This window comes from Vigna angularis, chromosome 9 (assembly GCF_016808095.1).
Source record: "Vigna angularis cultivar LongXiaoDou No.4 chromosome 9, ASM1680809v1, whole genome shotgun sequence".
Taxonomy (NCBI): Eukaryota; Viridiplantae; Streptophyta; class Magnoliopsida; order Fabales; family Fabaceae; genus Vigna; species Vigna angularis.
Window position 1 is genome coordinate 2,767,953 of NC_068978.1, and position 72,089 is coordinate 2,840,041.

At 31.5% G+C, this 72,089-nt stretch overlaps 4 protein-coding genes and 1 long non-coding RNA gene across 5 annotated transcripts; all 5 read right to left on the reverse strand.

The window, feature by feature from the left end:
- Positions 1-320: 320 nt before the first annotated feature.
- LOC108320206 (seed linoleate 9S-lipoxygenase-2) lies at positions 321-3,923 on the reverse strand. Its single transcript, XM_017551571.1, has 9 exons — positions 3,704-3,923; positions 3,269-3,561; positions 2,907-3,147; positions 2,475-2,795; positions 2,281-2,366; positions 2,091-2,198; positions 1,627-1,931; positions 1,272-1,535; positions 321-1,074 (listed from the first exon to the last, which is right to left on the reverse strand). Exons 1-9 carry the CDS (start codon positions 3,921-3,923, stop codon positions 321-323), a joined length of 2,592 nt encoding a protein of 863 aa, XP_017407060.1.
- A 12,765-nt stretch (positions 3,924-16,688) lies between these two features.
- On the reverse strand, positions 16,689-21,411 carry LOC108320213 (seed linoleate 9S-lipoxygenase-3). The gene is made up of 8 exons (XM_017551580.2): positions 21,171-21,411; positions 19,686-19,972; positions 19,317-19,557; positions 18,904-19,224; positions 18,714-18,799; positions 18,215-18,630; positions 17,853-18,116; positions 16,689-17,599 (listed from the first exon to the last, which is right to left on the reverse strand). The coding sequence occupies exons 1-8, from the start codon at positions 21,406-21,408 to the stop codon at positions 16,846-16,848; spliced, it is 2,607 nt and encodes an 868-aa protein (XP_017407069.1). The 5' UTR covers positions 21,409-21,411; the 3' UTR covers positions 16,689-16,845.
- Positions 21,412-26,047: 4,636 nt separating this feature from the next.
- LOC108320214 (linoleate 9S-lipoxygenase 1) lies at positions 26,048-31,651 on the reverse strand. The gene is made up of 9 exons (XM_017551583.2): positions 31,439-31,651; positions 29,227-29,492; positions 28,871-29,111; positions 28,397-28,696; positions 28,214-28,299; positions 28,008-28,115; positions 27,608-27,915; positions 27,232-27,495; positions 26,048-26,986 (listed from the first exon to the last, which is right to left on the reverse strand). Exons 1-9 carry the CDS (start codon positions 31,569-31,571, stop codon positions 26,230-26,232), a joined length of 2,463 nt encoding a protein of 820 aa, XP_017407072.2. The 5' UTR covers positions 31,572-31,651; the 3' UTR covers positions 26,048-26,229.
- Positions 31,652-40,842: 9,191 nt separating this feature from the next.
- Positions 40,843-48,923, reverse strand: LOC108337933 (uncharacterized). Its single transcript, XR_008245217.1, has 3 exons — positions 48,575-48,923; positions 44,957-45,085; positions 40,843-41,176 (listed from the first exon to the last, which is right to left on the reverse strand). It is a non-coding gene; the product is annotated as an uncharacterized LOC108337933 (long non-coding RNA).
- Positions 48,924-62,858: 13,935 nt separating this feature from the next.
- Positions 62,859-68,486, reverse strand: LOC108320208 (linoleate 9S-lipoxygenase 1). The gene is made up of 9 exons (XM_017551572.2): positions 68,180-68,486; positions 65,847-66,133; positions 65,515-65,755; positions 65,003-65,314; positions 64,811-64,896; positions 64,605-64,712; positions 64,205-64,512; positions 63,837-64,100; positions 62,859-63,746 (listed from the first exon to the last, which is right to left on the reverse strand). Exons 1-9 carry the CDS (start codon positions 68,415-68,417, stop codon positions 62,993-62,995), a joined length of 2,598 nt encoding a protein of 865 aa, XP_017407061.1. The 5' UTR covers positions 68,418-68,486; the 3' UTR covers positions 62,859-62,992.
- Positions 68,487-72,089: the final 3,603 nt, after the last annotated feature.

Below are 72,089 nucleotides of genomic sequence, written 5' to 3' on the forward strand. Positions count from 1 at the left end.
AGGAAATGCTTTTGTTACTAACATAAGAGCTTAACTTCAGCATAAGGCATGCCAAAGATCAGTACAGAAGGTCATATACATATATGACAGCAAACAATGGTAAAAAAAAAAAAGTCTAGTAGTAAAACCACAACCAGTAAATTGACCAACAACCTTAGATATGAAGACCCTATTTCTTAAAACTCTTAACAAATGATACCGAAATTAATGCAATATAATCAAACAGATACGTAATGCTAAAGTCACACTTAAATAACATGAGGTTGAGTCTGTTATTAAAAGATACAACTATGCAAGTAGAAGGAGCCACACCATGCACTTTAGATAGAGATACTGTTTGGAATTCCTCTGAAAGTTAACCCCGCATCACTCTTTGGAAGAAGCAAAGTATAAGGCAATTTAACTGGCCCAGTTCGATTTTTAAGATTTGGATCATGGTTTCTTTCTGATATTTTTTTCTCAATCTCTGCTAGCTTTTCTCCGAACCTTTTAAAGGCTTCTCTTGCCTTTGGATTTGATGTCCAATATGGATTGCCCCTCTGTCCAAGGTAGACCTCATCAGAAGCATGTCTTGACAATATTTCTATCACTGAAAGGTCAACAAGAGTTTGATACTTAGGCGTAATTGTTCTCAAATAAGCCTTTTCAGGATTCTTCTCCATCTCATCATATTCTGCTGTTCCTTTTTCCGGGATCAATCTTCTGCTAAGAGTTGGACGATTGAGGATAAATCCACCATAAGGATATTGTCCGAAATTAACCGCTGCATGAAGCGCTGAAGCAACCCATATAATGATAGTACAAGATTGAATCAGCTCTTCACGAGTGTGTACTTTAGGCCACCACGACTTTTCTTTTAAATCACCATGACCCTTCTCAACAACTTCTCTCCACCAAGCTTGGAGTTCGCGGTCTTTTTTAACCATATCATCTGTGACATAGTACAAGGAGACATATTCTTTGACCCATGTCTTGATAGCATTCCATATCTCCAATCCATCCACAGCGTAAGGGTAGTCCTTTATCACAAGACGGAGGCCGTTCGGAGAAGATGAATCCTCAATAGCCATTCCCCTTAAACATGCAAAACAAATCGTTATCAACGGCAAAAAAGTATCTTACATAGCTTTCCATTGTGAAATAGAAACAATGTGTTATAACACAGAAAAATGTTCCTTCGTGTCCATAAATTTAGTTTTTAAAAAACTGATTTAATTTCATTACATAATTCTCTCTTTATGTAAAATTTCTCCCACGATCATCTCGATTACCTCTTGATAAGATCAGCTGGCAATGCTTGTTCAGGGAATATCCAATGTTTGTAAACTGCCGAAGACATCTCCATAGCATACTTTCCACCCAAAAAGCAGTTCTCTATGGTGCCATCAGCATTAATAAGTAATTCTCGAGCAAGTGCATTGATATTCATTGTGTCACGATAGTGAGGAAATAGAAGTTTATGAACAGGGTGAAGAACACTCAGATTTCTATTTGTTGCTATGACAAAGGGCTCCATCACGGCATGAGTATTCAACCTGTGACCCCATATAATAAAAAAAAGGTTAGGAATAATTTTGTATACATATATTAAGCTTTGTGCAATGATTTCAGTGACAGAGTTCAGACCAGTGGCTTATGAGCTGATGATAACAGGAATCATTCACAACAACGTGAGCCTTGGCTAATAGCCAAATTGTACTTTCAACTCCATCGTTTGCAGGCAAGACCACTTTACTATAGGCACCCTGTTGTTGACTTGGATGTGGCAAACTTAACTCAATGGCCAATGGCTTTAAGGTACCATCGTCTTTCAAGAAAAGGATTGTCCTCGTTGCATAAGCCTTTGATGATGTATATTCATTTATCCTTCTCAAAAACGGCATGAATACGTCATGGTGATCTAGTATGAATAATCTATCACACTTAATTGCCTGTTCCACAGATACAAAATGTTAGCAACTCCAGTTTCATGATGCAGTAATGGATAACAACACTCCAAAAACAAAAAAAATTCTAACAAGTTTAACTCAATCTTACAAAAAGATTGAGTTACTTTAATTTGATGTTTTTTTTTTAAGCGGAATCATTGCCTTATCTAGTGTGAGCCCTTCGAGGTTGATCTTCAAATGTTGTTCACTGATTTTACTTGTTTGATCACCATAGACTGAGCGATCCAACTTGCTTTGTGGTGGAAATTCCTGTCATTTCATCAAACATTACTTATCAGGAAATATGAAAGAGAACAAGCTTGGTACAACTTCAACTTCAACTTCAACTTACTTGTAGGCGGCGAATCGAACAAGGATTTACACCAGCCAGCATCTCTCTCGCAAATTCATCATCAGTCATCCATGCAGATTTATTAACTGTTCCAAATAGTATACAAAAATAATTGTCAGATTTATTAAGTTTCACGTAACATGTGGCTAGCATATATAAATATTATGTGTATAATATGATATATATATATATACCTCTATTTACATGAGGTACTGAAAACTTGAGGACATTTTCACCGTCAGTGCGGAAGATCTCCTGCAGCAGAGGTAAAGAGCTAATTTTGCTGAGAGTATCAAGAGGCAGCTTAATTCCACCTTCAGAGAGGTGATGTACTTCATCAAAGCTCTCAAACTCATTCTTTGAGATATTTGAATCAAGTTGAGGTTTGAGGTGAGGCCACACGTTTCTTGATATAGATTTGATCCCAAAACAAAGGAAGTCAGATGACTTCAAGTGACCAAAATGTTCATCTCTTGGAACATAAATTTTACTGCTTCGTTTCTCACTCTTACAATCTGCCACGAATCGAATAACACCATAAATTACACCAACAAGAAGCCAAAAGTTTCTTAAGCTTTGTCTTACACAAACAAAATTGAGCTATGTTCAAGAAGTAAAAGTGAAACCTTTTTTTGTGGATTTTCTTCCGGTTCTTCCTCTTCGAGGGTAAGGATAAGTGACAGACCCTCCAAGAACTGGACGAGCCAAGTCTTCATTGCAGTCAGGATTGCCCAAATCATTGTAAACATCGTAATCGTAAACTCTATGCCATTGTCTCAGTTTCCCTTTTCCATTTCCTTTCAGAATCTGCAGTTCTGCTTCTCTGTAGCTCACCAGTGCTACTGGTGTTTCACTTGGAACATACGTCTGCAATATATATAAATAACTTAAACGTGTTGTGGTGAAGATGATTAAAAAGCTTCAATTATTTCGGAAACATTTGAAAAATGGTATTTTAATTTTATGATACATGAAAATAGTAGCTTACCTCATTGGAAAAGAAGATTCGATCCTTGTCGTAAAGATGATGATTGTAAAGCCATGAGTTGCAAACGAAGTCCAATGGTCCTTTAAGATTAGGAACATCTTCAAGAGTCAAACTGACGAGAAAGAACTCAACTAGCAGATGATTTCTTATTGTAAATGCTCCAGGAATTCCCATGTCCTCAATGTCCCAATCAAAATGAACATGAAATCCACATTCCTCCGCTGTCAAAGTTGGTATAGTGGAAATTACACCTTCCAAATAAGTCTTCTTTCCAACTTTCCCACTTCCATTTTCTGCAAACATCCATTTCATACATATTTTGTTTAATAGTGATATGTAATATAACATCTATACATACATTTTAGAATAAGTTAATTTGGTTGTTAAGAACATATTTTTTCAATGTGATGCATCTTGATAGAGAAGAAGTAATACCAGCAGCTTTGGTAGCACTGATCAAGCGAAGAGACACACATTTACCAGAGAAGGCACTGAAACTATCAATGAATGTTGAACCAACTACACTCATGGTAGTTTGAACAGCCCCTTTCACACTGGTAATGCTATTTGTGTCCAACACATTCTTGGGCTTCAACACCACCCTACCCTTCAGCTTCTTGCTTCTGTTGAACAACGCCTTCACCCCAGAATACATTTTACTCACTTCTCTCAGTTACACCAACAGTGTTTGATTTCTTCTGCCTTGCTTCGTTTCTGAGAAGAGTTAAGGTGATAACAGCTATTTATAGAGATGACTTCGAATAAAATAATCAAACCAATAATGCTCCCAGAAACATCACCTTTTGTTAGCTTTTCACAACTAGCATTACATAATACTTCCATTAAGAAACATGATATTTTTACTATGAAATTTTAGTTCTTTATGGCAGACACTAACTAATTTTATAATGGTGACATTTTTATAACAACAAACTAAATTTAATTCAAAAAGGCAAAGTTAAATTCACAATTTCTATATAGAAACATCTTCTTCCAAAAACTTGATTCGTAAGACACTTTTCTAAGAATGTTATTTTCACAACATGAAAAAATAAAACAAATTCAGCATAAGAAACTAATATTCTCAATTTAGATTCTCATGCTCTGATTACGGCGAATTCACCTTAAAGTTTATTTCTTAATATGTAATTTACACTTGAAATGAAATTTTAACGTAAAAATTGTAATAGAGATTTGGAACTAATCTCAATGTGAAATTGAGTATTTTTTTTTATTATTATTTTTATTTTTGATCTAATAAATTTAAAAGTTAACTCTGTTTTATTTATTACATAAAAAAATTTATAATTAAGATAGAGAATAACTATTGTAAAATTAATATTAGAGTAACTTAATATTTCATTATTATATTATAATATAATAAATTGGATACTACCGGCTTGAATTTAATAATATCCTATCCTAATCATTATACAACAAATTATATTAAATTCAAATACTTAATATAATTATAAAAATTAAAATATATTGCACCACAATCAATTAATTTAATTTGATTTAATTAGCTATTTGAGTCTATTGTTTTTCTTTATCCACTAGACAAGCAACTCTCGTTAATATAAGCCACACGGTATAAGAAATAGTCAACATTAAAGTCGTTTTTTAACATTTCAAAAATACATTATAAAATCACATACGAGAATCATCACATGTTAACAATATTACAGACCAGTTCTATGCTGAACGAGCTACGAATTATGGACGAACGACCTTACACAATACAGGGAATTAAAAACCATTAGACCAAACGGTGTACAAGAAAATACCCTATACCGAACGGTCTTACAAAAGGTAAAACTAGCAACAGACCGAACGTCCCTAAGGTTCGGCCTTCACTTCTGCCGCGTCTTCCAATACCTCTTCCAGCAGCTCTTCTCCTTCTACTCACATGCACACGGATGATCATTGCAACAGGACAACGACATGACGCACAACACAAACAAAAATGATAAACAGGGTAAGCGTATGTAATTTAATTTATCCAATCACATCATACAATATTCATAACAAAACCAACAATGACCACATCATAATTTATACATCCATGCATGCAAATAACGACCACTTAACTCTGACTGTACGACTGTATGAAACCAACAATAACCACTTTCTGATATATTCCTCCCTGGAATACTCGTTCATAATCACACTATTTCATTCACATCACATTTCAATTTATCCTATACTTCGTCATCAACACATTCGACTGAACTATGATCACACTCTCTCATCATCTCATAAGTTCAACTGAATTAACACTTCAATAATCAAACCACTAAGAGCTCAAAACGGACGCCACAAAGCCTAGGTCGAGTACTAAGACTCTAGGCCGAACATCTTTTAAAGACCAACACTGGTTACACTAAATACTAATGAGAAACGATGGAGTAACAGATGCTATTCAGATTGAATGAAGACTCTGATTCTAAACACAGTATTAATATATTTCAGAAAACGAGACCCAGTGCTTGGTTTAAGACCAAGCCCTGCAGAAACCAAACACTATTGAACGAGCGTTGGTCCAAGACCAAATGCTTATCATGAACGAGCGCTACTGAGACTGACCGCTTGATTCCAAACCGATCAATAATTAATAAACTCACATGAAACCAATGAATATAAATCTATACAATTAAGCCACCACATGATTCTGAAAGAAAAGAACGACGCCTATGACCTTAAGTAGTATATAACCCATTTAACTAAACTATTTAGGAAGTCTAAAGAAGAATTACAATTAGACTTAACACTCACATATACCTATCTATTATTCTAACACGATCGTTATTAACGAAATTCCCTGTATGAGAGAACCTAATATTGACGGACGCTCAAAGGGAAAGGAATGGTTAATACTACTCTCGGTCAAAGTTTAACAAATCCTATATAATATTATAGGAACTCTTAGCTTCACTCCCCAAGACATGAGACTCAGGTAAGACCAGGTACTCCCAAGAAGAACCGAACGCTCGCTAATAACGTTCGACCATACTATCACCTTTACTCAGACTACCACATTTTGAATATCAATTTCTACCTCAGCTCAATTCACAACATGCATCAGTCCTCCATCCATACTTCTAAACTAGCAGCACATACATATTTCATACCCAACCAATAATCCAAACAACATATCATGCAAACATACCAACATTCGAACAAGAATATTAATCAAATTATATAAGCTTCCATTACCTCTATATGTAACCAAACGCTCAACGACGCAGAACGTAGCTCCCCACTACCAAAGACCTAACGTTCGACAATCCCGTTTTAGGAGTACTGAACTACAAAGAAAATCAGAAACACTCAGAAAACTACCACCCACTCAGGTGACCATAACTAAAGAGTTGCATGCGGTCTAAACGAACGTGCTAAAAGAAAAAGAACTCACCAGCTCAGAATCACAAACTGATCAGTTTAACTGGAAGCTCTTGACATCGGGAGTGCTCCAGCGGTGCCTGAGAGGTGATCGGAAAAAGAAATGGTAAGGTTTTGGTAGAGAGAAGGAGGAGATTTTAGAGAGAAGAAGGAGAAAATGGCTTCAGCAGGGTGGGGAAAAAGAAAGACATGCAGAGAAGTGGCACGACATTTGAAATTTGACCTTAAATACTGTCGTCGCCCAAAACGAACGGTCACTCCCATGCAGCCACCTGTTCTCCACTAATTGAGACGCTCACTTAAATTTAACCTTAAATTGATTTATAAAGTTTGAAAATATTCCTTTCGATACATTGAGAGGTTTCTTATCCCCTGAAGAGTACAAATTATGTTATATATAATCAGATATCTTTAATATTGTTCTCTTTACGTTGATTTCACAATCTTGGCAACAATTTTCTCCATTAATCATCTAACAACATCTTTCTTTTTTAATTTATCTCCTTTATCCTTATCTCCAAATTAACTTTATTTCCTTGAAAAATTCAATAATCCAAAGAATTTGGTATCACAATTCAAATTATTAATTATAAATCAACTGTGTCTTTTTGTGTTCTTATCACGTCCAACAATTCTACAAGATTTTTAAGAGTAAAACCGTAATAAAATGTTATCAAAAATAGACAATACTTTAGATGTATGGTAATGGTTCTAACAATGTTATTCAACGGATATAAGATTGGAACATTGGTATCCACCGTGGGATAATAACGAAACATTCAATCTTTTAAACCCTCTACTAGGGATGACTAATCATTTTCTTTAGACCTCGACTGTGAGATTTATGTTTTTACCATATCTAATAGTTTCCTTTAAATGTTTATTCCTTTTAAGTATTTTTTGTTCTAGTGCATATGTTCAAAAGGCTTATTTTTTAAAAATTTATGTAATATAATTTATATATTAAAAATTTATAATAAAAATAATACTTAAATCAAAGTTTTATTTTACAAAATCAATTTTACGGAAAAGTACAAAAACAGACATGCAATAAATATTAATTTTCAATATTTTCATTCAAAATTTGATTGAAATATCATGTAACCTATATATATTTAAAAGGTTTAAACCCTTTAGTTATCCCTATTTATGTGAATTTTTCTCAGTTTGATCCCCAACTTATTAGAATCCCCAATTGAATCTTTAAAAATGCTAATTTGAATCAATTGAGCCCTTACCGTTAAATTTACTTAACGGAGTTAAATTTTTGATAAACTGAAACGTTGACATGGTCAATTTTTGCCACATCACTCCTGCCACATTAGCTCATCTTCTCCAAACAGCAAAACCCTAAGCGCACACCATCCTTTGCAATTCCTTTGGCGTAGAGAATCCCCCAACTCCTTCCTGTTCCTTCATCTCGTACACGAAAACCTCGCGCACACTGTCATTCAGCAACGACGTTCCCATCTCGGACTTCAGGTGTTTCACCAGGCCCTTCAGGTAAATCCCGGCGTAGATGAAGTTTGCGTCGAACTCGTTCCCGACGGCACTAAAGTTAGGCTAGCCGGTTTCGGTCACGACGAGGGGGATGGTCTCGTAGCTGACGACAGCGAGGGCGATGACAATGTCGACCATGACGTCGAAGAGGTTGCGGTAGCAGACGCCGATGGTGAAGTCGTTGCAGAAGTTGAAAGGGTATTCTTGGAAGAGCGCGAAGCCGAGGGGGATCTCGGGGTTCAAAGGGTAGAGGTTGTAAGGCTAGAGGTTGATCAAGAAGCAGGAATATGTATCCTGCAAGAATTGGAGGAGCGGACCGAAGAGTGTGATCCCCGGGGGTTCTTGAAACTGTGCCTTTGAGGTCGGGAACGGGGATGACAGGGCGGTGTAGAGCTCTACTGCGATGGTGGTGATTTTGACAAGGCCAGAAGAAATGAACATCTTATTTTCTTGGATGTGGGAACACTATTCAATTTCATAGAAATGTTCAGTTGCCACTATCTTGTTCATTTTTTTTAATAGTTAAATATTTTATTGTTTAGGATGCAGTGAAGAGTTGTTGAATGATAAAGAGAATCGACATTTTGTGTTTAAGGAACCTATGAGTACGTGCTCAGAACTTCTGAACAAAAATACCTTTATCACATAAAATAGAGGGGCTATCGAACTTCATCCTGAAGAAATGCTCACTTCCTCAAAAATAAGGTTACAACTTTTCCCAATTAATGAAATAACTCGCATAGGACTTGAAAAGGTCACTGGGTGGGTGATTTGTGTAGCATTTTGGCAGATTGAGAGATCTCGCCTTCAGTTGCCGGAGGCCATCGGAGATGTGCCCCACCTCTTGGGAGTGGTGGTTGGAGGAGTCGCTGGGAGCGGAGTAGGTGACGCCGATGCAGGGATGGGGAAGGGCGTGAAGGAGGAGGCAGAGAAATCAGAGAGCCACGTGTTCAAACGTTGACATATCACCTTCCAACTGTGCAAAAATTTAATTCCGTTAAGTAAATTTAACGGTAAGGGTTCAATTGATTCAAATTAGCATTTTTAAAAATTCAATTAAATATTCTAATAAGTCGGAGATCAAACTGAAAAAAAAAAACCCACATAAATAAAGATCACTAAAGGGTTTAAACCTATTTAAAACTTCGAAACATCCATTTGACTTTGAGACAAGATTAAAAATTCGTGTTCTGCATGTTCCAACATTTTCTAACTGTGTTTCCTTGTACAAGTTGTTGTGCATTCATTGTTTTGTTTCTCTTGTCTCTCACTTCTGACAATCACACGTTCATCTTTATCCTTTTTCCATATAAATATTCCATTACCATTTCAACAAAACAAAAATATATTGCAACTATAAGTAGTGAAATGGGTTGAATTAGTAATAACTAAAGTTGAGTAATTAATGTTAATAATCACTTTAAGAACAGTTGTCATTCCCTTCTAGAACAGTAGCAGTTAAATGAGAAAATGAAAATCAGTCTAAAGGAATTGAATAGAATGTATATTTAGATTAAAAACTTTGGAGAAACAATATGCCACTAAACATATTTGAATACAAAAATTACCGTAGTACAAATGAAATCGATTGAAAAGAAAATTACTGTGAATGTATAAAAGAGATAATCACTAAATACTTCAATAAAAAAAATATTATTTATATCTATTCACATTGTTTCAAAAAAAAAATTACAAGTGTTTACCTCGTGTGAAAGCATCGCAGTATTTGTGTAGTTTGTCACCTAGGACAAAATCTAAAGTTGTTAGAAACGAGAGTCTAAATCAATTACTTTTAAAATTTAGATGACTAATAAGAATCAAAATTTTGACAAAAACCAATTACAATTTTTCATTATAATAGGACAAAAATATATCTAATTTTTATTTTTTTACTAATAAAAAAGAAGTCTCAACCATAATTTATTTTCCTTTCTATTATTAAAAAATTTCGGTAAGGAAAAAAATATTAAGTAATAAAAATTATTACTATTTTGTTTTTGAAAAATACAAAAAAGAAGTTATATATATATATATATATATTAAGACTGTAAACAGAAAAGAAAGAGAACATAAAACAGTCAAAAACAAAATAAAAGATAAAAAAGAAAAAAAAAACTCATAGAACAATATGCTACACACGTACCTGAAACGCTGATATATTTATTTTGAAAATAATATAATAAAATATATTATATATGTTTATTGAAAAGTATACATTTTTAAAAACATAATAAATATATAATTTTTAGCGTGTAAATTCAAATTAAAGTCATATATATTAAAATTATGAACGTAAAAGAATAAATTATTATTATATGATATTATTGTTTTATAGATTATAAGTATTAGTAAATTATTATACAGACGGATACATTATCTAAATCGAATTATGAATGCGTCCAGAGTTTATACAATTTTGTGTAACAATCACGAGACTAAACAAAACAGATGAATCATACTTTTAAAATAGTTATAATTTTAATATGAAAAAAAAAGTAATTAACTAGGGATAAAGGGATATATATATATATATATATATATATATATATATATATATATATATATATATATATATATATATATATATATATATATATATATTAACCACTTATTGGTAAAAGAAATTCCAAAATAATTCAATGCTCTTTTTAGTTTGAGTATTATAAATACTTATTTATATTTATATATTCTATATTAATATTGCAAACATATGGTATAATATTTTTACACAAAAGTTTCACGTAAAAAATGTCATGTAGAAATAAGTTTCTTATTTTTAGTACTAAGTATGTACTATTTGACCAAATAATCTAAGCAAGTTGTATCACTGCAAATCGAACATAAAAAAATGTTGCCATAAGTTATTTTAAACGGTAACAATATACAACAGATTCTGAAATGAATAAAAAAAGTTATAATTAAAGTGTCTACATATAAGTGACATAAATTGTCAACGATTTATTTACCAACCAAGTAAACGGAAAGACCTTCGATTGTAGGTTTTCATTATTTTTAAAACAGTACCATAAAAAACGTGCCTAAATAAATTGGTCAGCGATATATTAATATTTCCCAAGCATAAAAAAATGCTCAACGAATTCAAATTTTATAGGTTTTCATTTTTGTTTCTATGAATAGTAAGTATATACTATTTGACCAAAAATGTAAGCAAGTTGTATATTTGTGTTATCATTAGGATTATAGCAAATTGAACGCACCAACAATTATGTCATATGTCATAAGTTATTTTTTAATATAATATTAAAATTATAGTTTAGAATATATGTTAAGTAGATTTCTGTTTGTTAAACATCTCATTTCATTTGTTATTAATTACTCATTAATGTTTAGTTTTATATCTTAGATGTACATATCTCAACATGAAAGAAGTGTTTTGAATGTTTTATAAGATTAATTTAGAATATATATATATATATATATACGATAACTTAGCTAGATACGATTACGGTCGAACGGCCTTACATAACAGCAGGAAAAATTTAAAACCGTACGCTAGCTACCACTAGACCGAACGGTGTACAAAATAACTTATACCGAACGGTCTTATAAAAGATAAAGCTAACAACAGACCGAACGTTCCTAAGGTTCGGCCTTCACTTCTGATGCATCTTCCAATACTTCTTCCAGCAGCTCTTCTCTTTCTGCTCACATCCACACGGATGATCATTGCAACCAGACAACGACAGGACGCACAACACAGACAAAAATGGTAAACAGGGTAAGCTTATGTAATTTAATTTATTCGATAAAAACATTCATAATTAAACTAACAACACCCAAAATCATCATTCATACATCAAGGCATGCAAATAACGACCACTTGACTCTGACTGTCCGGACTGTATGAATCTTGTGTAGCTACGACGTTCGTGCACTCGGTGATGTAGTAACTGGGATACCCTCAACAGCTACCACCCGAGGTTAGTCCGTTCCATCCAAATTAACCATAAGGACTAGGACCTCCTGCCATTCCCACACGTGACTTACTTCTCTCTACATGAGAACGAGTAATCATGGAATATCAGGATGAACGTCAGCTAAGCTTTGCCCACATTCATACTTTACAAATCAATAACCACTTTCTGAGATATTCCTCCCTGGAATACTCGTTCATAATCAAACTATTTCATTCACCTCACATTTCAAATTTTCTCATACTTCATCATTAATACATTCAACTGAAATACGATCACATTCTCTCATCATCTCATAAGTTCTACTGGAATAACACTTCTTAGAAACTAACATGACCGAGCGTTGTTTATTTACTTCAATAAACAGACCACTAAGAGTTCAAAACAGACGCCACGAAGCCTAGGCCGAGTACTATGACTCTAGGCCAAACACCTTTTAAAGACCAACACTGTTTGACACACAATACTAATACTGATGAGAAACTATGAGTAATGAACGCTATCGATTTTGGCTGAAGACCCTTATTCTAAAACGGTAATAATAGATTACTGAAAACGAGACCCAGCGCTTGGTTTAAGACTGAGCCCTGTAGAAACCGAACACTATCGAACGAGCACTGGTCCAAGACCAAGTACTTATCAGGAACGAGCGCTATTGAGATCGAACGCTATTGAGATCGAACGCCTTGTCCAAGACCGAGCACTACTGACTTACATAAAACGAATGAATATATATATATATATATATATATATATATATATATATATATATATATATATATATATATATATATATATATATATATATATATATATATATATACACACACACACACACACACACAATTGCGCCACACTTATTTTTAATGAAAAAGAACGATAACTTCTACGACCTTAAGTAGTATATAATACATTAACTAAACTGTTTAGGAAACCTAAAGAAGGACTACACTTAGGCCAAACACTCATTTATACATATCTAATATTATAACACGATCTTCATTAACGAAATCCCTTGTAGAAGAAGACTTAATATAGATGGACGCCCAAAGGAAAATTAAACGGTTAATACGAACTCTCGGTCACAGTTTACCTAATCCTATATCGTATTACAAAAAGACTCTTAGACACTATCCCTAAAGCATTAGAAATCAGGTAAGACCATGCACTCCCAAGAAGAACCGAACGCTCGCTAATGACGCTCGACCATACTATCACCTTTACTCAGAATGCTACAGTTCGAAGATCAAACCATATCTCAACTCAGTTCACAACGTATATCATTCATCCATCCACACATCCAAACAAGCAGTACAGGCATATTTCATACTCATCAAATAATCAAACAGCGTATCATTCAAACATACCAACGTTCAAAACGAGAATTTAATCAAATTATATAAGCTTCCCTTACCTCTATACGTAACCGAACGTTCAACGAGGCAGAACAGAGCTCCCCACTACCCAAGACTTTACGTTCGACAGTAACGTTTTAGGAATACTGAACCAAACAGAGAACCAGAAACACTCAGAATGATATTATTCACTCCGACGACCAGAAATAGAGGTTTGCATGCGAGAATAAACGAACGTGTGAAAGAGAAAGAAACTCACTGGCTTAGAATCACAAACTGATCGGTTTAAACGAAAGCTCTTGACGCCAGGAGTGTTCAAACGGTGCCTGAGAGGTGATCGGAAGAAGAAAATGTGAGATTTTCTTAGAGAGAAGGTGGAGATTTTAGAGAGAAGGAGGAGAAATGGTTTTCAGCAGTTTGGAGAAGAAGAAAGGCATGCAGAGAAGTGACACGACATTTGAAATTTGGCATTAAGTACTGTCGTCACCCAAACCGAACGGTCACTCTCCTGCAGCCACCTGTTTTCCACTGACTGAAGCTCTCACTCACTCCTTGGCACATGGATCCCACTACTTGGATTTTGAGTGTGTTTTAATGGGATCCGACATATATATATATATATATATATATATATATATATATATATATATTATAAATCAATTTTATAGAATTGAGTTAGATTTTTGTAAATTTTTAATTTTATTTTATTTTTAGAATTTTCTAGAAGCTAAATTCTTTTAGTTTGCTTTTCCCTCTAATATCATTAATTTATAATGAATTGCACTGGGGCATCTTTCTGTCAAATAGAACTGTGAGATGTAGGATTTCCTTAGTTTAATCCTTTTCACATGGAGAAATAGCTTGCATTCATACCTAATTAATGAAGAATAAAAAGGTTGATTTTTCAGTTTAGTCGACTTTCACTAACGGTTTAATTTTTTCTATTATTTATATTATCTTCATTATACGCAAACAGTTTTGAAATTTTTAAATTTTAGCTAGATTGTAAAAAATATTGCATTTTAGTTAATTAAGTTTGTTATTTAAAAACCTTAACTCTTAAATTCCATTTAATAATTAAACAGTAAATTTCAAGACAAAAAATAATTTTAAATCTCCCTTAATATTTTTTATTATTCCAATGTTAATGAAATATTAGATCATTTTAATAAAATAAATAATAATAATAATAATAAGCATTAAATTTTTGTTTAATAAATTTCCTGATAAGTAACTTTATGATAATTAATTTAATTTTGTATAAAAATTATAATTCAAGTTCATATTTTTAATTCAAAGTGTTTATTCAAGTTGGGGTAATTTTTTTAAGTGTTAGAAAAATAATGCCTTATATATCAATCAAGAGGGTGAATTGAATTTTACCTTAAAAAATGCTTCTTTTTAAAAGTTTTGCAAATTTGAGTTTTCTTGAAATCAATAAAACAAGTATATGAATCAATAATAAAGGAGAAAGGAGAGATAGATTAATACAATGATATATATATATACTGGTTTGGTCAAGCCTACATCGATCCAGTCTTCCTTCAACAACCTTAATTGAAAGAATTCCACTATAATGATTGAATTACAAGAATATAGAGATGTACCCTCTCTATGTATTTCTCACCCCACTCAAAATCACTTATAGTAACAAGATGTGAACACCTCACAATCTTACCAAACCAGAAAGCAATCCCAACTCTCTAAACACCTTGAGAGCAATCTCAACTCTCAATGAAGAACACCACGGTTCTCTTCTCCTGGCTAACTTGCACAGGAACACAATCCTCTTATTGTAAATGATGAATCTGATCTTCACAATAGCACACCAACAGTGCAGAATTAATCAAAACTCTTTTAGCTCAATTTTCTTGCAAGAATCTTGATGATTAACCCAAATGTGATATTTGATTTCCAAGACTTGTTCTTATATGCTCATGTAATCAATACTCAATCAAAAAGTTAGTTATGAAATTAGTAGATCAAAGATTGTATTGAAACAGTCGCAAAACAATTATTTATAGGATTTTTTAATACTGAATCACTTTAATCGACTACGTAATTAATGTAATCTGTTAAGTTTTTCTTTCTGCTTTAACAATTGTACATTTGTTTAAGATTTAACAGATTATATAGCACATATAATCGATTATGCTATTCATACAAGCCAACAACCAAAACATATACTGTTATAGACAATTAAGGCTTTAAATGAAATTGATTTTCACAAGATAAACATTTTAACCGATTAGAAAATTTATGTAATCGATTATGTTCAACACTTAAGCAAATTTTCAAATCAATTTTTATTCCAAAGATATCAATGCACTAAACAAACATATGTTGGCATAACAACGTGTTTTAATCGATTATACAACTAATCTAATTGATTATTACACACTTGTTTGTTTGTCCCTGTTAAGCAAAACATGATATCTGAAAAAATATAACAGATTATATACAATGTCTAATCGATTATTTCTACCAAAAATGTAATGTGTAATCTGTTTAAACTTATGATCCATTTACACATAATAAATACATATATCAAGCACAAGCACAAACACAATAATGATAAAACAATTGTTATTTCATTTATTGTGCAAGAAACTATTAAAATTTTTTTTTCATCATAAAAAAATATATAGGTCGGTGGATAAAGCTACCCTATCAACAAGTATGATTGTTACTATCTTATTCCACCATCTTTCTTACTTGTCTTCATATGATTACCAATATTACAATTAATGTGAAAAAACAAGGGACTTTCTTACTTGTCACTTACTTCAATGTTATTCACAGGCAAAATTTCTTTAGTAAGTGATTATTTGAAAGCCATTGGAGAATTTGATAACCACTTTATTCTACACATTTTTAATAGAAATAATTAGCCAATTATCATTTTACGTTGGTCATTTTATCATTCTATATTAATATTAAAAACTCACATTTTCTTAACATGTGTGAAAATAATAGGACAAGATAATAGTCCGTCACCCAATTAATAAAAAAAATAAAAATAAAAACTCAATTAAAAAAATATAAAATTTTGAATACGTAATATAACCAAAAAATTAAGAAAAATTTAATTAAAAGTACTAGAATTTAGAAAAATCTTAGACAATGGGATCTATCACAAGGACTATATATTTGGAAGGCAAATTTGAAAAAAAAAAACAATCTCCACGGTCTATTGATCACGAAGTTGTGTAATTATAACAAGTTGTTTAAATACAAAATCTAACCATAGCTAAACTGGAAAAAAACTAACAACAAATCATAACATAACAAACCTTCTGAAAAAGTTAAGCACAATACAAGAATACACAGAGAAACATTATAATACTCTATTAAGTTAAAAACAACCTAAATTTTCAACCCACACTCAGATAGAGATGCTGTTGGGAATTCCTCTAAAAGTCAACCCCGTTTCACTAGTAGGAAGAAGCAAAGTGTAAGGCAATTCAGCTGGCCCAGTTCGATTTTTAAGATTTGGATCATGATTCCTTTCTGAGATTTTTGTCTCAATCTCTTCTAGCCTTTTTCCAAACTTTTTAAAGGCTTCTATGGCCCTTGAATCAGAGGTCCAATTTGGATTGTCCCTCTGTCCAAGGTACACCTCATCAGAGGCATGTCTTGATAATATCTCTATCACTGAAAGGTCAACAAGAGCCTGATACTTTGGTGTAATTGTTCTCAAATAAGCCTTTTGAGGATTCTTTGCCATCTCTTCATATTCTGGAGTTCCCTTTTCTGGAATCAATCTTCTGCTTAGAGTTGGACGATTCAGGATAAAGCCACCATAAGGATATTGTCCAAAATTAACTGCTGCATGAAAAGCTGAAGCAATCCATATGATGGTACTACAAGATCGAATCAGCTCTTCACGAGTGTGTAATTTAGGCCACCATGCCTTATCTTTTAAGTCACCATGACCTTTTTCAACAACTTCTTTCCACCAAGCTTCAAGTTCAATATCCTTTTTAACTGCATCATCTGTAACATAATACAACAAGACATATTCACGGACCCATGTCTCGATTGCGTTCCATATCTCTAATCCATCAACAGCATACGGGTAGTCCTTTATCACAAGACGAAGACCATTTGGAGAAGATGAATCCTTAATAGCCATGCCTCTGAATCGGACAAAGAAAAACTGTTATTAACAGCAAAAGTATCTTCCATAACTTTGGCTCTCATCAAAGAAAAATTGTATGCGTTTTCACAGTACAGAAAGGTTTATAACATTTAAGAAAGTGAGTTTTTGGCATGCCTTAAGACCAACGACATACTAGGGAATCAACCCTTTTGGATTTTAATGTAAAAAATAAGACACTAATTAGTAAAACTATTCACATAAAACCCTTCTTCCATGTTCACATAGCTAACCTCTTTATAAGATCAGTAGGTAAGGCTTGGTCAGGAAACACCCAATTTTTGTAAGCTGCCGAAGATATCTCCATTGCATATTTTCCACCCAAAAAGGATTGCTCTATAACCCCCTCAGCATTGATTAGTGATTCTCGAGCAAGTGCATTGATATTCATTGTGTCACGATAATGAGGAAATAGAAGTTTATAAATAGGGTGAAGAACACTGAGATTTCTGTTTGTTGATATGACAAAGGGTTCGATTACAGCATGAGTATTCAACCTGTGACCACGTTTATATGTATAAGAAAAAGGGTTAGGAATAATTTTGTATACATATATTAAAACTTTGTGCAATGATTTTAGTGAGAGAGTTCAGACCAGTGGCTTATGAGCTGATGATAGCAGGAATCATTCACAATAACATGAGCCTTGGCTAGCAGCCAAATTGTACTTTCAACTCCAAGGTTTGCGGGCAATATCACTTTACTGATGGAACCACGTCGTTGTTCAACTGAATTTGGCAAACTTAATTCGATGACCAATGGCTTTAAGGTCCCATCATCTTTCAAGAAAAGGATTGTCCTCGTGGCATAAGCCTTTGTAGTTTTTAATTCGTTTAGCCTTGTCAAAAACGGCATAAACACATCATGGTGATCTAATATGAACAGTCTCTTGCCTTCAATTGCCTTATCTACTGTGAACCCTTCAAGGTTAATCTCCAAGTGTTGCTTAGTTATTTTACTGGATTGATCACCATAGATGGAGGGATCCAAATTGCTTTGAGGTGGAAACTCCTGTCAGTCATTAAAGAATATTATGAGGAAAGATGACAAACAACTTCAACTCTCAAAGTAAAGAATAGAACACTTGGACTTACTTTTAGACAGGTAATCAAGCAAGGATTTACACCTGCAATCATCTCTCTTGCAAATTCTTCATCGGTCATCCATGCAGACTTACTAACTGCTCCAAATAAAAATGAAAATAATTTCCAAAGTTCAATCATGGTTTTGTTAAGATTCACTGTATGTGTGTGCAAATATAAAAGTCTACACATATGAAAACACCTCTGATTACATGAGGCACTGAAAACTTGAGGACGCTTTCACCATCTGTGCGAAAGATTTCTTTGAGCACAGGTAAAGGGCTAATTTTGCAGAGTAGATCGGTATGCAGTTTAACTCCACCTTCACATAGATTACGTACATCTTCGAAGCTATCAAACTCATTTGGTGTGAAATTCAGATCAAATGAAGATCTGAGCAGTGGCAAGAAGTTTCGAGATACAGCTTTTACCCCATAAGTAAGGAAGTCGGATGACTTCAAATGACCGAAATTTTCATCTCTTGGAACGTAAAAATTATCGCTCGGTTTCTCACTGTTGGGATCTGTCAAGAGTGGAATAATGCTACAAATTTATGTCAAGAAGAACTACAGAAGAAAACAAAATTAGGTTATGTTCCTGAGATAGAAATGTAACCTTTTTTGGTAGGTTTTCTACCAGTTCTTCCTCTTCGAGGGTAGGCATAAGTGACAGATCCTCCAAGAACTGGGCGAGCAAGGTTTTCACTGCTGTCGGGTTTGCCCAAATCATTGTAAACATCGTAATCATAAATTCTGTCACATTCCTTACGTTTTCCTGTTCCATTTCCTCTTAGAGTCTGCAATTCTGCTTCTCTGTAACTCACTAGTGGTCCTGGTGTTTCACTTGGAATATATGTCTGCAACATATATTTCTTTAACGTTCATTATCATAACAAAAATCTTGCAAACGAACTAGGTTACTTATTTTCTTTCATGATAATCAATAATCAACATGCATATATACTTGCTAAAAATAACAGTTTACCTCGTTGGCAAAGAAAATTCGATCCTTTTCGTAATTTTTATAGTTGTAAAGCCATGAGTTACAAGAAAAGTGCATGGTTCCATGATTAGGAATATCTTCAAGAGTTAAACTGACAAGGAAGAACTCAAGTTGCATATGATTTTGTATTAAAAAGGCTCCAGGAATTCCCATGTCACTGTCCCATTCAAAATGAATATCAAATGCACATTGGCCAGCTCCCAAAGTTGGTATCGAGGTAATAATTCCTTCCAGATATGTCTTCTTTCCCACTTTTCCATGTCCATTTCCTACAAAAGTTAACAAAACTATTTAAGAATATCTTTTGTCATTCACCAAAATATTAATATAACCTTTTTCATATATATATATATATATATATATATATATATATATATATTAACAAATAATATCTAGTTGACATTGAGTAGAAAAAAATATCTACCTGGCAGTTTGTTCATAATGAAGATACTGAACCAAAATAAAATAAATGAAATATTGTACTTTATGTAGTATTTTTTAAGACGTGGAAACAAAATTAAAAAAAAAAAGTTAATGATTCTTTTTATTGAATAAAAACAACCTACTAATTGAATTTCTCTTGTTTTAGTGAGAAAAATTGATATTTTAGGTATTTGCACATAAAATCTAGTATGTATAATTAATATTTATAGATATTTATTATTAGGAGACATCAGATTGGGATTATTTTAATATTTATTCATAGGTCGAATGAAATATTATACAATTTATATTTGAAAGTATTTATTATTAATAAAAAAAATTAAAATTTAATTTATATTATAGTTTATATATATTTTTTATAATTTAATTTAAATGGATATCCAACCAGCAATAAGTAAATAACTATTAAGTCTTTTGTTTTAAATAAAATAATGGATAAACATTTTCCGCACCCCACATCGACATTTATTTGACACACTTAATAATGATAAAATGGTCTTAAAAGTATTCTTTTATAATTTTTTTAAAGAGAAAAAAGTAAAAAGTAAAAAAGGTAGTATAAAATGAATGTGAAAAAATTAGATGTATCAAAGTATCATTTTTCTATCGTTTTTTTACTATTGTTTTCAAAATTTTATCGTTACGAAAGTTTGTGTTCACCTTTATTTACATATTTTTGTTTCTCTGTATATTTACGAAAGTTTGTCATCACCTTTTTATTAATAGTATTAACAACACAAAACTATTGAATATTTTAAAAATATGAAATACTTAGAGATCACTACAATTTATAAAATAATATAGAATGTAGCTTTTACAAGCCGATCTTTTTAAGTTAACTTCGTCATGAAAATATATAGAAAAGATATAATATACTAGAAACTAAAAATAATTAGCATCCATAGTTTTTATGGAAATGATGAAAAGCTAAGATTTTGTGTTGTTTGACGTGAGAAGTTGAAAGCAATGGAGATGAAGGTGGCAAAGTGTACTGAAGCAGTAGTGAGAAAAGAAGATAGCTACCATCGGCAGCGGTGGCGCTGATCAACCAGAGAGCCACAGATCGTCCCACACAGCAAGTGAGAGTGTCGACTGAGTTTCCCACCAGATCACTGACGACACCGGCGGCGCCGCGGAGGATACCGGTGGCGCTTTTAGCTGACTTAATGGCGTTGATATCCAGCACATTCTTATGCATCAACACCACACTTCCCTTCAACTTCTTGCTTCTGTTCAACAGCCCTTGAATCCCTGAAAACATTTTTATGCTATTTCTTGTTTTTGGAAAGTTGATTCAAGAAAGCCTTTGTATTTATAGAAAAAACTAATGTAAGATCAAATAATGGAGGTGGGTTCACATTCTTCATTCTTCACAACTACCATAAGATATAGTATTAATTACTACCACTTTTACTTTCCCTTTAAATATATTCCTTTTATAATCTCATTTTCCATGCTATTTCCTTATTAATATTATTTATTTCAAATAAAAGTCAAATCGCTTTCATTTCTCATGTCAATTTAACCAGTGATAATTGTTTTCTAAAATGTGTATGGATAATATCACATTACACATTATTATTCACTATTTACCATAGGTATTTTATAATGGTATCTTGGTATTTTAACTTGGATTCCATAATAAAACCATAACGATGACAACTAGAAAGATTGAAAATAGACAACATAAATGTAAAAGCAATATAAAAATATATATTAAACTTCAGTGTCTATCAAAATATTTGCTTATTAAATGTCTAACATTTACATCTTTTTAATTAAATATATCTATCATTTGAGTTTATTGAAGTGACATGTTATATCAATAATTGCGTATTTTCATATAAAAAATATAAAAAAGTAACTTAATTAAATTTCAAACATTTTTTAATTAAGTTTTTATTAAAAAATATTTTATTAAATATTTAAAATGTTTATATTTTTAAATTAAGTCTGTGATATCTTGAGGATGATATGCTTATTTGATCATTTTACTGCCTCAAACTAAACATCATACAAATGATAAAAAAAATAAAATTTTGAAACCTACTAAAAAAAGATATCAATTTATTTTATTAATTAAATACGAAAACAAAAATTAAATCAATCATACTAAGGATGACAAAGACAAGACAAAGGAAGATTCCATTATCTCATGCTCATTTTAAAAATAAAAAAGTGCATCCTTGTTTTCGTACTGATATCTAATAGGTATAAATTTTTTATCTCACCAAGTAATGGATATAATCATATTCACAATTTGTACTGTTTCAATGTTAATTAATTGATTAAAAAAATAAAAATTAGGTAAAAAAACATCAAATTATCAAATATTAAATATCAAAATAACATTTTTCTAAAATTTATTTAACAATAAAAATTTAAAAAGAAACTATAATTATATAAATTTTAAATTAGAGTACAAGATAACAATGAGATAAAAGTGAAAAAATTATATAAAATATTATATAATTTCACGTAAATAAAATTTTATAACAATCAAAATATTTATTAATTTTGCAAACATTAATAATAAATTAAAGACCGAAATAATGTCATTCAAGTAACTTAAGATCCAAATAATAGTATTGAAAGAAGTGAAAATAATGTAATGAATTATTTTTAGTAAAAGTAACTTTTATAAAAGAAAACTTATAATATTTGCAACCAAATATTTTAAAATATTAATAAATTTTAAAATCCCTTCTTCTATTGGCCAAAGCACCGATCATGTGAAGAAAACAGTGGAGGCATTAATAATTTGGTTTCGTACATTATTTTTCTCCATTTCACATTTGCTTTTTCACTACTTCTACGTACAACACTTGCTGCTGGCAGCGATAAGCGTTGAAGTCCATTTATGAGTAATTCACACCATCTTTTTATAATAGATAATTTAAAATTTTCTAAAAATATAATACATCGATTTTTAATTTTATTGCTTAATTTTTTAAATAATGTGTTACATAATTTAGCGTTTAAATGGCAGGCTAATAGATAAATGCATATATAGGTTTGATTTTATATTTAAATTTAGGAACAGGGATATAAGATAATGAGACAAGAGTTGGGGAATTGAAAAAAACGTGTTGCGTAACAGAAACATTTCTGCCACGGTTTTTACCAACCTGTCGTCTTCTCATTCAAGTATAGTTAATTTAGACAGAGATGTTAACATTTTTTTATTAATTTGTTAGCTTCTTCCTTCAATGTTTCATCTATCTTCTCCTTCACTTCTTACACTGACATCTATCCTATTCAGTTATAAGAACTACATTCTACTGACTAAAAATAACAAAGTGATTTTTATTCTAAAGTATTCTTGTAACACATTGTGAATTAATCCTTAAAAGTAATAAATCTATATGTCTTGAAAAGTCTATCTAATTCGTATTTTTATAAACTTTTACAATAATCTTAGGATTTACTACTAAAATCAACAACCCAAATTCAAATAATTAATAAGACAACAAATTGTCTCATAATTTTAGGAAAAAATTTAGAGAATGCTCTGTTCTTGGAAACACTGTGAAGTGATATCTATTCACTTTTTGTACAAGGCTTGAATCATAGATGTTGTTTGTTTACCTTATTTAGCAGTTATAGTGAGCATGATAGAACATTGAGTTATACAAAGCAATAGATACTATAGATAATGTTAATATGTGAGCCTCGAAAATGTTACCAAAATAGCAAATTTTATATAACATATAGATATAAAATAGTAATGCACAGTGTTTTAACAAAATATGTACACGTTTACTTTTAGTTTTAATACGAATAGTCAATCTAATTAAAATAAATAAATTAAATTACTTTAATTTTTTTTATTCAGATAAAATATTTTAAAAACTAAACAATTCAAAATAAAAATAAGGGTTAAATATGTTTTTAGTCCCTGAACTATCAAGCGATTTTGATTTTAGTCCCTACTCAGAACTTTGATGGTTTTTAGTCCTTATTGTTTTGAAACTCTGAGTAATAGTCCTTAAAATTGGACGGTGTTAAGTTTCAGTGGATGTGGCAAACGGCGTTGCCACGTGATCACTGATATGCTCTATTATCTGTCTGCCACGTTGGATGTTTGAGTGTTTAAACTGATTAATTAAGTTGATTAATTACGTTTTGAAATTGTTCTTGCTTCATTCGAATCTTTTGTTCCTTCGAATCACACTCTCTTTTGGTTCGCTTTGGCAGATTGAAAATTACCATGTTCAACTCGAAGAAATGAAGAGCATGAGCAGGCAGGAATACTTGCACATTTACGAAGGTACACATCGAATAATTAACAATTATGTGGGCAAAAGCTACCAATTATTATGTGATAATCATGATGACAGAATATTTATTTGCTTTGCAGAAAAAGCAGTGGATTTTCTAGGGGTGCTTCAATATACAGAGGGGTCACAAGGTTCGTGTGGTTCTCTTGAACCCTATATCTGATTTAATTTCACCACTAACAAATTACTGGTAATAATTAAAGAGAGAAGAAGAAGATAGAAAGAAAGGCTTAGTGTGGTTTGCCACTCCGGTGCGTATTAAAAATCAAAGCCAACGGATCTACCATCCAACAATGCCAGAATATTTTGCGCTGCATAGGAGAGATGAGAAACTGTACAGTGGCGAAGAGTTTCCGAGGAAGAGAAAAGCATGGGGTCGAGTTTGGCTCTGCAGAGAGGGCAGAGAGGGTGCTTGGAGAGCCAGGTGTCAACGCATTCCACATGGAAGGCGTGGTTGCAACCGGGAACGAGTCGAGCGGGTTGGTCGGTGGCGATGTCGTCGAGGAAGACAGCACATTCGGAGGCCATGAGAAGGTATTTTCCGGTGATGGAGGGAAGCTTTTGGAGCTGCGAGGGGGAGAGGCCGGCGTCGGAGAGTGAAAGTAAATCCCCAATTCAAAAATTTAATTTCACTTGTGAACCCTACGTCTGATTTCAATAAACAACATAATTAATTAACTTAATCTCAGTTCAAACATTCAAACATTCAAACATCCAACGTGGCAGACAGATAATAGAGCATATCAGTGATCACGTGGCAACGCCGTTTACCACATCCACTGAAACTTAACACCGTCCAATTTTAAGGACTATTACTCAGAGTTTCAAAACAATAAGGACTAAAAACCATCAAAGTTCTGAGTAGGGACTAAAACCAAAATCGCTTGATAGTTCAGGGACTAAAAACATATTTAACCCTAAAAATAATTAAATTTCTTTTAAATTATAAAGTTTTTTATGCAAAATGTTAAGTGGACTTTAAGTATAACACTATCGCAAAGATAGGCTCTAATCATAATTTTTACGTATAACCAATTTGTATATTGAGATTTGCACTTAGTTATATATTATAAATTAACCTTATTTTTAGTCGATACAGAACTTTCAACACAAAATACAATACTTTGGATAATATAAATATAGTTGAAGACATTTGATATTTACATCGTAACTTTTTGAAACTACGTAATTATCTCACTCCTTTCCTCTATAATCACTAATTGAGTCATAACAAAGATGAAGACTATTTTTCATAAGGTAGGGTACAAAATTTAAAAAACAAAAATATTTGATACAAATTTTTTAATAATATTTTTTTGTTATATGTGTTATTTTCTTCTTTAATTCATTATTTATTTGTTATTGATGATGTATTTTAAATTTAAAATATTATTATAAAAAATATATTTTAACATATTAGTCTCCAAAATTTAGGGATAATATTTTAAGTTCAGAGTGAGAATATCGTTAGGATATGAACTAATATTATGTTAAGAAGTGGACTTTATATCTAACTCAATGTCATCAAATCAATTTGTGGTATGCATCCACTTATATACTATAAATTGACTTTATCTCTACTTAATGTGAAACTTCCAACATAGTATAAGTCAAGTAAAAATCCCAGTTCCAACATTCAGAAATTTTATTCCAAACTTCAATGAAGATACAGAATGATAGCAACCACACACAATACTTAAGCATGCATAAGACACACTAAGCATATAGCAAGATAAGTTGACACATTTATTCAGTTGTCTTTGAGAGCAAGATTTGCAAAGAAATTAAAAACAAGAAATCCTTTAGATAGATATGCTGTTGGGAATTCCTCTGAAAGTGAGACCTTCCTCATTGTTAGGAAGAAGCACAGTGTAAGGCATCTGAACTGGTCCATTACGGTTTCTAAGACTTGAATCTCTGTTCCTCCTTTTGATGTTATCTTCAATTTCCTTCAGCTTGTTTCCAAACTTTTGGAAGGCTTGAAGAGCCTTTGTGCTTTTGTCATCAATCCAATTTGGATTGTCCCTCTGTCCAAGGTATACCTCATCAGAAGCATGTCTTGACAATATCTCTATCACTGAAAGGTGAACAAGAGTCTCGTACTCAGGTGTAAATGTACTCAAATAAGCCTTTTCAGGATTCTCTACCATCTCATCATATTCTGCTTTTCCTTCTACCGGGATTAATCTTGTGCTTAGAGTTGGACGGTTTAGGATATAGCCTCCATAAGGGTATTGTCCAAAATTAACAGCTGCATGCAGACCTGAAGCAGTCCATATGATAATACTGCAAATTTGATACAGATCTTCACGAGTTTTCAACTTAGGCCACCATGGCTTATCTTTTAAGTCACCGTGACCCTTCTCAACAACTTCCTTCCACCAGTCTCTGAGTTCAGTGTCATTATTAACATCACTGTCAGTGTAATACACGTCGACATAGTACTTAACCCATGTCTCTATAGCACTCCAAATCTCTAGTCCATCAACAGCATAAGGGTAGTCTTTTATCACAAGACGAACTCCATGGGGGCGAGATTGATCCTTAATTGCCATTCCTCTGAATCATGGAGGAACACAAATCCATTATTATTCACTTCTCAGGCAGCTGAAAAATTTTAAATTAAAACATTCTAGTGTGTGTGTGTGTGTATATATATATATATATATATATATATATATATATATATATATATATATATATATATATATATATATATATATATATTTGTAAAGAAATTCTAACTGAAAGCTATTGATAAAGTACAGGGCATTAAAGGCTACTTGTATATAATAAACATTTACCTCTTGACAAGATCATTAGGAAGGGCTTGATCAGTGAAAACCCAATTCTTGTAAGCTGCTGAAGACATTTCCAAAGCGTAACGACCAGGCAAAAAAGATTGCTCAATAATGCCACCTGCGTTGAAGAGTGATTGTCGAGCAATTCCGTTAACATTCATGGTGCCACGATAGTGTGGTGATAGAAGTTTATGAATAGGGTGGAGCACACTGAGATTTCTATTTGTTGCTATGACAAATGGCTCAATTATGGCATGAGTGTTTAACCTGTTTCAACATGATATGGCAAACCAAATCAATTAAGAAGCACTTAACCAATGCATCAAAATTGATAGTTCTTTCATGATAAGGGATGACAAATGGAAGAATTTATATATACCAGTGGGTCACGAGTTGATGATAATTGGAGTCGTTTACGAGAACATAAGCCTTGGCCATTAGCCAAATTGTGCCTTTAACGCCTTGTTGTGCAGGCAAGATGACTGTACTATGAGCACCAAACTTATCTCCCTCAGGATTTGGTTGACTTAATTCAATAGCCAAAGGCTTCAATGTGCCATCATCTTTCAAGAAAAGGATTGTCCTTGTGGCGTAACACTCTCTGTTGGGAAGTTCATTGATCTTCTTCAGATATGGTAAGAATGCATCATGGTGATCTAATATGAACAATCTGTTAGCACTCAGTGCCTGTAGAACAAACATTATGATAATCTTTCAGTGTCATGGTTAAATGGATATTCATGTGTGATTTTGCCATGGGTTTAACATGTATCATTCACCTCTTCAACGGTGAGTTTACCAAGGTTGTTCTTCAAATGTTCTCTGGTGATTGTGCTAGTTTGATCACCATACTTAGAAGCATCTAGCTTACTCTTTGGAGGCAACTCCTGTCATTCATTAAAGAACATTTTGAGTAAATTAAGATGATATAATTAAGCATGAAACCAAATCATTCTACGTTACTAAACAGTAAAGCATTATTTACTTGAAGGCGTTGAATTACGCAAGGATTAACTCCAGCAAGCATCTCTCTTCCAAATTCATCATCAGTCATCCATTCAGACTTACTAACTGCTCCAAATTTTGTGGAAAACAAATAGACTTTAATGCCAAGTAATAGCAGCTTATTTTACTTTATACATAGGTGTGACATATAAATACAGAATACCTCTGATGACATCAGGTGTTGGAAACTTAAGGAACCGTTCACCAATAGTGGGGGAAATTTCCTTAATGTTTCTGACTACGTCTTCTGGAAGATGATGAAGCAGTCCGTTTTCAAAGAGTTTATGAATATCATCAAACTTATCAAACTCATTCCTTAAACCAGAAGAAGATTTAAACTGAGTTATGACATTCTCAGACAAGAGCTTTATTCCATATGTAAGGAAGTCTGGCGACTTCAAGTGACCAAAATTTTCATCTCTCGGAATGTAAGTGTCACTGCTTGGTGTCTCACTGTTCTTGTCTGTTCATAATCAGATAAAAGAGAAATCATTTTTGTATCCTCAATAATTATAATAAAAAGAAAATAAATTTCTAAGTTAAAAACATGATTAAATAAGAGAAATGTTAGTAACACAAGCACAATAATTTAGTATTTCTCATGGCACAATGTCATTCAGACAAACTAAATCTTAACCTCGTTTTGTTGCTTTTCTGCCAGTTCTTCCTCTGCGAGGGTATGGATAGGCACTGGAACCTCCAAGAACAGGACGAGCTAGATCTGCTTTCGAGTCTGGGTTGCCCAAATCATTATACACATCATAATCATAGACCCTATCATGTTCTTTGCGCGTTCCTTTTCCATCTCCTCTCAGACTTTCCAATTCTTTTTTTCTGTGCTTTATCAAAAATGCTGGAGTTTTATCCGGAAGATAGCTCTGCAGCATGTTCAACGAATTTCTTCAGTCACTTGTTCAGGATAAATTACGTGAAACTTCATAAACTGCAGTATTTAAATTTCATATGTTGTTTGCAGGTGCAGAGCTTAGTTACCTTGTTGACAAAGAAAATACGTTCTTTTTGAGCTCTGTAAATCCATGAATTGCAAACAAAGTGAATGGTTCCGTCATTTGAATTGCCTTCGAGGGTGAGACTGACAAGGAAAAACTCATATTCCATTGAGTTTTTGATGAAAAATGCTTCTGGAGTTTTAAAATTCTTATCCAATTTAAAAGTAACACTTAATGAATCTTGTCCATGTCCCAAGTTTGATGACGAAGCAGGATGTTTCTCCAACAAGGTTTTCTTTCCTTCCTTCCCTAAATAAAGTATACTTATGAAACTTTAAAAAGACAATTTTTTTTTTTCCATCTAGCAGTTGTGCAAAAAGGAAAAATTATCCTGATGCCATATTCATATAGTATTATTTATTGTTCGTAGATAAACTTCAAGTTTCAGATAATACATTTCTGGTTTTTATTTTGATTTCTCTCGTGGCCAAAAAATGTTAGAACTTGGTTATCTCCAAACAGATACTAACTTAATTTTCTAGTTTTAAATAAAATTTAAATTGTAGAAATTTTTAAAAATTAAAAAAAAATGTAATGATTAAAAATAATTAATATTCTCCAAAACATTAGAGATATTTGAAAATTAATTAATGATCATGTAATTCTTAAATAAAATTAATGTTGACTTTAATTAAGTATTAGAAATAATATTATTTATGTACATATAAAATTATATATTTTAATACATAGTTTAATATGTTGTAATTTTATTATTATTTAAATTAATATTTTAATATCATATATGTTATTAAATAAAATCTATATTGACTATAATCTATTTATTAATTTTATTAGTTTCTTAAAGAAGAAAAAGTACAGTATTTAATAAAACCATATTGTAATAAAATTTTGAAACATAACCTAAGAAGTATGGAGCCTAGTCGAAATATGATAATATTGAATTAATTTTAATAAAATTCAAACTAATTTTTTATAATTACTAAATATATATATATATATATATATATATATATTATTAAAGTAAAATAAATAATTGATTGAATTTAAGTATAAATTTAAGTCATACATTAAAAAAAAATTACATATAATAAACAAATTCATAAACTTATTCATAAATTTATTAATTTAAACTTTCAAACTGAAATATCCTATTTAATTTTCAGTCAGTTTTCACCCAATAAAATTAAATAATTTTATATATTTTAAAAATATGTTTAACTATTTAAGAAAAATTATATGTTTAATCAAACAAAGATTTCAACGTCTATATTGGTACGTATTTCTTTTATATAAATAAACAAGCAAATTTTGTTGAAACTTTATACAAAGTTTATATTAATTTGATTAAAATGTTTGTATATAGTGTTTTTACAAATTAAAAATACTATATTTAGAATAAAGTATAAGTTAATTACAATTTTTTGTATTTAAAATTAGTAGTTTTTTTCTAAAAGAAAGGTTATGATTTATCTTAATTCATATAATTTTTTTTAGATATTTTCGTCTCGTAAATTCTTTTAATGAAAAGTTTTTTTAAATCTGAAAATTTTTAAGGCTCCAATCCAACGAAGGTCAAAACCAAACTATATAATAAGACCAAATTGACCAGTCTAATGAAAAATGGAAACCCATTAGAGATACCTAGCAATAAGAATGATCAAATATAAATTAGCATCACACCCTATGTTCTGCGCTGATAAACAAACACCCATATCCTTTTAACAAATTTGACGTAACCTTAGGAAAATAAATAAATTAGAGAAGGGAAAAGCTATAAATGTGATAACTCATGTACGTATTTAATTAAGGGGTCAAACTTAATGAATTAAATAAATTTTATTGCAAAGCATAAAGTTAAAAAAAAAAATTTTGATTTTATTAAAATTTTCATTGGTAAAAACCAAATCTAATACATCCATTAACTATTTCTAATATGGGATATTCAATTAATCCATCAACTAAATAGAAAATATATTTACATAAAAGTAAAAAATAAATTTTGATAGCATGCTTTTTTAATTAAAAAAATTAAGAAATATTTAGCGATGAAAAAAATTGTTATATTAATTCTTCATATTTCATAAAATTTTCCTCCAAATATTGTCAGATTTTACAAAAATAATTGACAAGAAAACGTTAGTGATGAATATTAATGGAATGCTTCTCTCTCTATAGATACATACATATCAATGTTATTTTGCATGTTTTATATATGAGAAAAGGAAGAAACAAACCAGCAGCACCGAGCAAATGCATGTCAATCTTAGAGGTGGAGATGTCATCAGCTTTTGTAACGTTGTGATTGAAGTTCAACACATTCTTCGTCATCAAAACCAGTGTCCCCTTCATTTCGCGACCGTTTGACATGTTTGTCACCTTAAAAACACAGCACGGTCTTCTTTCTACGCAGGCTGTGGGAGAGCCTTGTTCCTACAAAGAAGCTTATTTCTAAGATTTTTTTCTGCTTCACTCCATCTTATGAGTACAATATATATAGCAATTCACTCAGAGTTTTTGCATAATGGGACGAATGGAAGGTGACAATACACACCCACCATGTTCGGGTAAATGACAAGAAAAAAGGACAATGATTCAACATGTAAAATTGAAAAAATGACAGATACGATAATATAAGATGCAGCAATGATTATTAAATAAAAAAATAATATTTTGATACACATTTTTTTTTACATTCTACTTTTTACTTTTTCTTTTTTTTGAAAAGTTATAAAAATTCATAATTTTATGACCATTTTACTTTATTAAATATCCTTACATAAAGTAAATTATGATCAGTTTTTTTATTTTCTCATTTTATTACCTATTTAGTTTTTATATAAATTTGAAGATATATATTTCAAACTATTTTGAAAATTCCATTAATCAGCATAAAGAATATAACATTTCTTAGTGCATATAATTTATTTTATTTTATACTTTGTTCAGAATATTTACATATAATATAAGAATAACAATAATAGAATTGCTAATATGGAAATAAAATCTAATAGTAAAAAATATTTTATCTATAAATAAATAAAAGGACAATTATTCTAAAATATGTTTATCGAGAAGAGCAAAGTAATTTATAAAAAAGCATCGTAAAAATGTTATTTTCATCACTGACAGTTACTTCCACCGATAAATTTATCAAAATCTTTTATCTGTACAATTTAGTCTTTAATTTATACAGGTAAATCGTCTTTATTTATTGTTTACAAATCTTTTTATTTTATTCATTCGTTCTCACATATATAATAAGTAACTTTCTAAAACTAAGAGATAGAATTAATACTTTATATAAGTATATAATAAATATAAAAGGTTAGCAACACTCCAGTAAAAATAGTTTTATTTACTAAAATTAGAAAAACAAATGCACAAATAAAAAGATGTTAGATTATATATATATATATATATATATATATATATATATATATATATATATATATATATATATATATATATATATATATATATATATAACAATACCTTATGGAAATCCAAAACAAGCAAGACTCTGAAACATAAAAATAAATAGAAGATTTGTGTGGAAAGAGTTTACTAAACTAATTATGAAGTATACGTAAATGTACTTTACTATCAATCAACCACACCTACGTTGTAATATGAATGACTGATAATACTTAGAATGTGTTCACTTGCGAGGATAAATTTGAGATAGAGTGATGTTGGGAATGCAAATATGAGTTCAAATTTTATATTGGATAGAAATGAAAAGGTAGAACATTATATAAAAGTGAATGATCTATTACCTTATTGTCTTAAAATCTTTTATAGAGAGTGGTGTCAATTCTTTATATGGTTGGACTGAGATCTTATTAGTGTTTGTGTCTCCCTAGTAAAAGAATTTGAAGTTAATTGAGTGTAAATTTTAACATAAAATGTGAGAAATTTGATTTATGTGATAGATTAAAAAAAAAATATTTTAATAGATAGAAAATAAATATTACCAAATTTCCCTTAGTAATAATAATATAAAATGATGTTGTTAAATAACATATTTATTGATAAATTTTTTATGTTTTAAAAAAAATAAAAAATTATTAAAAAATTAAAATAATATTTTTTTAAATAAAGTTAAATTTTTCTGATTGAAATTTAATTTTTTGAAATGATATATAGTGAATATTTTTCATGACTTGTGATCCTTTATATCATTATCAGTTATTGTATGTCATAGTTTTTTTTTCTTTTAATATATTTTAATTGGTTAGTATGTTGAATAGAGGTAAAAATGAATTTTCACTCATAATTACTCTCAAATATAATGTTATTGTGGTTCATATGAAAAAAAGACTGCATCCCTCAAATCATTGCTTATCATCGCTTCTAAATTGGCTTATTCGAACATGAAGAAATTGCAAATCCGTCTTTTTCTATTCGCGTAAATAGTAAAATCTAACCAAGTGAACAGAGACTTAGTAAGGATAACTAAATAGGTTAAGTGAGTTCGTTGATCCGATAAACTTTGGAAGCTAACTAGTCAAATTGGCAAGTAATCACAGAATGAGACATGCTAAATTGTTCTTTTTCTTTAAATTAAAAATTAAAATAATAGATAATTTTTAAAAAAAATATTATATTATTTTAAGGATTTTATGTAGTTGTATCTTAATTTATATTATTCACATTTACAAATTAAGTTTTAATTATTAATTATAATAGAATAATTACTAAGCTTTTAAGATTAATTATGGATTTTATTTTTATTTTATATGAAAATCTTAAGTTGGTCTTTCAATTTTTATTTTTCTCACTTAGGTTTCTACTTTTGAAAATGTAATATATATGGGTCATTTTCATTAGTATTGTATTAACAACATAAAATATGTGTTACGTGTTAGTTATTTTTTTAAAATTATATGTTAAGTTAACGTCGTGTCATGTGATCTTAAAGAGGAAAGAAATTGCTCCATTTTAATAAAAATTGAAGCATAATTGAATCAAAAGAACAAATATAATATATTAAGACAATGACACTTTTGCACTATCAATAAAATCATCAGTATCAAATGTAACATAGTATTGACTTAACAAATGATTATTGTTTTTCTTTAAATTAAAAATAAAATAAAATTACAAAGTAACATGTAACAAATATTTAACATTGTTAGTACAATTCTAACATAAAATACCAAATTATACAACATTTCTAAAAATAGATACGAGACAAATAAAAATTGAGAAACTAATTTGAAATTTTTGTACCAAAATGGAAACCCGAAACCTAATTAAACTTTATTTTAATTTATTCAATATTAATTAATTAATTAAAAGAAGTAAAAATATTAAATATGCTTAGAAAACATTTAAATAATTAAATATAATTACAAAATATTTATATGACTGAATATTTTTTTAATATATGTATATAAACAATTCAACAAAAATTTGGCAAACCAACTTGTCAACCCACTAGCTCACTCTTTGACAGGACTAATCAAGATCTTCGACCCATTTTAGTACTACATGTCAATTTGGATCGCTGTATTTTTGTGAGCCGAAATGAACGAAATTGGTTTGTTTAGTCATTCCAAATTCTTAAAATATCATTTTTTATATTTTGAAAAAAAAAGCAGTATCATTGTTAAAGTCATTAATTAAGATCGAGGGAGCTATCAGATTTCTCGCTGTAATTTTGTTTAGTAACATATTTGTCATTTTATGTGATATTTTTTCTTTGTTATTATCTCTATAGTGACATATAATCACAGCTCTTTAAAGAGATTTTACAAAATTCGTGAAATTTTCCTTTCATGCGTCTCAAAAAAATACTATCAAGATAAGACTCGCAAACATGTAAGAAACATTTGCAAAACAAATTAAAAATAATCTTTTTTCGTACCCAAATGATATTAAGTCTATAAGAAAAAAAAATTATCCAATAGTTTGTAGCAAGTATTTTTATCCTTTTTCAAACAATATAAACAATTCTTTTACCTTTTTCAAATAATATAAATGATAGAGACATTTTACATTACCGATCGTCCTTAACGCTCGTCATTACTGTTCGAACGATCGGGTTGATTGTAATCCTTTTCTTTACCGATCGTTCTTACCGATCGTCACCACTGATCGGTAAGGACTCTTGGACGATCGATCGTTCCGTTCGACAGGTTCAGTTGTCTGCTCTCTACGATCGTCTCTATTCTAGGACGATCGGTCTAGGAAGCTGCTCGGTCTGCGTTTTACTTTTCTTAGTTGTTTCTTCTTTTTCCTGTATAAATACTTTGTTTTATTGTAATTTTTGTAACTTTTCAATACAATTCATTTTCAGTTTGTTCTTTCTGGTTTTTCTCTTTCTCGTTTCTCTGATCACTTACATGGTATCAGAAGACAAATACGTTTCTGTTCTATTCTCATGGCTTTCTCCATTTCCACCACCGATTATCTTTCTAACCCTGCTAATCCTCTGTTTCTCCATCCCGGTGAGAACCCAGCTCTTGTTCTTGTCACTCCTCTCCTTTCTGACAACAACTATCAACAATGGCGGCATGATATGCTCGTTGCTCTTGAAACCAAGAATAAAGAAAAATTTGTTCTTGGTACTGTTTCTTGCCCTCCTGCTGATGATGTCCTTTACCAAGCCTGGAAACGCTGCAACAAGATGGTGATTTCCTGGTTGACGCGATCCATGACGCTTCCCATAAAACAATCCGTTATGTGGATGGAATCTGCCTATGAAATTTGGACTGATCTCCTTCAACGTTTTTCTCATGGTGATAAGTTTCGTATTGCTGATCTTCAAGAAGCTCTTCACTCTTGCAAACAAGGTGATTCCACTGTATCTCAGTATTATACTCGTCTTCAAATAATTTGGAAAAAGCTTTCTCTGTATCAAACCATTCTTGTCTGTACCTGTCATTCTCCTTGCAATTGTGGATTATTGATCAAGATTCAACAAGAGCGTAGTGATGATTCTGTAATCAAGTTTCTACGTGGGTTAAACGATGAATTCTCTTCTGTACGTTCTCAAATCATGCTAATGGAACCCATGCCGACTCTTACCAAAACTTTTTCTTTGATTCTTCAACAAGAACGCGAATTTCACAATTCTTCCTCACAAATTCCACAAGATTCCATGGCCAATTTCAATTCTCACGATCCTCAGTACAAGCCTTATAAGACCGATCGTCCTGGTGTTTCTTCTGGTCGTGGACGCGGACGCATTCCTAAATATGGTGGTCGTTCCAAATACTGCGATCATTGCAAACGAACCAATCATACTTCTGATAATTGCTTGATCAAATATGGTCTTCCTCAAGGTTATAAACCCATCATCAAACCTAATTCTGCCATCTCCAATCCTTCTGCCAACCTGACTGATGGTGTTTCACATACCTCCACTGATTCTTTCGCTGATAAAACTCAAATTCCTTGCACATTTTCTCAAGATCAGTATGACGTCATTCTTGGTTTATTGAAACAGTCTCAATCTCCTACTACTAGTGATAGCGTCCTCCTCGAGCTAGGTTGGGCCAAAGCGCGAAGATGAAGCTATGGAGGTGGAATTTGTGCGGAAGTAATGGATATGGTGGTGGGCTCACAATGTTGGTGAGGTTTTGGTGAGTATTTGTGGTAGGATGGAGGTGTTTGATGGATCTCCGGAGAGGTTGGGCCAACTCTAGAGAAGGGTTGTTAGAGGGACCTCATGGGATGCTCTAGCCTTGACTTGAGATAAGATATGTTTGCACACATTTTGGCATAATAACATTCAAATTCATCAAGTGATTTTACAAGGAAGGAGACCCTTCTATTTATAGAGAAAGGTGTCTCCAAAGTAGACAAGAAACCCTAAAAACTATCCACTCTTAAAGAGACATGTGGCAATCCTCTTTTACAAAGTTTCTCCACTCTTAGAGTGCCATGTGGCAATCCACTTTTGTAAAGTCTTCTCCACTCATGTGGTAATCCACTTTTGCAAAGTTCCTCCACTCTTAAAGTGCCATGTGACAATCCACTTTTGCAAAAGCTTTCCACTCTTAGAGTGACATGTGGCAATCCACTTTAGGAAGAGTTTCTCCACTTGGAAAGTGACACATGGCCACTTCCTTTTTAAGAAGTGTCTTCACTAAGAGCTTGCCATGTGGCCATCATGTCCCATGGTGGGACACACTCTTTTAAGCTAATATTACAAATCATACAATACTTGGCCCATTATACAAGGCCTAAAAATATACCCTATACTACTTGACCCTTAATACAAGGTCTAGAAATACTTCATGATAGCCCAAGTAAATAAGAGTTTAGCTCCTTCTTTTGGAAATGATTTTAATCCTTCTTGAATTTGTTTGGCCATGCTTCTTGTGATTGGACCCTTAGCTAGGAGTTTGTCATCAACTAGGGAGGCCAGTGTTAATCAATGCACTCCACAGTCCTCAGGTTCTTTTTCTTCACTTAATTCTTCTTCTTGGATTATAGATAGTGGCGCTACTGATCATATATGTTCTTCAAAATTTCTTTTTCATTCTTTACATCCCATCACTCCTATTTCGATACGTTTACCAAATCACACTTTTGTTACTGCTAAATTTTCTGGTACTGTCATTTTAGGCAATTTGATTTTGCATAATACTCTTTTTGTTCCCAATTTCTCTATTCATCTTATTTCTATTTCTAAACTATTACATTCCAATAATTTCCTCATCGTTTTTCATCAAAATAGCTGCTCATTGTGCAGATGGATACTTACGAGACGATTGGAGTAGCTAAGAAATACAAGGGCCTTTTTTATCTTCTTAGCAATAATCCAACAACTACATCTAAATTAAACATTTTTCATTCTGCTTTTCATAATAGTTCTAGTGATTCTTGTAATCTGTGGCACATGAAACTTGGACATCCTTCAAATAAAGTTTTTCAAACTTTAGCCTCTCAATATACTGATATTTCCTTTCAATCTATTGATGATTGTGATGCTTGTGCTTTTGCCAAACAAAAACGTCTTCAATTCTCTGTTAGCAAAACTAAATCTCCTTGTTTCTTTCATCTCATTCATGTTGACATTTGGGGCCCCCTTTCTATTTCTTCTATTGATGGATACAAATATTTTTAACTGTTGTTGATGATTATAGTCGTTTCACATGGATTCTTCTTTTGAAACACAAATCTGATGTTAAAACCTTACTTCCAAAATTTATTCTTTTAACTGAAAACCAGTTTTCCTATACACTTAAAATTCTAAGATCTGACAATGGCAAAGAATTTCTTCTTAATGATTTTTATTCTACTAAAGGTATTTTTCATGAAACTACTTGTGTTGCTACTCCTCAACAAAATGGCATTGTTGAAAGGAAGCATCAACATATTCTTAATGTTTGTCGTTCTCTCCTTTTTCAATCTAAAGTTCCTAACATTTTTTGGTCTTATGCTATAAAACTTGCCATTCACATTATTAATAGACTTCCAACACCTTTTCTTCACAATAAATCTCCTTATGAATTAGTTTATTCTATCAAACCTGATTTTTCAAATCTGAAAGTCTTTGGATGCTTATCATACTCCAGCTCTGCTACTGCAGGACGTACAAAACTTGATTCCAGAAGTACTAAATGCATTTTTCTTGGATACAAATATGGAACCAAAGGGTTTGTGCTATATGATTTGCATTCACATTCTACTATCCTTTCACGCCATGTCATTTTTCATGAATATATTTTTCCCTATAAAAATTGTTCTACTTCACCTTCCTCTCCTACACATGATGATAATTCTGATGTTATTTTCTTTGATACCATGTAAATTGAAATAATTATTAAATTTTTTATTGAATTAAATAATAATTATCATCTGTAAATTTTGTTAAATATTATTTTGGATTTATTTGTAATTATTTAATTATTATATATGTATTTTTTTTGAAATTTTATATTATTTGATTACTTATTATTTGTTTGAATATTTTTATTATATAATTAATTACTTTTTTGTATATAATATATTAATAATATAATTGGTTAATAGATATAACATACCTCTCTTCTTCCTCTCGCCCAACAATGCCACAGCACCACCAGATCTCCCAGCACACCCAGCACAGTCAGGGAATGATAACCACCAACTCAATACAGTAAAGGAGTGAAAAAAAAACAAAAGTAGTGAACAGAGAATGCTATGCTACAGTGAAATAGTGGAAACGAAGAAGATGGCTGCAACTTAGGGTTTATACCAAAAGAAATTTTAGTTGTTGGCAGTTACAAAAATTGGTTGGTGGTTAAGAAACATTAATTGATTAATTAAGTTTTGACTTTTTGTTAAATGAAGGGTAAAGAAGTAAAATTGGGGGTGCAGGATGAAGGTAGTGAGGTGTAGGAAAAATCACTCTCTATACATTTTGAATAACTAGAAAAATATAATGATAAATGTCTCTAACCTCCATAAAGTGTTTCTTCCAAAAATTGAATTTCAAGGCTTTCTATTTATAGATTTTTCATAAACACACAATTTGTTAAGTAAATTTGCTCCTTGGACGAGTAAATCTCTATTTAATGAGTGAGTGAACCAGTCTTTGAAATTTCTAATGAATTTATAATTAAGACCAACTTTAGATAATTGATTTTGTTTATAATATTCAATTATATGATAATCTTCTTAAATCCTTGAAATTTTAACTTATTTGCAAAATATAAATCCAATATTTATTTTTTCCAAATTATTAAATAAATATCTTAATTATTTACCAAGATAACAATAAAAATACTAATAAAAAATAAAAATAAAATAAAAGCATGATAATGTGAATTATTAAAATACTTCGAATTTTAAACTTTTTTTATGTCCTCGTGAAAGCTTTAAACAAGAAAAACTCAAGTCAATCCATCAAAATAATACAAAAACAAATGACTTTTCAATCATGATATGATAATGTAACAAGATAATTTCACTTATTACTCTAATACTTAATTTTAAATGACTTTAAACTTTATATCATTTTCAATCCTCAAAACAATATATATGAAATAATAATCATATCACTACAAAAAAGTAGGGCATTACCGAAGGCCAGAAGCCCTCGGTAAATGCCACAGGCCGTCGATAATGGGTGTTTACCGAAGGCTTATCGACGGCCAAAAATCCTTCGGTAAATCCCTTGTCGCTAACAATTACCGAGGGCTTTCGCCCTTCGGTAATTACCGAGGGCCAAAAGCCTTCGGTAATTACCGAGGGTCAAAAGCCTTCGGTAATTACCGAAGGGCGAAAGCCTTCGGTAATTACCGAAGGGCAGAAGCCCTCGGTAATTACCGAGGGTCAAAAGCCTTCGGTAATGACCAAATGAGGGTATTTACCGAAGGGCAAAAGCCTTCGGTAATGACCAACAGTGGCATTTACCGAAGGGCTAAAGCCTTCGGTAAATTGCAGAGCAGGTTTCAGAGAAATGACATTTCTTGTGCAACCCAGACCTGTATATCAAATTTCAATTACAAACAGACCTGCATATCAGTTTTCAAGCACATACAAACATGCATAATGTGCATCTCAAAGATGCAATCAATTATCAGGAATACATTGAACATCAATTAATCCATAGAACATCCATTAATGTATAGATAATGTAATTATAGTTCAAATATAAAACAATGTAACAAAAGGATGTTCTAACATCCAAAGTCTGGAAGTAGATAAAATTAACACTGAAATGATATAAAGTCCAAAATGTTATAATATCTAAATGTTTGTCTAAGTTATAATAAACAAATGAAACTAATAATGTACATTAGGCATGAACCCTTTTTGGTAAAGGTGAACTTTGACGACTTCATCTTTCAAAATCATTGTACATTCGCACTTGATGCATGGACATCGAATCCCTCCATCAAGGGCATAATATTGACATCGTCGGGCCGTCTCCACAAACTCTTCAACTCCAAGGACAAAAGATTCCTTCAAACCTTTCCACTATAACAACGATCGTACATCCATCCACGATGATTGGGAAAATGGGCCATGTTCTGTGACAAGCCAAAGAAATCAAAACTTAGCCAATACAGCAACAATCCATGTGACATAAGTAATAAACCTATTACTACTCAAGTCGAACATGGAAGGCAATTTCAACACTATTGTCATAGGCATTCAATAAGGGCGTGCAAAGACAAGTCCTCAGTATTGAAATGTGTTTGACATCCTAAGTGGTTGTGTATTAAATTTGGGGGAGTCAACTTTCTGACATTATTGAAGTTCTATTTTATACAGTACTTCAACATATTATGTACATTGTAAGTGTTTAAGATACTTTCACCATTCTCATTCCATTGAGAATGTGTGTAGTACCATAGGACTTTAAAAGACTACTTAACTTAATCAAGTTGTAGCCTAATAAATGAACATACAATATCGAGGAACATACAATATATACATCAACATACAACATATACACGAACATTCACTCATGGCCTAAATGTAGGTTTGATAACAAATTTCTGCAAGGAAATAAAATTCTCACGTACTTTAGTCTATTTATAGGTGTGCAATAGTCAAATTTTGTTTTTCTATTTATTTTTCAATTGAGACTTCATTTTTATCTTTCTTTTATCTTTGATAAGTTGTGTAGATAGTTAGTTTACTGTTTTGGTGAGTACTTTAATAGACTTTGCATTCTTTGCACTTTTAGTGTTTTCTAGGTACTACTTTTAGGTTCTAAGTTGTCATATTTTGCATTTTAGGTACTTTTTGTGGTAAGTTCTTAATTAACTAGTTTTTACCATTCTAAACTTCTTAGGATAGTTTATTTGTAGTTTATTTTCCTAGTTTAGTGCAGTTTGCAATTGTAGTACACTTCTAACAAAGGTTTGAGTAGTGATTTTTAGCTACTTAATCTACTTTTTTAGGTTTCAAGTAGGCAAACTTTGAGATTTAGCTACTTCATATATTTTGACATGTTTCTTAACTTCCTTTAACAACTTCAAACTTGTTAGGATGTGTAGAATTGAAATTTAAAGATTGCAAATTTTCAAACAGCAAGCCAAAGGTGAAAAATTGCACCAAAAAAGGCTAAAAAAAATGGGACTACATTGGTAAAACTGAATTGCATTGAATCTAAGGCTCAATTGAGACTTCAAGCAAGTTTATATCATCAAATTGGATGTGTGCAAACACTTAATCACCCAAGAAACAGATTACACCAGAAAATCAGTGGTCCACTTCCAATTATAGGCTAAATTTGGTGGTTTAAGGGGTGATTCTTCATAAACACGTTTGGAAATATAAATTGATGTTTTTAGCAACTTTGTATCATCATTTTGAAGGTGTTTAGACACTGAGCTAGCAAAGAAACACATTGCACTCAAAAATGACTAGTTCACTTCCAAATTAAGGCAAAATTGATGGTTTAGAAAGTGATTTTGCATATGACCTCAAATTTGACCAAATGAACAGTGCATACATGTTTCTTAACTTCCTTTAACAACTTTAAACTTGTTAGGATGTGTATAATTGAAATTTAAAGATTGCAAATTTTCAAACAGCAAGCCAAAGGTGAAAAATTGCACCAAAAAAGGCTATAAAAAAGTGGACTACAGTGGTCAAAATGAATGGTAGTGTCTCTAAGGCTCAAATGAGACTTCAAGCAAGTTTATATCATCAAATTGGATGTGTGCAAACACTTAAATAGCCAAGAAACAGATTACACCAGAAAATCAGTGGTCCACTTCCAATTTTAGGCCAAATTTGGTGCTTCAATGGGTGAATCTTCATAAACAAGTTTGGAAATATAAATTGATGTTTTTAGCAACTTTGTATCATCAATTTGAAGGTGTTTAGACACTGACCTACCAAAGAAACACATTGCACTCAAAATTGACTAGTTCACTTCCAAATTAAGGAAAATATGATGGTTTAGGAAGTGATTTTGCATATGAACTCAAATTTGGCCAAATGAACAGTGCATACATGTTTGAAAAGGTTAAATACACTTGGAAAAATGTTTAAACTGCACTGAAATGGACAGATTAAAAAAAACACCCCTATTGTAGCCAAATATGCAACACTTTTTACACAAAATTTGGACCACAATGTAGAAATCAATGGAATCAAAACTGGACAGTAGAATCAATGACTCAAGGAGGTCATAATACACTAGATCTAAAGAATAATGTTTGGTAATTTTAAAAAACCACATGAAATGCCCACTGCACCAGAAAATGACTTTCAAAATGGTGGTTTTAAGGCCAAAAATGCTTGGAAGTGTTTCAATAGCAAAAGTGATGCTTGAAGCAAGTTTATATGATCAATTTGAAGGTGTGCAACCACTTAAACAATAAAGATAAAGACTACACCACAAAATCAGTGGTCTACTTCTAATTTTAAGCAAAATTTGGTGGTTTAAAGGGTGATTTTGCACAAACACGTTTGGACACATAATTTACAGTTTTGAGCAACTTTGTATCATCAATTTGGATGTGTTTAAACACTGAAACAGCCAACAAACACACTGCAGCAGAAAATCACTAGTTCACTTCCAATTTTAGGCACATGACTTTAGACAAAACTAGGAAATGAATATGTAAGCTGGAATTCAACTCAGCCAAACCAAATTCACTGATTAAGATGATGAAGTAACACTAAGGAACACTGGAAGTACAAGCACAACAAGTACAAAGACGATTTAAACCCATTTGTCTCCTTTTTAGTAAACTTTTTTAGGTTCTAACAACTCAAAAATTGAGTTTTAGGTCAATGTTTGCTTTTGAGTAGTTTCCTAGTCTAATTTCACTACTTTAGACTTGTTAGGATATTAACATTAGTTATTGTTAGTCTACTTTAGCTGAATTGCCTCTTTCTCACCCTTTTAGTAGACTTTTAGGTAGTCAAATTTTGAGATTTTGCTACTTCATCCTATTTGACATCTCTATTAGCTTCATTTAAGTACTTTAAAGTTGTTAGGATAACAACAATATACTTTCTTTGCTTATATTAGGTGAATATCAAAATTGTCAACTATTTTTAGAACACTTTTTATGTTTTAACTACTTCAATTTTGAGACTTCACAATTGAAGTCCAAAATCATATGTTCAACTTTAAGACACGTATCTTTGAACATGTTGAAGGCCAAATTAATCACTGGAGTGCCCTTAACCACTACCAGGTGGAGTAAAGTTAATAAAGTTTAACCTAAGAGATGGTCTACTTTAGCCTTAGTAAGGAATTTTTCAGTTTTTTAGTTAATATATAAACTATAAAACAACTATAACTTTGGTTCCTCCTTTTACTTTCGTAACTTGGGGGATTCATGATAGTATATAACCAACATATATGCATGTTGGTTTGTCCTTGTACTCTACTTCATCCTTATAGTTACATCATGAATTGGTGTAATGAAATTGCCTATACTTAAATGTTAAAAGGTTGGGTTGTTGTTATACCTTGTTTACAAGAATGTTTGAACCAATTTTCCAAGGTTTAAGTATTTTAGAACATGTTATAGGGTCCAGTTTTACTTTTTCTGCAGATTTCGTGCAATAAAATTCAAGTTTTGGCATTTTTAGTTCATATCACCAAGGCTAGACATGGTATCATTTCCTTATAAGTTAATATCTTGCTACACAACCACCTAAGGACAGATTGAAAATGAAAATAAAAAGCTGGAACATATTCACACAATTCACAACAGAACCAAAAACACCAATGCTAACAAATAATTAAATTTCAACCTCATGATCAAGTTCAATAATGCAGAGCTGGAATGGTAGGAAATTCATTATGGATGACATCAATTACAAATAAAACTTACAGGTTGTAGATTTTTGAACTGAAGCTACCACTTACAGCTGCCTGAAACTTCCCTATTCAACCAATATTTTGTTTTAGCTCCTCTTCCTAAAGATGCTACCTCAAATGAATAAGGTCTCTAAGTTGGAAACTGCACCACAACACTTAAGGTCAGCACAAACCAACAATATAAACATCAATCCAAATGTTAACACTAAACCAATAAACAGTTAAGGCAATACAAAATGTAACAAAGTGAAAACTTAAACAAGTATTGACAAGGATCAAACAACAGTTTCTATCACATGTCTACTTCCCCTACTCTTTTATCAATAAAGAACCACCTCTTCAATGTTTTCTTGTCACTGCTCTTGGGGTAACAGTCCATCAACTGCTGAGCTTCTGAAAATAATGATCATATATTTGATTTACTTTTAAGTACTTGAAAATCTGGTTATAAGAATCATTTCAACAAATGGAAATCTAGAGTTTGAGTCCACTTGTTCATCTTCTTATCAAATTGGAAGGTAATAAAACACTTGCAGGCATGTATTCAAAAAGCTGCTTTTTTAAATATATATATACATATATATATATATATATATATATATATATATATATATATATATATATATATATATATATATATTTCTAAATAATTAGTGGCATAAATAGAATTGGGAAATTTTTTAGGTTTGATGGATGTTACAGAAAATATTCACAGGAAAATGCTATAATCAACATTCAATCAATTAAAATACCAAAAATGCTTGAGATATATACAAGTTGGCCTTAATTGACAGCTAAAGATTATTGAGGTTACCTTGAACTATGGTTGAGTAATACGTAGGTGCTAGGATCATACACATTCAAATAACTTGTAAAAGACAAGGTTGAAAGAGTAAAGGGATCAATGAATGTATGCACTGAGTGTGAAAGGATAAAGGCATCAATGAGAGTTCAAAGAGTAAAGCCATCAATTTTGGCAGCTGAGTGTGAAACCCTCTGTCTCAATTTAACTTCTTGCCTTTGACCAAGTGAAAATGAAGAAGGACAAGAAAATGGTAATTAAAAAAGTATCACAGATGACTCTATTTTAGTTTGTAGCTTTGGATCACAGGGGAAGCTTATATGAAGTGGTAAATGACCAACTAAGGCTTGCACTGTGAAATACAATATATATTCAACAAAGAGATGATTGACAGTAGTACTTTTTTTATTTTAAGTCACATTGAATGAAAAATACAGGGATATAATGATGACATCAGAGCACATGGGAATGATGAAAAGAAAAAGAAGATTTGATGCAGAGACTGATGCAGGATTTCTAGATGAAAGAATTCATAATTTTTAACCTACACGCTCCAGCAAAGAGATCTTTGTATTTTTTCAAAATGAAACCTATTTATGGATGGAAACAACATAAATTGGATGGAAGCAAGTCCCTACTCCATTGATCTCAAGCATAAGCTATACGAATTTAAAGTAAAACTTGCAGTACACAAAAGAATGAACCAAAGATGGCTGGAACACTGATGTTGTTTAAACATTGCCAAGGCATATAACATCCACTTAATCTCATTAGTCAATTCATGCTCAATGCAAGAGAACCTCACCTTCAAAAACCAACATACAGACTTTTAATCAGTTCACAAAGGAACCCCAAAAATAGTCTTATTCAAGAATAGTGAAAAAGTGATGTTACGATCCAATTGCAAAGTATGGGAGTTCTGTCCCATATTCCAACATACATAAGTATTACACTACTCAGCAGGGTAGTCAAAGGAAAAGTGCATAACAAACCAACATGATTATAATGGAGTGTGATGGGATGTTAGAACCTAATTGGGTTAGGACTTCACTCCCACAAACGTAAAGGATTTTAAAGCTGGGTTAGCTAGACCTTGTTGAGCTTTCCAACTGCAACAACTAACTTTTTATGGTGTGGTTCCCCCATGATTATTAACACACCAATGCAGGCTATACAGGTTCACTAGTGGATAAAAGATCAATGTTCACATATTGTACTTTCCTACAAGGAAATTTAGTTAAATGAAAAGGTAAGAACACAACACAGTAGCTAGATCATCTACATCATTATGGAAAAGCTATAAGAAAACTTAGTGTGTTTCATACAGAGAGCAAATAGCTCGTGTCCAGCATAAGGGCTGGAAGGCTCCAGCCCTTTTAATTTCAATGATCCAATTAACAAGCTAAGAATGGGAAGACTTATAATTAATATAACTGGGGCAGAGGGGATCAAGCTGAAGATGTGGATATTGTAAATTAGATGTAAATCATTTCAGTGTTTCAGGTTTCAAATCCCTTGAATCAAAGGAATTTGTAAAGGAGTCTGTCCAGGAAGCTAGACCTGCTTATAATTAGGATATAATTTCTTATTATTGGGGTGATTTATTTCCTTACATATACCCTTGCACTATGTTAGAAATATCTGCGATATTATTTTCAAATATCAATGACATCATTCTATTCACTTTTCAAATTGCAATTTTCTAGTTATTGAAAGTCAATACTACCATTATACACAGACCAATCAAAGCTCTTAGCACTACAGTAAACAATGAATATACTACTTAGTTACTCACACTACTGCATAAAACACCTCCATTAACCTAGGAAGAAATTGCAGAGGCAGCCATGGTGGAATTTCCTTATTTCTTGCCAAACTAAATTATGACCTCTAATTTCTAATACATGCATTATGAATTTATGATGGGCCAGAAAATGTATATTCATATTTCCCTAATCAGCATATATTCACACTATTAAATCTAAACTCTCACGCATATTTGATTTAACAACGAACATGCACTCTCCCAACTTTTTCTTTCTTTTCTAATATGAAAGTAGCTATTTTCATGTTTTTCTGATTTTTTTTAATGTTATATAACTTCATTCATAGAGAAAACAAAAAGAAAAAACCTTAATTATAATTTATATCTCTGTATTTAATCAGCTAATTACTCTCAACAACCTTCATCTCCATAAAAAAACAGTTCAGACCAAGTCAAAGAACATTGTTACCCTTTGCTAACAAAGCTCACACACCACCCCTAGAACTTGCTCCTCAATCCTCTCCCTCTCCCTTGTTAATTGACTTCATTTTTGAACTTTAGGTCCCTTTTTAAGTCCAAGGTGCCCAACCCTACTATTATATGAAGAACACTTTCACTCTTTGGCAGCAAGAAAGCACACACTACACTAAAGACAGCGTCTTCAAATCCGAATATGGAAGGTGAATTCATCTTCCAATTGGTATAATAGGGTAATGTATCTTTATGGATGTCAAAGCAAAGAACCTAACAAGGAAACAACTTAGGTATGCTAGGGTGCAAGGGTCCTATTAGCTGAATGAAATTACTATTTCAAGTGTTTGTTTTACACACAACATATGACCATAATTACTATTTCAATGTCTACCATTTACAGACAACATATGAGCAGAATTAAAGCTAAAAATAGGAAGAACAGTAAAATTTTAAAATATGACATCCAACTAATATTTTCCATGGTTAAATGGTTTAGAACAAGTTCAGAACAAATTCACAAAGCTAAAAATTTAAGCAAAACAGTGAAAACAATATGAAAAATAGCAAAAATGAGGAGTAAAGAGACTTACATATCGACGCCAGACAAGTCCAGCAGCTGGGTTTTCTTCGATTGTTGCCTCTTCCACACACCACGAAGCCCCTCCTCACCGTTGTGCCCTCCTCCACGAAGCCCTCCTGACGCACCCACAACAAATTTGTGACGCAGCCCCTACAACCACGGAACGTTGGGGAATGTTGGTGACTGAGACGACCTCCGACAACAAAACCTCCCAAATTTGGGCAATGTTGGTGACGGTTTGATGGCTGGAAGAAACGAGAAAGCTGGTGAGGGTTTGATGTCTCCGACAAAGGGGGAATGCTGGTGAGGGTTCGAAGAAAGAAACGCAATATTTTGGCTCGAAAAATGAAAGTTAGAGAGGGAAACCAAGTCCGCTGGGGTTAATTACATGAGCACCTTACCGAGGGTCATATATCCTTCGGTAAGTTAATTCACTAAAGCCAATACCGACGGCCCAAAGACCTTCGGAAAAAAAACCTTCGGTAATGAGTGCATTTCACCATGGCCTTCAGTAATCATCTTTGTGACCGTCGGAAACGCAATTTTACCGAAGGGCAAAAGGCCGTCTGTAAAAACCCTTCGGTAATGCCTGAATTTCTTGTAGTGTATCATTGAATTAAAAATAGCTCATAAAAATTAATAATTAATGTTTCACTCTAAATAAAAATATTTGTCAAATACTTTCAATTTTCACAACTAGAATTTCTTTCTTGAGAATTTGATTTACAATCACACGAGGAATTTCATAAATAATTTATATATCATTAATACTGTATTTAAATTATCTTGCAATTGAGTTAATCCATTTTCAATCCACCTATTCACTCCCCTGAGTTTATTGCTTAAAAAAATATATGTTCGCTTCTTCCTATAATTTTTTAAATGCATCAAGTAGGCCAAATTGTTTCAGAACAAAAACTTCCTCTTAAATAATGAAAGTTAAAATATTTTGATAATTAACTAACTCACATCTAAATATATCAGTAGATGTCAGACCTCATTAAAAACGCACCCAAAACCCCTCTGCACGGACGTCAGGTGTCAAGTAACGAGGATCAGAAATCAGATAGTGGGATGCAGGTGTCAGCAGAAAAACAGACGCTCGTTTTGACGTGGGAAGAAAACTGATTTTTCTGAAAACTTCCGTCTCACTCTCTTCTGTATGCAACCTTCTTCCCATACTCTGATATTCTCATTTTCTCCTCCTTCTCTCTAGAAGTCCTCCCTTCTCTCTACCGAAACTCACCAATTCTTTACTTTGATCTCCGTTCAGGCACCGTAGGAAGACTCCCGGCGTCCCAAGCTTCAATTTGAACCGAACAGTCTCGAGTTCTGAAACTGGTAAGTTTCTTGTCTCTAGCCGTTCGTTCTCATGAACATGCAAACCAAGTTCGGGTTGCATGAGTCCTTAGTTTCATTCTGAACCATTTTTGTCTGTTGTTTGATTTTGGTTCGAAGAGTCGTTGAGCGTTGCGGGTAAAGGGAATCGTAGTTCGGCAAACTGAATTTCGGTCTGTAGGACATTCGTTCACGCTCAGAGGTAAGGGAAGCTTATTTAATTTAATTTGTCTGTTTTCTGTGCTGCATGAATGTTCGTTGAGTTGTAGTGTAGCATGATGGTTGTGATATTTGTCTATATGATATAGGATGATTATTATGTTTCTGATGTATGAGTAATATGAAATGTGCTATGATATGAATGTATGAGATTATGAAGTTATATGTTGAGAAATGAGTTTGAATATAAATGAATTCGGAATATGAAATTCTCTATGATAATGTACGTTCGTCATTGAACGGTCCTCGACCGTTCGATGCTTCTAGTAACCTTGTTTGAAATTAAATTCTTTCATTTGGAAGGAATCCTAGTTAAGGACGAGCGTCTTCTTGTGATAATAATGTGCTTGAGCATTCGGACAAGCGTAGTTGCATCTGAGTATTCGGTGATAAACCAAATGTTGTAAACATATATATATTTGTATATTTTAGTTATTCTTAAAACACTATTCCAATAATACCTTATTATATTTATCGAGCTTTCTATTATCAATTAGTAGCGCTCGGTCTTACACCAAGCGGTCGTAATGAGTAGTGCTCGGTCTTATACCAAGCACTCGTACTCCTATATAGAATGATCTATCCTGATGAAAATGGCGTTCGTCCAACCTCAGTAGAATTTCCCTATATCATGTTTGGTCATTGACTGGCATGTGATTTCTGTATGTGAATTATTCTAAGTATGGTTCTTTATACGTTTTGACGTGTCTACCTTCTTTTGGCTCCTGCCTAAAGCCTTAGTACTTGACCTCTTCTTTGAAGTGTTGATTTGAGCTCAAGAGAGTCAGTTCATTTAACTGATTCATGTTGTAAGTAACGTTCGTTCTTGGGATAGGTTTAATGGTAATCGGTCTCTTTCTCAACCTGACAGTAACCCTTTCGGCTTTATTCTATTCGGGAACGGAAGACTTCTCTGTTTCTTTCCTAGTGTTCATCCTCGTTCTGAGTGAGGACTGAACGTTCGGTATTTAACGTTCTTAGAATTGGTGGCAAAGGTGAAATTAAAATGATGGATAATGAAAGATGAAGAGAATATGATGTGAGTGAAATGTTGTGAATTGTGAACGAGCGTTCCGGGGAGGAACGACTCATGGATGATCTTGAAAATTGTAAAGTATGAATGTGGTAATGCTTAGCTGGCGATTCATCCTGATGTTCCGTGAGTACTCGTCCTCATGTAGAGGAGGGTAGGTCATGTGTGGGAACGGCAGGAGGTCCTAGTCCTTAGGGGTACTTTGGACAGATAGGACTAACCTCGGGTGGCAGCTGATGAAAGTATTCCAGTTACTACATCACCCGGGTGCACGAACGTCGTAGCTACACAGATTTCATACAGTCCGGACAGTCAGTCTTGTAATAGGACTTGATTTAAACATATCTTGAAATGTATCGTATGTGTTTGAATGTTAAAAATTTATGTTTATACTTGAATTAAATTACATAAGCTTACCCTGTATTTTCCTGTGTTGTCTTGTTTTGTACGTCTGTCCTTGTCATTACAATGATCATCCTTGTGGATGTGAGCAGAAGGAGACGAGCTGCTGGAAGAAGCGCTGGAAGAAGAAAATTTGATAGAGGTAGAAGTGAAGGCCGACCAATAGGACGTTCGGTCAGTAGTTTAGTTTTAGTACAGTAAGGTGGTCGTTCGATCACCTTCCCTTTTGTTTACTTTGACCGTTCGGTATAAGTTTTGTAAACCGTTCGATTAAAATTTCCTTAAGATGTGTAGTAAATTTGTGTAACTCTTTTATGGAAGACCGTTCGGCCGAGACCGTACGTTTCTTAGTGTAAAGACTGATCTGAATTATTAATTAATGTGATATTCTATTATATAGTTCTGGACTGTATTTTTGGGATGTTACAGTAAAAAAGAAAATAATTTAATGATGACAGCACAATTTAGGAAAAAAATAGAATAAATGTATAATCAATTCTAAATTAAATCAATCCAATATCATAGAATTAATATGTAAGAATACATATGTAAAGATTGGAAAACCTTTTACATATCATGAAAAAAAAAGAAAAAAAAATCTTTATTCTACATGTTTTCAATATATGAGTTCAAACAACTTAATTATCTCTTTCGTTATATTTATTTTTTCTGATAAATAAAAGTGCACATGCTATGTCTTTGACTAAGTGAGAAATTTGAATTTACTTACATTGTAATAATTGTTGAAAAAGAAATTTGTATGTCTGTATTCGATAAAGATGAAAGAATTTCACATCATATACAATTTGGCTTATCGTATATCTTGTTTTTTTAGTGTACCAAAAAGTCACATGTTGCAGATAAATTTAGTTCACAAATAATTCGTACATTAAAAATGTTATATAGTTTCAAATAGTGAATTTTTTTAAATTGAAATTATTGAATTTTTGTTTGCTATTGACCAAGACCATAATGAATGTGAATATCCTTCCAAATTTACTAGTAAAATTTTGGAACAAATTAATCATGAAAATTCATCAATAATCTCATAAATTATATAACTTTCATCAATTAAAATTATTCTTATGAAATCAGCCAAATTAAATTTTATTTTAAATTATGCCTAATATTCTGGATTTATTGTTACGACTTTACGTTAATTTTGAAAAGCGTAATTTTGTACAAGTGTATATAAATTAAAATTACTGTTTACTTGTAAACAGAAAACAAACACGTGTAATTCTTTTAAATACATGAATAAAAAGAAGCATTAAAATACTCTGCCCGAATATTATCCATTTTTTCTGTTTTAAATGCATTATTTCTGCATGCGCGAAGAGCTGTGAAAGAAAAACGACAAACGACAAAAGCTTCACCAATCCGTACGCAAACATCTGTTACCTTGAAAAAACAGAAAGGTAAAACGATTTTTGTTATTTACTATATGTTTTCAAGTAGTTGGATTTTTAATGTGATTTTTTTTTTAATTTTAAACATTTTTACTTTCAAACAAAAAATAAATTAATATAATTTTTTAATTTAATTATGTTAATTTTTTTAACAAGTCATTGGTTTCTCAGTCGATATTAAACAAAAATATATTAAATAATGTAAAATTTTAAATATTAACATAAAATAAATTTAACAAGTTAAAAAAATTTAAGTTAGTTCAATTAAAATAATTATATTTATTTAATTTTAAAATTTTGAAATCAAAATTTATCAAAATTTTGGGATGAATAAAATTTTTAATTTCGTATCAAATATTAAAAATGTAATATCCAATTTTTAATACTAAAATACTACTAAAATTGAATATTATATATATATATAAATATTAAAAATGTAATATCCAATTTTTAATACTAAAATATTACTAAAATGAATATTATATATATATATATATATATATATATATATATAATAATGAAACTATTATAAAAAAAATAAACTTATGAAAGACAATATCTACATCTATAGAATCATTTGACTTCTCAACTGTTTCATTTTCACCTCTTGCTGGAACAACAATAAAAAATGTTCCTAAGCTCACATCATTAAGGTGATCATCGCAAAAAAACATACACAAGGACAAACAACACAAAAAGTAAGGGCAAGCTAATGGTAAAACAATTCATCATAATTCAATAAACATTCCACTATACATTATATTACACACATAATAAACATACATCATGTTTCGGTGGAAAGTTTTGGGGACCGAGAGACTAACCTGTTGATGTGTCTGGGCTGCTCACTCGCCTCCAAACTCCAGCTGTTGGCCGATCGGTGTTGGCGCAAGCCGATCGGTCTCCTTTGGGACGGGGGTGGATGTACCTGCAAAAGGTACTCCGACGCTCAAGTTAGGCGTGTGATTTTGAGGAGCCTCGGCTCTTAGTTGAATGTTTAGTGAATGGTTATCACTATTGAGTATTGGAGTGTAATGTAGAGTAAATAATGCATAAGTGGAACATACCTGGCCTTTGGCCCTGGCTTTGTATTTATAATTTACCTCATGGATCTTAAGCTGATATAAGCCCAATAAAATATAAACAGAATAAGATATAAACAGATTACCTGAATATCCGGTTGGTTGTTTGTAACCACTCGGTTAATATTTTATACTATACATGCCCCCCAAGTCCGAGTTAAGCGGTCGGCTTTAGCCGTGGTTAACTATAGGACTGATGAGTTTGAGGGAGGCTGCGTTGGCGGAACTGAAAGCGTTTTACCGCTCGACCTTCAATAGTAACCGAGCGGAATTTACCGCTCGGTCTTCGACATTTGTCGAGAGGGTTTTACCTCTCGACCTTCGACATTAACCGAGCGGGATTTACCGCTCGTCCTTCAATAGGAACCGAGAGGAATTTACCTCTCGGTCTTCGACATTTGTCGAGAGGGTTTTACCTCTCGACCTTCAACATTTAACCGAGCGGGATTTACCGCTCGTCCTTCAACAGGAACCGAGAGGAATTTACCTCTCGGTCTTCGACATTTGTCGAGAGGGTTTTACCTCTCGACCTTCGATATTTAACCGAGCGGGATTTACCGCTCGTCCTTCAATAGGAACCGAGAGGAATTTACCTCTCGGTCTTCGACATTTGTCGAGAGGGTTTTACCTCTCGACCTTCGACATTTAACCGAGCGGGATTTACCGCTCGTCCTTCAATAGGAACCGAGAGGAATTTACCTCTCGGTCTTCGACATTTGTCGAGAGGGTTTTACCTCTCGACCTTCGACATTTAACCGAGCGGGATTTACCGCTCGTCCTTCAATAGGAACCGAGAGGAATTTACCTCTCAGTCTTCGACATTTGTCGAGAGGGTTTTACCTCTGCTTTGAGCTAGGAGTGTTTCCTAGTGAACGGGATTTACCGTTCGTCGTTGAGAGGGCTTTACCTCTTGCCCGAGGGGGATTTACCGCTCGGTCTTCGACCTAGGAGTGCTTCCTAGGGAACGGGCTTTACCGTTCGACTTTGAGAGGGTTTTACCTCTGCTTTGAGCTAGGAGTGTTTCCTAGTGAACGGGATTTACCGTTCGTCGTTGAGAGGGCTTTACCTCTCTCCCGAGGGGGATTTACCGCTCGGTCTTGGACTTGATCGTTAATTATGAACTTTGCTGACGAAATTGGCAATCAGTGTTTGCAATAGGAGACTTCCCCTTCGTTAATTGAATTCCATGATACTTTAAGCATGAAGTCCGTTTATGACAAGATCTTAGTACGCACTTGCATAGTTGATGGCGTGGATTTTGATATATATTTCTTCAAGATGTTGTCTTGTTAAAATTCTCATGATGATATATATTATGGTATATAACCGTATAATAAATGATTCGGTTACCAGATATTATGAATTGCACCGAATAAATAACATATATAATAAACAAGGTATCAAAACCGTCTTGAGATTTTATAATATTGTTGTTGATAATTATCTTTAAAACAACAATTTCTTTGACTATTTTAATCATGCCAAAAAATGTTTTGGTTATAATAATTAGATAACTATATTTATAGTTATGTACTATATCATATCATATAATATATTATGGATTATACTATATATTTAACATAAAAATAGTTGTTATAATATCTATTATCAATTAGATATTTTATGAAATATTCATATTTCAAAAAATACTTATCTTGTTGACGACGTCGCACGTAGAGATGATGATTCATCTACTGTAGTTTTTACTTTGTCGAAAGTTTTTGGTGTTGATCTGAAATAGTGATGTCGAGACTGAACGCTCGTCTTGGTTTCTTGTGGTCATCATTGGGTTTGACGCTCGGCCCCACGGTGGGCGCCAAAATGTTTCGGTGGAAAGTTTTGGGGACCGAGAGACTAACATGTTGATGTGTCTGGGCTGCTCACTCGCCTCCAAACTCCAGCTGTTGGCCGATCGGTGTTGGCGCAAGCCGATCGGTCTCCTTTGGGACGGGGGTGGATGTACCTGCAAAAGGTACTCTGACGCTCAAGTTAGGCGTGTGATTTTGAGGAGCCTCGGCTCTTAGTTGAATGTTTAGTGAATGGTTATCACTATTGAGTATTGGAGTGTAATGTAGAGTAAATAATGCATAAGTGGAACATACCTGGCCTTTGGCCCTGGCTTTGTATTTATAATTTACCTCATGGATCTTAAGCTGATATAAGCCCAATAAAATATAAACAGAATAAGATATAAACAGATTACCTGAATATCCGGTTGGTTGTTTGTAACCACTCGGTTAATATTTTATACTATACACATCATAATCATATCACAACATTTGACTTGACTCATCCGGATATAATATGAATGTCGAACTATGGTGGTTTTTGAACTTGTAGTGGACTCTACTATTTTGCAGAGCCTTTGCTAATGGGTTTCACACATAATATTTCACACATAATATTACACACATAATAAACATACATCATAATCATATCACAACATTTGACTTGACTCATCTGGATATAATATGAATGTCGAACTATGGTGGTTTTTGAACTTGTAGTGGACTCTACTATTTTGCAGAGCCTTTGCTAATGAGTTTCACCCTACCACTCACAAGGTTAGTCCTCAAATGCCCTTTTTGCAATTGGAGAAAGGCCCCTCAGGCTAAGACCTCATGCTACTCTCCACGACATAACCATCTATCTCTACTTGAGTTGGGATTATTAAGAGTGTAGGATAAACCACCAACACAAAGTTTCATACATTCATACAACAACAACACAAGGAACCACCATGTATCCTCTCCACGAGAATCATGGAATTACATCCATCAATCATTTACTTAATCAACTACATATTCACCATAACATATCCCTCTCATAATCATATATATATATATATATATATATATATATATATATATATATATATATATATATATATATATATATATATATATATATATACACACACACACACACATATATACACACACACACACATACATCACACAAACATTGCATACTATCACATGGAACCTTTGATTATACATTAAACAATTAGAAACACCCTTACAAGTCATCAGAAGTCACATAATTTTTCATGGCATCTTGATACTCACATTTAGGTAAGAAAAACAGCTTTGATACTCTCACTAACAGCTCTAGAAGGGTCCAAAACCCTCAAAACGACCTAAAGAACATCCAAATCGGACATCCAAAACCCTGAAAGCCCCATTCCCTCAAAACTGGTGTAGTGGCACCAGCAGCGCTCCAACTTTAACCTTCCAAAACAGTTTATACTCACTACTTCAAAATCTCACTACTCAAAACCTCCTTTTTATAGCAAAAACGTTTGAAAAACTTCGACTATAAACCCTCCCTTTGCTACATAATAGTTTTCAATCATCTAGCTCTCTTAACAAGTCCCAATTTACCTCATGACAGCACCTAAAAAATAGTTTCCTTACCTCAGTCCCAAATTCTCAAACTCACACATACAAACCCCATTTTAGGCCTAAAACCAAAGAATTTCACCATTTCTATCACAATCATTTTGAATTTAATTTCAAACAACAACACAACTTCATCACACATATTCATAACAACATAGAATAACAATTTCACATTTATTACAATCACAAACACTTCATAATACCAAATATCGTTATTTACACCTAACCAATATTATATTACTATCACAATTTCATCTAATACATCATATTATTCTTTTTAGATTCTATTTTACAAATAAACACAATCTAAGACAGGTTTATCTTCCCTTACCTTGCAATAAACTGTCCAACTCAAAGAAACATTTCGTCGATTGCTTGAAACGTAAGAAATCTCTAGACGAACATATAGACACAAAATTGGGAACAGACATAGTCATTAGAACTCTAGATCAACCAAGAACAAGAAAGGGAGGTCAAATGATACACGCAAAACAGTTTCCATGCATGATCATGGACCGAAGCTAAAAGGTAAAAATAAGTAGAAACTCACTTGATCTAAGACAGAAACTGATCGGTTAGATTTGTAGACCTTGACGTCGTGATCGTTTAGACACTTTCTAATCGTCAAATAGATGACTTAGGAGCCATAACTCTTAGAGAGAATGTAGAGAACTCTAGAAAAGTGATTTCTAGAAAGATTGTACGCTTTACAATAATGAAACTCGTTTATAAGAGACTATTTATAACTAAACCATTTAATATCAAAATAATCGAATCTCATTATTTTTAAACTATCATTAGTTTTAAAATATCATTTTTTTGGGGTTTTAAAAAAACATATTTAATTTCATTAAATTATATATTTTATTTAATGGAATTAATTCAACAACTCCTTAAAATATTTACTTTAGCAAATTTTATTTAAGTAAAAAGTAACAATTTTTCAATACCCATTTTAGGAATGCTGTAAAAGTATAAAATACTTTCTTTCTTGATAAGTTCTATTATTGAATGACTATAAACTGTTATTTTTATTTTGTGTAGAAAAGAGTGGTTGAATAGAAGGCATTGTACTTGCAGTTCACATCGTAGGGTATGCATGTGATATCGGATAACGCGTGCAAGTAAACATGTTTAACTCTTCCGAAATCTTATCTACGCAATGCAAATTGTCATGTGCACTTGTTTGTCTGAAAACTGATAAAAAAAATATTGTTATCTAGACATATGTCATTTATATAAATATAGAAAGATAAATAACATCAATTATAAAAGAGAGAGATTTTGAATTTTTCATATAACAGAAATTCTTTAAGGTATCCATCCAAAGCAAGTCTTATATATGTTTTGTTATCTAATCTCCGGTGAAAATACAATCACTATATTATAAAACAAAAATAAACATATTTTTAAGGTTTACAAAATATTAAGCAAAATTATTATAAAATTATATTAATTAGATACAATTGTAGTCTATTTAATCCGATTCAAATACATATCTCGATTGTTAATTGATTTAGGTTGACTTATAAGTAGAGGAAGACTTAAAAAAATTCACATGTTTAGAGTAATAAAAAACCTTATTTATATTTTGCTTAGACTTAAGATTCAAACCTATTTTAGCTAGGAGAAATGATGATAATTTTTGTTAGAGGAATGTGTTGTTTTTTCTCTTGATCGTACCAATTTTATTTACAATTAAGTATGCCTTTGAACTTATAGTTTTTATGCTAAAATTAAATTTCATATCCTAATTTTGTATCTCATATTATAGTTTATTTCTTTATTTGATGATTATTTTATCATACTTATTCTAATTAGAATTTGCTACATTATTAATCAAATTTATTATTAATTACATATTTATTTTAGTTTAATTGTTAGATTGATAAAAGAATGGAAAAAAAAGTTATTATTCATGTGCTATAATTACACTGTATATATAACAGAAAATAAAACCAAAAGGAACATACTGTATAACAAAGTAAAAGACTGTAACCTATAATAACAAAAATATAATCCTTTATATCTAATATTTCCACAAGCTAAGTCATTGATACCTCAACTTATAGAACGAAAATGAGCATGATGTAAATCTTTAGTGTGTAAATCATTAAGTTGAGCTACAGTTGGAATAGACAGAGTTAGGAATAAGCATGAGTTTGAGAAACTTGAAAATCTTAATAATCAAGAAATTTGATAATCTTGATAATTGAGAAATAGAGAAGCTTCAGAAATGGAGAAGTTTGTGAAATAGAGAAGTCAGAAGTTTTATAAATCAAAAAGTTTCAGAAATCAAGAAGCTTGAGAAATCAAGAAATTGTAAAATCTTATTGAATGATCATATATAAAATTTTAGAAGAGATCCATAAGAAGAATCTTAAGAAAATTGATTTGAAGATCTTTCCAAGCAAGAGCAACAATATTAATCCAAATACTAGTAACAATTTTAGGAAAAACATAGTTATCTAAGATAGGACAAATTATTGCAACACTTCCATGTATGAAGCATGGAGTGACCATAGATTCATCTACGGAACCAAACTTGTTCTTCATATGTAGTAACATTGTCATCGCGCGAGCTCAGCCATGATACGTAGAAGCGTCGAGAATCAGAGTGAGAAGAACTAGAGATGGATTTTCATTTGAATAGATATATAATCATGTGTTGAATCTTGCATAGAAACAAGCGAGAAAGAAGAAGATGAAGTACAAGCAAAAACTGTCATTCACTAGTGCAGAAAGGGTTTTTAACGTCTGTTATTTTGGCCTTTTAACGTCAAAGCCAGACCCGACGTCTTTATGGGTGACGTTAATCAGACGTCGGACTGTATACACCAGACATCATTATAAACGTCGGACTATATACACTTGACGTCTATATAGACGTCGGTCTGTATACACCTGACGTCTATATGGACGTCGGATATGGATGTACCGGACGTCTATGTATGGCACAAAGTATACGTCTCTATTTGACTCAATCATCCATTTTGCTTTCAAGTGTGTTACCAGAAGCTTGAATGGTCTGAGGTTCAACAAATCCGTACATGAAAGACCGACCTTGGTCTACAATGAAGTCTCATATGATAAATTTGATAAAATTTCGACAGCATTTTGCATTGGTCTCCGAAATACACGAAATGAGAGTGGTCACGGATGACCACAATCAAATATGCATCCGGAGAACAACACAAATAATCTGAACCGAAATTTTATCAATTTTATCCATAAACTCCAACGTACATGTCTTAGCAAATTCTGAAAAATAATTTTCCCAAACTGTCCAATCGGACAATTCAAAATTTAATACAAACGATTAAAAGATTAATCGTTTGTGTTAAATTTCAAACGAGAACTAAGTTTCACTCAATGATTTGATACTTATAATCTAACATAACAATCTAACACAACAAAACTTAATCACATGCATATTCAAAAAGCCAATAACACATGCATACCTAAAAGCCAATAACATGCATAAACAAAAGCCAATAACACCATACACAAAAAGTTTTCAACAAGTAAGCTAACCTTCTTAGTAGATTAAAAACTCAATGGAGGGAAATGGAGGAGTGCACACCCAAAAACGCAGGCCAAAAAGGGTCAAAAATGTCGTCCAAGAACATGCCAGAAACTGCACCAAAACACAACGAAAACACATTTTAATCGGTTCAAATGGAAGATATTTCATCAAAGAGTAATTTAATTGAAGTAAAAGTAAATTTAAACTGTCCAAAAGAGAGAAAACGCACCTGGAAATGCAATGCCAAAGAGAAAACGCGAGAGGAAGAAGATGAACAGTGAGTGTAACTCCCCACAAGTTCGCGTTTTCTTGTATAATCGTATATAGACGTCGGGGTGGTAGGATCAGACGTCTATATGATGGAAAACAATGACTTTTCACCTATCTGTTAGACATATAGACGTCTGTTAAGTGGAGCCCCGACGTCTATAATATTATAGACTTTGGAGTCCCCTTAATAGACGTCTATATGTCCAACTTATTTACGAAAATGTCACCGATCAATAATTTAGGTTGATTATTTTGTAATCTGACGTCTAGGGAGTGACGTTAAAGCTCAATTATGCACTAATGATTGTTATGAACAAAAGAAATAAAAAAAAAGAAAAATGAATATTAGAAAATCACAGGAAAAAAAACGTGGAAGAGAAAGAATGTCGAAATACCCTTCTAATATCATGTACGAAATTAGAAGAGAAAGTAACGGTGAAATGTGTGAAATATGTTTTTCAATATTATACCATGTTAAAGTGATAAAAGGATGAAAAACAAGTTATTATTCATCTACTATAATAGTATATATAACAAAAAAATTAAACAAAAAATAAAAAACTAACATATTAACATACTGTATTAATAACAAAAATATATTAATCATTTATATCTAACATTAATTGTGATAAAATATTTTTATATTTATACAAAACAAATACATTTCAATTTATTTGTTGATATTCAAATCATAATATACCTAATCAATCTTTAAACGAGTAAGAATTTATAGGATATTTCGATATCAAATTGTCACTATATAGTCCTTCAAATTTCGAAAGAGGAAAAGTGTATGGCGGGTGGTTTGGTATCAAGTTTATTACCAACAATTCCAAAATTTTTGAACAAGAGTACTACGTCCAAAAGCTCAATATCAAACCTAAATAAAATTACATGTTTAGATGAATTTTTTTATAAAAAGGTTTAAAAAAAATAAAAATATTTTTTATGAATTAAAATTAATTTATACAAAAAATAAAAATAAAAAATTAAAGAAACTATTCGAAAGAGTTTCTACTTATTTTAGTTTATGATAAATAAATTTTAACTTATTAAAAAATCATTTTTATTTTTTTTCTTATAAAAATTATTCTTCACACATAGAGGTGTTACAAAGTGTATTTTGATACTTCTATAGGGACTCTTCACTCTAAGTACTATAAGGCTTGGACTAAACGCCGACTCCAAAATTGGTCTTCACTTGGACTTCAAAATGAGATTGATCCAATGCATCAAATCCTTACTATGAATGTCAATTTTATTGGTCTATTTAAAATTAAAAGTAAAAGAAAAAATAGTGAAAGGCTACAAAATATATAAATGTATTAACATTAAAAATATTAACAAAATATCTTATTTACTTATCTATATTAGCGCTTGATTTTCCATTTGTGATCATCTCTAAGTTTATGGACCAATAATACTTTCGGATTTAGCAATTTGAAAGCTTTTTATGATTTCTGGATTGTGAAGTTTAATAATTTTCGGATTATATAATCATAAATTAATTTTTTGAATGAAAAAAAATTATGCTAATTAATTATATAATTCAAGGTCATATAAGAGGTTCATGTCGTAAAGGGAAATTTGATTCAAACTCGTATATCCCAATAGTTAACACAAAATGATACCACTTTTATTCAATGGAAAACCACATAACATAAGCATATAGACAACACATTTATGCAGAGACAAGGAAGCATAATTATTTGGCATTAAACAGAAATTAAACCACACACGAACATTCCTTAAATAGAGATGCTGTTGGGAATTCCTCTGAAAGTGAGACCTTCCTCACTGGTTGGAAGAAGCACAGTGTAAGGCAACTGAACCGGTCCAACACGGTTTCTAAGACTTGAATTGTTGTTCCTTCCTGAGATTTTACTCTCAATTTCCTTCAGCTTGTTTCCAAACTTTTGGAAGGCTTGAAGAGCCTTTGTGTCATCAGTCCAATTTGGATTGTCCCTCTGTCCAAGGTAGACCTCATCAGAAGCATGTCTTGACAATATCTCTATCACTGAAAGATCCACAAGGGCCTCATATTTTCCTGTAATTGTTCTCAGATAAGCCTTTTGATGATTGCTGCTCAGCTCATCATATTCTTTGGTTCCTGGCTCTGGGAGCAATCTTCTGGTTAATGTTGGACGGTTTAGGATGTAACCTCCATAAGGGTACTGTCCAAAGTTAACAGCTGCATGGAGAGCTGAAGCAATCCATATGATAATGCTGGAAATGTTAATCAGATCTTGAATAGTGTTCAACTTAGGCCACCATGGCTTATCTTTCAAGTCACCGTGACCCTTCTCAACAGCTTCCTTCCACCAAGTTTGGAGTTCTGTGTCTTTCTTAATTGCATCATCTGTGGCATAGTAAATGGAGACATAGTCTTTAACCCATGACTGGATAGCACTCCATATCTCTAGTCCATCAACAGCATAAGGGTAGTCATCTATCACAAGACGAAGGCCATGGGGAGAAGATGGATCCTCAATTGCCATTCCTCTGAATCAAGATATTTTAACATGGTATGAGATAAGTGAACAATTTTAACTTGAAAAGTTTTATAGTAATCTATTAGTGTATAAGTATCACCTCTTAAGAAGATCAGCAGGAAGAGCCTGATCAGTGAAAACCCAACTTTTGTAAACTGCTGAAGACATCTCCACAGAGAATGGCCCGGGCAAAAATGATTGCTCAATAATACCACCTGCATTGATGAGTGATTGTCGTGCAAGTGCATTGATATTCATGGTGTCACGATAGTGAGGAATCAAGAGTTTATAAAGAGGGTGGAGCACACTGAGATGCCTATTTGTTGCTATGACAAATGGCTCAATTGTGGCATGAGTATTTAACCTGTGATCCCATGATATGGCAAACCAGATAAAATAAGAATCACTTAATAAAAAATTAATAGTTTGGTTGTGATAAGGGATGCAAATGGGAGAATTTGTACATACCAGTGGCTCATGAGTTGGTGATAGCAAGAGTCATTTACAACAACATAAGCCTTAGCCAATAGCCAAATTGTGCTTTCAGCGCCTTGGTCTGCTGGTAGGATAACTCTGCTAACAGCACCAAACTCATCTCCCCTAGGGTGTGGTAGACTTAATTCAATAGCCAAAGGCTTCAATGTGCCATCTTCTTTCAAGTAAAGAATTGTCCTTGTGGCATAAGACTTTGCAGTGGGTAGGTCATTGATCTTCCTCAGATATGGCAAAAATGCATCATGGTGATCTAATATGAACAATTGGTTACCATTCAAAGCCTGTTGAACAAATATCATTATAATCATTTGGTGTCATGGTTAAATGGATATTCATGTGTGATTTTGCCATGGGATTAACATGTATCATTCACCTGGTCCACGGTGAGTCCACCAAGGTTGATCTCCAAATGTTCTTTGGTGATTGTGCTAGTTTGATCACCATACACAGAAGCATCTAGCTTGCTCTTTGGAGGGAACTCCTGTCATTCATCAAATAACATTGTGAGTAAATTAAGATGACATAATTCAACATGAAACCAAATCATGCTAAGTTACTAAACAATAAAGCGTTATATACTTCAAGGCGTTGAATTAGGCAAGGATTAACACCAGCAAGCATCTCTCTTCCAAATTCATCATCAGTCATCCATGCAGACTTACTAACTGCTCCAAATAATATAGAAAACACAAAAATGTTAAATATGATAAATATTATATGGAATAGTAGCAGTTGAGTGAGATATATATGTGACACATAAACAAGCAATACCTCTGATGACATGGGGTGGTGGAAACTTGAGGACTTGTTCACCATCAGTGCGGAAAAATTCCTTCACCACTGGTAAGGGGCTAAGTTGGCTGATCACATCTGTAGGAAGATGAAGTCCACCTTCAAAGAGTCCACGAACATCATCAAACTTATCAAACTCCGCATTTAAACCAAATGCAGATTGAAATTGAGGTAAGACATTCTGAGCCAAGGACTTTATTCCATATGTCAGAAAGTCTGATGACTTCAAATGACCAAAATTTTCATCTCTCGGAATGTAAGTGTCGCTGGTTGGTGCCTCACTCTTAGGGTCTGTTCATAATCAGATAAAAGCGAAATCAATGTTGTATCCTCAGTAATTTCACTTTCAAAAAGAAAATAAATTTCTAAGTTATAATGCATGACACATGATTAAATACGAAAAACTTTAGTAACACCAGCTGATGCAGACATTGATACAAATCACCATGCATTGTAATTGATTATTTAAGACAGAAAAATTAAATCTTAACCTCGTTTTGTTGCTTTTCTGCCAGTTCTTCCTCTGCGAGGGTATGGATAGGCACTGGAACCTCCAAGAACAGGACGAGCTAGATCTGCACTCGAGTCTGGGTTGCCCAAATCATTATACACATCATAATCATATATCCTATCAGATTCCTTACGCTGCCCGGTTCCATCCCCTCTTAGATTTTCCAATTCTTCTTTTCTGTACTTAACCAGTGGAGTTGGAGTTTCACTTGGAACATAAGTCTGAAACATATTTATAATGAAATTCTTCATTAAAATGGGCTAAATCATGTGAAAGTTTAGGAAAGTTGTACATGAATTTCATGTTAGTTACCTTGTTGGCAAAGAAAATACGGTCCTTTTTGTAATTTTTTGCGTTGTAAACCCATGAGTTGCAAACAAAGTGAATGGTTCCATGATTTGGAATGTCTTCAAGAGTGAGACTCACAAGAAAAAACTCAGCTTGCATAAAGTTTTTGATGTAAAATGCTCCTGGAATTCCAAAACTCTCATCCCATTCTATGTTAACACTGAATGCATCTTGTCTATCTCCCAAGGTTGGTAATGTAGGAATATGCTTGTTCAAATAAGTTAGTTTTCCAATCTTTCCATTTCCAAGCCCTGAAATATCAGTACGAACAAATAAAAACTCATACTTTTTTTTTAATTAAAATTCAAAATTGCTTTTTAAAAATTCACAATCCTAATTAAAATTATTCTTAAAAAGCTTAAAACTACACCTAAAAAACTCTTTATCATAAATACAGTAAAAAATAAAATAAGATTAAATATATTTTTTTTCTTAAATTTGAATAAAAATTAAAATTAGTATATTTTAAAAATTTTGATCGAATTAAATTTATTTAATATTTCAAACATAAGTTATTCAACATTTTTTCAATGTTAATTAAAATATATATTTAAAACTTTAAATAAATTTAACAAAATTTAATTCATATAATTCTAAAAATAAAAAACTAAATTAATTCAAAATTTTAAAGAAAAGTTAATTTTAAATTTTAATTAAAAAGATAAAAATAGTATTTAATCCTAAAAGTTATAATAAACTAAATGCCAAAGAAAAGTAGAGTGAGATAGTTTAACCCAATTTAAATCTGAAATTACAGAAAGTAAGTTATACAGATAATCAATTTCAAATCTGACTTACTCAACTTGGGATTTCTAACAAACTTATTTAATGATTGGACAGAAGGTTAATAATATATAATATGTGAAGTGGAACACGCCTCTGTCCTTTTAATAATACATTAAAGTGTACCTTTGTCATTAGAAATTAATATTAATTATATCTAATAAGGACAGTGATGTTTTTTTTTAATGTAAGAGTTCGTTTTAGAGATAATATATAAGGTATTTGACTCGAATTTTAAGATCACGTGGTTAAATCCTAACCCGTACTTATTTCTATTCAAATTAAATTATAAATATTTTTTAATTTATTATATTATCTAATTAATTTAATTTATTCTCTATCACAATCAAATGTACTATATTTTTTTTCTATTTATTATACTTCAATTGAAAATTTATTTTTCACTTTCTTCCTTCTTTTCTATAAACTTTACTATTATTTAATATCATCCAAATTTGGAGAAATGATAATTAATTATTCACTATCTTGATAGAGACTCACTAAATTTAATGCATACAGTAATAGAGTTTGAAAATATATTTAATTTATATATATATATATATATATATATATATATATATATATATATATATATATATATATATATATCATAGAATGTTTTCATGTCATCATCTAGAATATTTAATTTTAGAAAAACATTAAATATTATTGCTATTTTTCTCTATCCCTCTACCCTTTAAGAAAAATTCGAAATTCACTTACAAAAATATCTTCACGAAACTCCCTACTGATTAAAACTAATAAACACTCTATAATCCATAAAAAGAGTTTCATCTTTAAAAATATATTCAGAATTCCACAATAATTAAGTTAATATTTTAAATATTGTTAATATATAAATATTTTACAATAATACATAATATATGTATTATAAAACAATATAAATTTAATTGAATGTCAACACTAATTTTCTTTTAAAAGTACAGATCTATATTCTCATTAAACTCATAGGTTGTTTTGTCCAAATTACTATGTTCATGATATGTATCATATCATTCATTGTATTTATTATATTCTGGAGTTATCTAGCTACTCCAAATTAAAGTAATGAAAAAATTCTCTTTCTAAATCATGATGCAATTGAAAATACATCATTAACAATCATGTTTAAATACATGAAAAATTTAGACCAATAAAAAGAAACAAAAAACCTCTTTGTTCTTTACTTTTCTTGGACATCTCTATTATATATACTTCAATCCACTAAAAGCAGTAAAATTATTATGAAATTAAATGTTAAGTTTAATTTAATTTTATAAAACTAGTTTATAAGATATTAACCCTCATTTATATATTTTGGAAACTTTATAAAAAGACAGTTTTGTATAGTGATAGTTATTATAAGAGTTTAATACTGATTAATTGATTATGCGGTGAGAAATATATAACTGCATATGTAGTAGCATGAGAAGAAGTTGTGAGAGTTAGATTATGTTAATTTGTTGATTAATTAGATGTTAATTAAGCAGAAGAATAAAGAAGAAGAAACAAACCATCAGTCTTGGTGGCACTGATCAACTGTACGGCAATGTTGCGGCTGAAGACGGCGGTGGCACTATCAGCTATTCCTCCAACTACTTTGGTTGCAGTTCCAAAGATCCCACCAACAATACCAGCAACTCCAGCATTAGCAGTTGAAACTATCTCATTGAAGTCCAACACATTCTTGCTCATCAACACCACTGTCCCCTTTATCTCATGACTCTTTCCTCCTAGGATTCCCAACACCATCTTTCCCAATATAACACAACACTATATCTTCTTTCGTCAAACCCTTCTGCCTTCTTTCTGCCTTCTACCCTCTCATAATCACCCTATTTATAGATCAGTATCACGTCATCCAAGAATAAACTGATTTTATATCAGCCAATCTGCTGCGGTAATTTCCTGATATTTTTCTGCTACTGTTAATATTGGAGTGTGGTCACTCGCCATTGCTTCATAGTTTCTCGTAGGGCCGACACTGATACATGACATGACAAACTTCCCTACAGTGATTTTTCGTGGATGATGAGGTGGAAAGAACATCGACAAACCAAAAGAAGATTTTCTTAAAAAAAAATTAACTGTAAATTTGAATGTTATATTAAATAGAAATGGACCAGACGAAGAGAGAAAATTCCCTACAAATTGTACGTGAACTCAAATAATTGGTCTTTGCATTATCCATGTTTCTTCTCACACGTGATCGTTTCATTTTCATTTCTCAATGAAATTTTAATATAATAGAAATTAAATATGAGTTTCTTCCTTACAAATCTACTAATTAAATATTAATTTGATTCAAAACAATATACTTTTTCTTTCACTAATGACACGAATCATGTGGTATTATATAATTCTTCCTTATCATTTATACGTTTAAATTGTGTATCAAACGATGATTAACAACAAGGTTAACTATTATACACCTTTTAAATATTACTTAAGTGATAAGTGACCACTTGAACATATCACGTTGAGGAACATTATATTACATTTTTAGAGAAAACAATCATAAGATTAACAACAAAATATATTTTAATATATTCAAAACATCATTTAAATTATTAACAAATTCCGAATTAATCTAATGTAAATTTCTCATTATTCCAAATCTCATTCAAAGATATATATATACTATTTCCATGTCTGTCATAATAGTTTCTATATAAATTATAATATATCAACCACATTACGTTTAAACAATAAATCTATTAATTTAGAATATATATATATATATATATATATATATATATATATATATAAAAGTTTGTATTATGAAATTGATTTCAATAATTAATGTGTTAATAAGCAACCGGAAATAAAAGTAACATCATGGGAAAAATAAGACAAAGTAGTGCAACTGTTAAAAAAATTAAAATTTTTTACGAAGTAAACAAGGTTAAATTTTGGGATTTTATTCTATAAAAGTAGTTAGTGACTTAGAGAAGAATAATTTAGTTGTCTTTCTGAAAATCTTATTAAGAAATTTGAATGCAACTTACAGCATAATAGAACATCTCGGTTCTATACATATTTTTGTTTTCTTCTGTATTATAGTCAATAATTTCTTATGTGATAATCATTCAAAACTTATTTTTTATATAAATAAGTAAATATTGTATTTTATTTTTTTAAATCTCATCCAACTGAAAATTGATAAATTATTGGATGAGTCCATGACTTTGTTTGCGCTTATATTTTAATAAAATAAACAGATTTCGATTTTTTTTAAGTGTTCATTTTAGACACTTATCTTAATAATTAGGAAACCATATTTATTTTTTAAATACGTCACATTTTAAAAATTAAAATGTTGGTTAATGTAAAATGATAAATTATAATTATAAACAAAAAGAATGAATTGACTTATACTAACAACCCTTTTTTTCTAATAAAATATAATTTATTTTCATCAGTCGCGTGCAGCATGCTTTTGTTTGAACGTGCTTTGTTTTCCCTAACAACGAAACCCTAACATCACATTGATTACTATATCTACTTCAAAATAAAATATAATATTATATTTCGCATGCGGAACTCGAGGTCTCTCTACTTTCCACAAAAACTTATATTTTTAGGATATCTATTTTTTGTGGTCTTTATTTTTTCTTAACGTGTTTAATTGGATTTTTATATTAGTTAGTTTTATTTAATTTAGATTTTTTTCGTGACGATATTTAAATGGTTAAAAAATGTATAGAGTGAGATTGTTTGTATAATCTATATTTTGTTTAGGTTGTTCATTATGTCATGTAGTGTATGAGTTCTATTTCTTTTAATTGAAGGCTTAATTGAGAGTGGGTCGCAATTGTTTTTAAATTGTTTTTAAATTGTTTTTAAAGTGAAATTAAATAAAATTATCTTTGTTGAGTATAGGCGGTATATTTTGGAAATCTTTTGTTGATATTTTTATCAACATTTTTTTAAATTATTACCATTCTTATTATACCATCTCACCACAATTTTAAATGTGAGTTAATTGAAATATCAACATGTAAAAAACGACAAATTCGTTGTCCTAACTACTACAATAAGATAAAGAATATTGAAAATCAGACATATCTCACAAAACAACAAACACAATTTCAAGAACAGCAAAATCATTTTTCAAGCTATGAAAAAACAATACCCAATTCATTTTTCCAAACTCTATTTCTCTTTTTATTCCCAATTTGGATTTCAAAATACAATAAATATACCTTATTTTCTGCCACTTTCAATTAATTTTTTAATTAAAAATGAATGCAACTTACACAGAACATAACGAGTGACTTAAATAAAAATAATACATACAAATACTGTCACCTTGTATACTTTTTCATTAACATTTAAAAAAAAAAGAACTAAATTAAATCAAATTAATCAAAATATAACTTAATTGAACGCGAAAAAAAAAACTACATTAAATAAAGTAGATAAAAATAAGAATTAAAATAGTATTTAAACATTTTCTCTAAATACTAAAAGAAACAACTGTTCAATACAAATAATCATTTTATATACTTTTACACTTAGATAATTCTTTCTTGTTAATATTTATATAAACTTATAACTTTTATCGTTCTTAAAAGAAACTGTAAATTTTAGTAAATAAATTATAGTAAAGGGATAAGACTCAAACAATGTTTGATTATAAACAAGAAAAATGAAAAAAAAAACTGTGAAAATAAAAGAGAAAGAATAGAAATGAAAATTCTATTTTTTTTTTGTCGAAAACGTCATGAAAAATAAAATAATAGCATTTTTAAAATGAAAAAGAAGTTAAAGTTAAGTAATTATACAAGTATAAAACTATATATAGTTTTATTTTTATTTTTTACTTTTTCATCTCATGTGAGGAAAAGTACTATCAAAATAAAAAATACTTTCTACCATTTGTTTATTTCCACCAATGAATAATTTCTAACTTTTTGAAAATAGTGTGAAGTGGAAAAATAATAGTTGGGAAATCGCTGTGTAGTTTTCCATGACATTCTTTAAATGCTTTTTGCGAGTGTTAAAATGGTAAGGAATAACGACAAAAGTTGTTGATGAAATCGATTCGCTGCACACAGCTTTATTAACTACAGAAATAAAAGTCAGAAGAAAAAGTGAGTCATTGCCACGGGAGAACTTTGTCACATGTAATGTGTCTCGCACAGACTTATCCAACTATCCTATCATTGCAATTTTTATAGATAGGACATCTGTCAGTTTTACACCAATAACCTTATATATCCAAATTACTACCATGTCCTCCTCATAAATATTATATTATTGTTGTTATTATTATTATTATTAAATTATTAATTTTTTATTATTAAATTATATTTATTTATATCTCTAATATTATTTTTTATTAATATCTATTATTTTTAATATTTTTATTAATATTTCATTTATACATTATTATTGTTTTATCATATTATATTATTTATA

What these genes read in the sequence shown, in the direction of transcription:
- LOC108320208 (XM_017551572.2), bottom strand. Translation starts at nt 68,417, where the DNA reads ATGGTGTTGGGAATCCTAGGAGGAAAGAGTCATGAGATAAAGGGGACA. An exon ending in GCCTAATTCAACGCCTTGAA is followed by an intron (nt 64,713 to 64,810) that starts GTATATAACGCT and finishes GATGAATGACAG; the next exon opens with GAGTTCCCTCCAAAGAGCAA. An exon ending in CCTGCTGATCTTCTTAAGAG is followed by an intron (nt 63,747 to 63,836) that starts GTGATACTTATA and finishes ATCTTGATTCAG; the next exon opens with AGGAATGGCAATTGAGGATC.
- LOC108320213 (XM_017551580.2), bottom strand. Translation starts at nt 21,408, where the DNA reads ATGTTTTCAGGGATTCAAGGGCTGTTGAACAGAAGCAAGAAGTTGAAG. An exon ending in CAGCGCCACCGCTGCCGATG is followed by an intron (nt 19,973 to 21,170) that starts GTAGCTATCTTC and finishes TAACTTTTGTAG; the next exon opens with GAAATGGACATGGAAAAGTG. An exon ending in CCTACTGATCTTATAAAGAG is followed by an intron (nt 17,600 to 17,852) that starts GTTAGCTATGTG and finishes TGTCCGATTCAG; the next exon opens with AGGCATGGCTATTAAGGATT.
- LOC108320214 (XM_017551583.2), bottom strand. Translation starts at nt 31,571, where the DNA reads ATGTCAAACGGTCGCGAAATGAAGGGGACACTGGTTTTGATGACGAAG. An exon ending in GCGTAATTCAACGCCTTCAA is followed by an intron (nt 28,116 to 28,213) that starts GTAAATAATGCT and finishes AATGAATGACAG; the next exon opens with GAGTTGCCTCCAAAGAGTAA. An exon ending in CCTAATGATCTTGTCAAGAG is followed by an intron (nt 26,987 to 27,231) that starts GTAAATGTTTAT and finishes TCCATGATTCAG; the next exon opens with AGGAATGGCAATTAAGGATC.
- LOC108320206 (XM_017551571.1), bottom strand. Translation starts at nt 3,923, where the DNA reads ATGTATTCTGGGGTGAAGGCGTTGTTCAACAGAAGCAAGAAGCTGAAG. An exon ending in AAGGGCTCACACTAGATAAG is followed by an intron (nt 1,932 to 2,090) that starts GCAATGATTCCG and finishes TCTGTGGAACAG; the next exon opens with GCAATTAAGTGTGATAGATT. An exon ending in CCAGCTGATCTTATCAAGAG is followed by an intron (nt 1,075 to 1,271) that starts GTAATCGAGATG and finishes TGCATGTTTAAG; the next exon opens with GGGAATGGCTATTGAGGATT.